Source organism: Pygocentrus nattereri, chromosome 1 (assembly GCF_015220715.1).
Source record: "Pygocentrus nattereri isolate fPygNat1 chromosome 1, fPygNat1.pri, whole genome shotgun sequence".
Lineage (NCBI taxonomy): Eukaryota > Metazoa > Chordata > Actinopteri > Characiformes > Serrasalmidae > Pygocentrus > Pygocentrus nattereri.
In genome coordinates this window covers 11,667,753-11,739,841 of record NC_051211.1, presented here as the reverse complement: position 1 = coordinate 11,739,841, position 72,089 = coordinate 11,667,753, and the positions used below count along the sequence as shown (strand labels likewise).

The 72,089-nt window shown below is 41.0% G+C and overlaps 1 protein-coding gene across 1 annotated transcript; it reads left to right on the top strand.

Moving 5' to 3' along the window:
• The first annotated feature begins 30,527 nt into the window (after positions 1–30,527).
• On the top strand, positions 30,528–33,873 carry scrt1a (scratch family zinc finger 1a). Its single transcript, XM_017701480.2, has 2 exons — positions 30,528–31,198; positions 32,263–33,873. The coding sequence occupies exons 1-2, from the start codon at positions 31,084–31,086 to the stop codon at positions 32,985–32,987; spliced, it is 840 nt and encodes a 279-aa protein (XP_017556969.1). The 5' UTR covers positions 30,528–31,083; the 3' UTR covers positions 32,988–33,873.
• The last annotated feature ends 38,216 nt before the right edge of the window (positions 33,874–72,089 follow it).

Here is a 72,089-nt window from a genome sequence, read left to right as displayed (position 1 = left end):
ATGTGGAAGCCAGTCCTGACATTCGATGAAGAGAAGTTAGATATAAAACAAGACAATAATCCAAAACATACATCGAAATCAACCTTGAACAATCTGGAGAAGCAAAAGTTTAAGGTTTTAAAATGTCCCTCAGCTGATGTCAGCCAAAGGAATTTTTACTAAGTACAGACTGAAAGGGTGTCCAAACTTAGGCTTACACCACATTATATACACTCACCAGCCACTTTATTAGGTACACCTTGCTAGTGAAAGGTTGGACCCCCTTTTGCCTTCAGAACTGCCTTAATTCTTCATGGCATACTTTCAACAAAGTGTTGAAAAAGTTCCTCAGAGATTTTGGTTGGTTATTTGAGTTCCTGCTGCCTTTCAATCATCTCGAACCAGTCTGCCCATTCTCCTCTGACCTCTCACATCAACAAGGCATTTTCGTTCACACAACTGACCACTCACTGGATATTTTCTCTTTTTCGGACCGTTCTCTGTAAACCCTGGAGATGGTTCTGTGTGAAAATCCCAGTAGATGGGCAGTTTCTGAAATACTGAGACCAGCCCGTCTGGCACCAACAACCACGCCACGTTCAAAGTCACTTAAATCACCTTTCTTCCCCATTCTGATGCTCCGTCTGCACTTCAGCAAGTTGTCTTAACCACCTCTACATGCCTTAATGCATTGAGTTGCAACCATTTTATTGGCTGATTAGCTATGTGTATTAGCAAGCAACTGAACAGGTAATACCTAATAAAGTGGCTGGTGAGTGTATATATATGTGTATATATATATATATATATATATATATATATATATATATATATATATATATATATATATACACACACATACTCGTATATATATATATATATATATATATATATATATATATATATATAAATATGTATATATATATATATACATATACATATAAATATGTATATATATATATACATGACCCGAACCCCGGAGAAGTGGAAGATGATGGATGGATGGATATATATACATACATACATACATACATACACATACATACATATTTATATATGTATATATATGTAACAATAAATTATAACAATAATTGTCCTTAAAAATTCTGCTATATAATCTTAAATTGTCTCATGTCGTCCTCTGTTTCTCCTTTGATTTTCCTACAAAGTCAGAACATTTTTTTCCAGAAAATGTATGAAAACAACCACACACACACACACACACACACACGACACACACCACACACACACGACACACACACACGACACACACACACGACACACACACACACACACGACACACACACACGACACACACATGCACGCATGCACACACACTCTGCTCTCTCGCAGTGTCTGAGAGTATGCCTCCCCCTCCAGTAGCACCTGCCTCTCCGCACAGCGGGGTGATGAGCTCAATAGCGGCAGAGTGAGGCGGTTAAGCGTCATTATATCTGTGTTTGAGCGCTAGCTAGCAGAGCCCACACACACACACACACACACACACACAAGCTAGCACCATCATTAACACACATATACACACTGAGGGCAGAAAAAAAAGAACAGTGGACCTACAGATGTTCCGAGTGCCTTCAGCGGTGCGCATTGTTCGGCCTCCCGCCTTTCCGGCCTCTTTGTGGTGAGGAATGTCCTGTTGCTTGTGAAATTGGCCTCAGTTTGAGATGTACTCATATTCCATAATGGGAGATATGTGTGTGTGTGTGTGTGCCCTGTGGCAAGAATTACTCAGTTTTCAAGCTGCGTTCAGTGGTGTTATAGACTCAACTGCCGTAAGTGTGCCATGTTAAACCTCCATTGTTTGTTTAAAGAGGTAGTACAATGAGAAATTTAAAGAGTCTTGGAGAAAAGTGCTTGAAATGGTTTTGTCTGTTTATATAAATAGGAGTATGTCTTCAATGTTAGAAGCCATGGTCTATTTGAGATTGTTTGAAGGCCCTGGGTTCTAATTTTTTTCTGTATTTATTGTGGTTTTAGGTACACAAACCAGACATAATTCATTTTTAGATAATCACTATTTACCTCCTCTAAGAATTAAACAGGCTGTTTTTGTTACTGTACCATTAATATATATATATATAAATACACAAGGCTGTATGTATTAGGCCTCATTTAAAAAGCAGGGCTGGAACACTCCTTATAACTTCAGTATGAGTGGGTGGGGCTAAACTACTGCAGGCCAAAAGAGGTGGATGTATTTAAGTGTGCTGCCTTTCATGACATCATCAAATTAATCAAACATCATTTTTTTCTCAAAATATTATCCATACAATCTTGTAGTAACTGGCCTAATTGTCGATAATTAAGGCCAGAGGTCACTAATAGGCGGACCACGGTCCGAGTCCTGACCCAGACACTGTCCTATGCAGACCTGAACCTATAACCAATACCAATGACTATAGAGAATTATTTAATTTCAACAGGGTGGTCCTATCTCAATCGGTGTAAATTTTCTAGCCTTTATGGTACAGTTTTAACACCCGTGAAATCCAAAGACCAATCGCAGGCATTGTAAATATCATGGTGACGCTAGTCAGAACAATCAGATCTGTGCATTATGATGCGCACTGAGACTCGAGTGAGTGACGCTCACACAGGGGAGGGACGAGGCGAGACAAGCAGTCAGAGAAGAAAGTGAGTCAGAGGAAAGTTATTTCACATGGCGTGATCTAAAAAGAGAAAACTGACGATTAATGCCGTTGAAATATTACTGAATTCAGTTGTTGACTGTATAAGATTCATATGCCTACTAGGCTACTTCAGTAAACAGTATATGGTGCAGAATCATGATGCTAATTAGACATTATGATGTTCCAGATCTTTGCATGAGGATATTTTCTCAAACTGGACCTTATTGAATTTTAAGTAAAGACCCCTGCTTTAGGCATTTAGTTTGCATGATGCTTTTTGATGGGCGCTATGTGTTCAAACTGTAGTGCAAAACTAAAGAAGCAAATTTACATTTCAAACATATATTGGTTAATTGATTATATCTTGGGTGGGATTTTGGACTATTTCTTTGAAACTCATGCATTTCATCATAAAACATTGATTTAAATGCTCTAAAGTAAGGGAGATTTTTTTCATCTCAATCGTCATTGTATTGCAATATTTTGGTACAATATTTACAGCAACATGCAGACTTCAGTGGCACAATGGAAGTGTTTTAATGTTGACATATGAAGCATGAGATATCAATACGATAGCCCCCCCCCCCCAACTTGACATCAATTTGAACCCTTGTATTATGCCGTCTTCCATAGCACTGGTCTAGCAGTGAAAGACGCCAGAGCTTCTTCTTTTTGATTAATCTGTACAGTTCTTTGAAGTGAAGTTTGTTAAAGAGTATGATCTGCAGGCTTATTGGATGGTTTCAGATATGCTATAAATTAAGTATTAGGCGATTTCTTGATTTTGAGCATCATTAAAAACCAGATATGACCTAATATGTAGTTATGGTCGGTATGTGTAGCCCTATGAGTGGAGCTTGTTCAAAGGCTGTTAGCATGCTCCGCAAATCAGTGCTGTCTGGGATGCATGCTTCAGTTTGTAAGGCCTTGTGTGGCTGACTTTCCCTGATTAGGTGCTTGATGATGAGCCTTGCTTATTTATCTTCATGCCTCGGAGTGCAGAATTAGCCTCCGAATAAGTGGTCTGGTTTAAATGAGGGTCGCGTTTGGGAGCTTGCAGGCTTTTTTGGCTTAACCATAAACCTTAGAGAGGATCATCTGTGACACCTCCCCAATTATAGAGCCTATCACTAATGGTGATGGTGTGTGTGGGGGGTGGAGTGGGGGGCCGGGTAGCTTATGCACATGTGTATTTAGACGTAATGCAGAGAGAGCCAGTCTGCCGCTATCAAGGTGCCTGTTAAAGAGATCACAGGGGGATACGGGCCAGGCCATTGGGGGGGGCGGCGTATGTTAATCAATGCCGTTAATGTAGCAATGAATTAGCAGTTTAGATGTCACGCGAGGGTTAACGCAGCTGATCCAGAGCAGAGACGGGCAGCCCCAGTGCGGATCACTCCAATCCTCCCAGCCTGGGCCGTATGGGGGCTAATTACGGCAAATTGGAAAAGTGTCGGTCGGCAACGCACATGTGGGGCCTGCCTGCTTCTTTCCCTGCCGTCAGGGTTCGATGGCGCCAGCCCAAGCCACACCTGCTCTACTCCGGGGCTGCACGTGTGTCTTGATAGATGATGGCAGGACGGAGCTCAATTACAACCCCCCAAAAACACACGTGCCTGTCCCCCAAACCGCCTCCTCTCTGTCCCGTATTGATGGGCAGCAGGGGCCACAGGCTTGGTGAGCGTGGATCATCTGCTTGAAATTGCCTCTCGGCCCCTGCAGCACCTGCGCTGAGGGATGGGTAGGTGTGCATAGGATGGTGGTTGTGGTTGGGGGCGGGGGGGGGTCCTTTGGGATCCATTTCTGGAATCGAACCCAACACCCATCCCTCACATTGTCACTGTTTTAAGAAAACCCTGTACGTCCAAAGCAGTAACATTACAGGTGAAAGAAAAAAACATTCTTAGAATCTGCTAATGTAACTTAACCTCTTAAACCATAAAGTCCCATAGCTCAATTCTTCCCTCTCATACCCACATAACTTGCACAATAGTTTTATAGTAGTTACTCAAGAATGGGTCAGTTGGGTGTAAAAGAATTATGCCTTTTATTCTATATAAATGCAACTATGTAATTAGATATTTATTACATAATTATTACATGTATTAACGCATCAATTTTACATTATGTATTGACAAGTCATTGTATGCAATTCTGCTTTTTTAACATCAATATGTTGCAAGTATGAATAGCACCTAGTATACATTACAGTCATAAAATATCACTTCTCGTTATGATCTGCTGTTGTTTCAATAAGCTACAACTGAAAAACAATTAATAGAAATCGTAACATGCTTTTGTTATAGCTGATAACTAAGGGTTCTCTTAACATCGGCTGGTGTAACTTAAAAAGGTAATGTGCAATTCAATCATTAAGATAGAAATAAATTCATTCAGAGTGGTTTGATATGAAATGCTTCCTTCTACAGAAATTTACTGAGTCAGAATTGTTCACAATGGTGATTGTAGGAACCAGACGTTTAAAGCCCCTAAAGGTTCCCACCCAAAAAAACTATTACATAAAGTAATCATTGATAGACTGCCTAATGCCTGAGACATTGATTTAGAACAGTTTAAAGATAGGGAGTAGGCCAAAAACAAATTTTTGAAACATAATCATTGAGGAAACATACAACAGGGTGTTGCAAGGCATAACAGCTTCCCCCAAATAATGTAAAAGTATTTTATCATCACCGGGACACATAAGCACATACAAAAATCTACACCATGGTTCAATAGTTGTTTTGAATAGCAAATAAAATGACTCTACAATAGACTATTTTACATCAAATCACTCCAAATGAGTCAACAACAACTTTAAAATGATTCATAACTAACTTCTATTGGTCCCTTTGTCATAAAAAGTCAATGTAAAAGGCAAGTGTTTTCAAACTTTGTCAAAAATAACTCCAAAAAATATTGGGTTATGTGATTTTCTTATGACAGCAACATAATACAGCACCCACTGACGCCCCCATCGCCCCCCTTCCAATTCTCCAGGCCCGAGAGATGGATTGGAGTGGGTGTGGAGCGAGGGGGCATGAGCCCAGCACATGTGTCCTGCCTCCTCTCTTTATTATTCAGTAATTAGCCCTTTGGCTGTCGGCTGAAGGATGGGCCAACCAAATCCCACCCCACCCCCCTTTTAACCCCCCTCGAGAGCCGTCTGTGTTGACAGACACACACAGGCTCAGGAAAACAAACATGCACACCGAACGGTCAATGACTTCTAAGCAGCAGATCCATGATACCCAGAGAAGACAAGCAAACACGTTTCTTCCCCTGCAGCCACTTGGCCAGTCTTCGTTGATGCGGCTTCATGCGTCGTGCATCTGCAGAAATGCCTGAAAGTTTCTCCAGCGTGGAGTGAGCAGCCCGACTGAACGCTGCTCAACCAGCTGGTGCTCAATCAGCGCGAGCCTTTAATGATGTTTCATCCTGCAACAATTTATGAAATCACCGCTCACGTCTGCTAATGGGATGCTGTCGTGGAGCGGATTCCAGTCTGTTTGTCAATAAACAAAGCAGTCGTGACATGCAGAGATCTTACCATGTTAGGCCAAAAGTTTGGAAGCAGCATTTTGTCAAATTAAACCTGAACATCTTTTTTTTCCCAGTTATAACAGAGGGTGCCATTAGTGTCGCACTGATGTTATATTTGCAAATACATTTACGGCATTTGGCAGATGCTTTTATCCAGAGCAACTTATAATTTGATCATTTTTACACAGGTAGGCGAAGGCAGTGTTAGGAGTCTTGCCCAAGGACTTTTATTGATATAGTGTAGGGTGTTCTTGCCCAGACAGGAATTGAACCCCAGGCAACAGTGTGGAAGACAGAGAGGTTACCCACTACACTATTTCCGATTCCAATCTATACCTACACATATTATAAAATACCTTTATAACATAAAGCTAAAAGACATTTTAAACTGTGACAAAGTGTCTTTTACAGCAGCCTATGTTTCAGATAATTACCTTAAAACATTAATAAATCTGTTTACAGAACTTGGATAATCTGGAGCACTTTGAAAGCAGTGTCTGTGCCCACTTTACCACAAAATATATTAATTAAAGTACTTCAAATGTTGGTAACACTTTGTTTTGAGTGGTCCTTCTAGAAGAAACAAACACTCAATGGACTCTCAGTAACATGTCAAAAACGTATGAGGGCTGGGTTTAGATTCTGGGTTGAGGTTAAGGTTAGGGTTAAGGTTAGGGCCACAATACATCTACTTAATGTATGTAAAAGTTTATTAAGCACCTACAAATCAAGTGTTAGCCAAAGGTTTTATTATTATTTTTGTATTACATTGTGAATATGAGTCTTATTTCATGCTTGAAACATGAATTACGACACCCATTATAAGTTATAAAAAAATGTAAATTTTTGTGTTGCTCAATATGTAATCAATTACCTAAATTTCCCACAAGTTACATATGGACCATTTTACTGAATTAGTCCAAACTGGTCCCACAGTAAAAAACAAAAAAACAAACAAAAAACAAACAAAAAACAAACAAACAAAAACTTAGATATTTACAAGGATTATATTATAATCTATTCAAACACAAGGCGTAAATAGAGATAGTAATAAACTAAAAAACAAACACCATCATTTATAGGGTGCTTTCTATTAGGCAGTGTATGTCCCCAAAATCCTAACCTCTAAATATACAGTTGTGAAAATAATTTTAAATAAGCTTAATCAGCTTTCAATAAACTTCCAAAAAATGCTATCCCATATTGTCATGTCACTACTGAAAGAGTTTTAGTCTGTGGGTGGAGCCTTGTTTTAGCCACACACCTGCATTTTAGCACTAGAAGTGAGACTGTGGCCCTGTCCCCAGTAAGATCCCATTGTTTTGAAGTAAATATGTCTCAGTGTCTGAAAATCAGTTTGAAACATAATGAATTGCAATTAGCAAATCATGTTTTCTGCTGTCGAATAAACTTTTGTTTGTGTTTTAATGAAAAAATGTTGATAGTGATGGCATTATGATTGTTTTACTGACTAAACAGAATAATCGTTTATTTATTTTAATGAAATAAACATGATTATGGTACAAGGTCCAGATCAATTAAAAGTCCGGAGAGTGTTTTTGGACTCATATACAATGGTAGTTTGCATCATCTGAGATCATGGAAGGAATAAATCTTCTTTTTTCTTTATTTTCAGAGATGTGAAATACCTCTCGTCAGGTCACTCTGATAGTTCACATATGTTACCCAAATTCAATATTGAAAGCAAACTATATTTTTGAAGTACAGATTAATTAAGGTCCTCAAGGCATTAGCATGAATTCTAGCTGATCACATTTTGTAAATTTGTCAATTCTATGACAAAATCTCAACCATTACTTTCAACTCTGTTACTCCATTCAGTGACTGTCAGCAAAGAAACCTTAAAAACATGAGCAGCTGTTTGTGAGATCTGTAACGTGGAGCGATGTGGAGGCGGACGCATATGCAGAAAAAAGCAAGATTTATTATGAGCAAATCCAAAATCAGGGTCTAGACAGTCCAGGGTCATAGAGCCAACATGTAAAGAACGGGGAACAGACATAACGTAAGAAACACAGGATCCAAACAACACACTTCGAACAGTACATAATACAAAGACCAACGAAAACAAGGGGCAAACACAGGGATTAAATACACGAGGGCTAATTAGGGATAACAGGACACAGGTTGAAATACAGGTGGCAACAATCAGGGACAGAGCCAGAAAACAAAGGGGCTGGACTGGGAATCAAAACAAAGAAAGCACATGGACAGGACTGGGAGGGGCCAATCATGACAAGATCACAATTTGGAAAGGGTTAAAATCATATTTCCTTAGAATCGATATTGAAAAATACATTGAAAAAAAAAGTATAACTTTTAGAAGTTACTTTTAAGGGATAAGTGGCAACCCAATTGTGTACTCTCGCTTTTGTTTTTGGCAAAATTATTTTCTGAATTTTTTTTTAATCAAGATTAACATTTTTTTAAGCTGTAATGTTGTTTGTTGCCAAACTTACTCAGTTGTGAAAAAAAAATTTGACTTCACTACTTGCTTTGCACTTTTGGAGTTTAGGCCTAATAAAATAACCATTTGCAGCCCTCAATGCTGTTTCTATGTCAGTAAAGAAAGAGTCAGTAGAAGTTCTCCAGAATGTTCTTGTTGAGTTATTCTTGACGCATTTTTCCTGCAATCGATATCTGTTGAGACAGATGTTTGACTCCCTCAGAAAACGTCTATCTCTGGATTGATGTCACTGCAGCTGAAGTTTGAGTGGATGAATAAGAGATGGACAAGAATACTGATGATTGACAGAGAAGATGCTTGGAGATTTTTTTGAGTGTGCACTGTACCAACCACACCATGTCTGAAGATGTTTATGGATATTTGAGCTTACACTGTACCAACCGCATACACGGCAGAAGCTTGACTGCATGAAAGGAAGCCTCTTAAGGCTGCCATAGCAGAATCCTCATGATCTTCTATGCTGTGAGCTGCAGGTTCATGTGATGGCAGAGTGCTGTCTGACGCAGTGGTCTCTCAGTGTATGCCTGCACTGTTTGGCCTCCCACCTTCTGACACTCACTGCGGAAGTGTGTGTGTGTGTGTGTCTGTGTGTGTGTGTTTAAGAGAAACATTCCCTCTTATGCCTCGAGCTAAACTTGGCTGCTCAGCTGAGAAGCCAGGTGCCACTTCAGTGCTGATGCAGTTCTGCAGCCGTTTTTAAAGACGGCCAAACACGTTCGCACACACAGCACAAACTCCAACCGCACTCCAGTGGAAAAGCTAGTTATCTTGTTTGAGTTAGTGGGACAAATCTGGCTCTCACAACTCCTAGACTGCCAGGGGCTATCACTGATCATGTCCAGAGAGCATAAGAATGAGCAATGCCAAGCATTGCTGCATTGAAGCCTTTACATATTGACCAGTCAGATGTGCATGGACTTAAGTCTTGAGTTTGGTCTCAAGATGTTTGTTCTATTGATTCTTACTCGGATTAAACTCGATAGCATTTGCACCCTGTCTTGTCTTGACCTCAGGTACTGAACTCACCCAGCTGTGTCTCTTGTCTTGACTGAACCTAAATACCAATTGAAACATATTAGGGTCTTCTGCTATTGGCTCATGTTGCCATGGGACCATGGGACGTTCCTTGTAAATAGGTTGTTATGGATCAGTTAAAGATGTGTATGTGTCGTTATGCTATTCTGTGCTGGGCTAAAGGCATGTGGTGGACGAAGTACACAAATCATGATCTTGAGTTAAAGTAGAGATACCCAAGGTAAAATATTACTCCAGTAAAAGTAGAAGTTTCTCCCTTTAGACCTCCACTTGAGTAAAAGTACAAAAGTATTTGCCTTTAAATGTACTTAAGTATCAAAAGTAAAAGTACTAAACATTTAATAATGACTCTGATGTCCTGTTATCATTTTTGTAACAAAGCTTTTGCTTTATTAACTCATTTCAGGTGAAAATCCTCCAGCGTCTCTCTTGGTAAGCCAGTCTTTTAATAGAACGTCATTAATTAGTGACGCTGACGTCAATTAAAATGATCATAAGCACAAAACACTGAAGGCAAACAGTTTCCATCAGGGAGAACCAAGTGGCTCTGAAATCACTTTTTACAGAGAAGCAAAGTTTCAGTTTAAGATTTATTTACAACTTAGTTCCACATTTAAATTGAATAAAAACTGACTTTAAACTCAGGATCACAAATGAGTTTCCTTTACTATGTTGATCTGTAGGCCTCTGTTCATAAACATAAACCAGCCCAAAGTAATTTAATATAAAATGAAATATTGTGTAATGAAATGATTGATTTCACATGATGTAGTTTAGTAAAAAGTAAGATAAAAATGGAAAAACTTCAGTAAAGTACAGATAAGTGAAAAAAAACTTAAGTACAGTAACGAATTACATTTATTTAGTTACTGTCCACCACTGGCTATAGGGTATTATGTGTGCATCTACTGTCTACCGTCAGGTAAAGTGCATAGCTGAAGTGGCCTGCCTGCTATCTCACCCCCTTACTGCCTGTTCAAGAGAAAAGCACTCTTCATCTTAAAAGCTCAAATGTTTCCCATTTCTTCTGCCTCACTAAGGCTACAATATATACATTTGTATTTTCTTTCTCGTAAAGGAGCATCTCCTACATAATACAATCACTGAGATGTTATTATTCAGAGTGGCTTGATCTGAAATGCTCCTCTCTAGAGAAATTTACAGTGGTGGTGATAGGAACCGAGAAGTCTACAACACAAATATAGCCATTCTATTTACTATCTAAAAGCACCAGTAAACTTGCATTTATATGTAATGTTTATATGGGTAAAATAGCAGTAAATCTGGGGAAAAAAATCAATATTGAAAAATGCTAAAAAAGAAAGTTAAACTTTTAGAAGTTATTTTTAAGGAATAATTGGCAACCCAATCATATAATCACCCTTTTGTTTTTGCACCATAATATTTTGAATATATTTCTTTTCAAGATTAATCTTTTTAAGCTGTACATGTTGTTTGTTGCCAAACTTACCCAGTTGTAAAATATTTTTGACCTCACTACTTGTTTTAGGGGTTTCAGCTTAATAAAATAACCACTTGCAGCACTCAAAGCTGTTTCTTGTCAGTAAAGAAAGAGTTAGTAGAAGTTCTGCGATGTTAACAATGTTATGCAGAGTGGCTTGAAATGCTCTTTTCTAGAGAAATTTACAGTGTTGGTGATAGGAACCAGGAAGTCTACAGCACAACACTATCCAAAACCACTAGTGAACCTGCATGTCTGAGTTCTTATACGTAATGTTGATATGGGTAAAATAGCAGTAAGTCTGGTAAAAACGTTGACTGTGGGGAATGTGCTGCATCGTAACACTACACATGCACCTCCTAAGCCTGAGTACAGTGTAAAATGTAAGTTTTAGGCCAAAACCTCATCTCAAAACTGTCGTGAAACAATGTCTCAGGCATCAGGCAGTGTGTTCATAACCATGTCACGTATAAACTGTCTATAACTTGTTGTCATGGCTCACAAGCATAAAACTTCTTCCATGAACATGCAGCGCAATTTGTTCAGTTTCATATGATAATTATTCAATCATTTTGATTGGTTCCTTTTCATCAATTTCTTTGGCTACGACCACTTGACACCACAATGATTAAGTCTGTGGCAGCCAGAGTTGTAACTAATATATACAGTATATACACCAACGGAGCACTTTATTAGGAACACTTATGGTCCATTTTACCAGCTGCACTTACTATATAGGTGCACTTTGTAGTTCTACAGTTACAGACTGTAGTCCATCTGTTTCTCTGATACTTTGTTAGTCACATTTTAACTTGTTTTTCAATGGTCAGGACCCCCATGGACCCTCAGAGAGCAGGTACTATTTGGGTGGTGGATCATTCTCTGCACTGCAGTGATGTGGTGGTGGTGTGTTACTGTGCGTTGTGCTGGTACCAGTGGATCAGACACAGCATTGCTGCTGGAGTTTTTAAACACTCACTGTCCACTCTATTAGACACTCCTACCTTGTCAGTCCACCTTGTAGATGTAAAGTCAGAGATGACAGCTCATCTGCTGCTACACAGTCTGTGTTGGTCATCCTCTTGTCCTTCATCAGTGGTCACAGGACGCTGCCCAGAGGACGCTGTTGACTGGATATTTTTGGTTGGTGGTCTATTCTCAGTCCAGCAGTGACACTGAGGTGTTTAAAAACTCCAGCAACACTGCTGTGTCTGATCGACTCATACCAGCACAACACACCACCAACACATCACTGTTACTGCAGTGCTGAGAATGATCCCCCACCCAAATAGGAGCTGGCGGTCCTATGGGGCTCCTGGCCATTGGAGAACAGGTCAAAAGAGGTCTAAGAAGACTATGCAGAGAAACAGATGGACTGCAGTCTGTAACTGTAGAACTACAAAGTGCAGCTATATGGCAAGTGGAGCTTATCCAATGGACAGTGAGCGTAGAATCAAGGAAGTGTACCTAATAAAGTGTATATATAGACTTGTTCCTGACACACTCTCTTTCATTTGGATTCGGTCCCCTTTAGAGTTGACTCAATCTCGACTAGGTATAATCTTGGACTTGTCTCAGACACAATAAATGTGGTCTTGAATAGAGTCATACTTAAGTCCCTGTCTTGCTCATTTGTTTTTCTTTGTAGTGTATTCATCTGTTTATTCGTCTGTAATGATAAAATGCGTTGCCTTTTAACCCCACTTGCTGGATAAAAATACGCTGCTGATTGTTCGCCCTCCACTTCCAGTGAGATAAACAAATGGCAGAAAACAACCCCAGCAATAAAAGACTGATAGCTGCGTTCTAATAGGATTGCAGTGTGTTTCATTATGAATATGTGAACCTCCGGGGCACATTCCACAACAAATGAAATGCAAATAGCGTTTTGAAAACAACCGCACGGTATAACAGCCAAGAAAGGATTCATTTACACTCAAAAAACTCCAAAACAAAAATAAACAAACAAACAAACCTTCTTTCGACCCAGTGCCTGCTTATGATCTTCATTGCTGCGTCAACCTGCATGCTCTACAAGCTACAGTAGACTCAGCCAGAGGTGATTGCTGAAGAATTTTATAAATAGAACACTGAAATATGCATGATATCCACCTTTGGCATAAAGTAAACTGCACTCACTGGCCACTTTATTAGAAACACCTTCCGTGTAGGTATACTATTCTCAAGTCCTCAGGCATAGCTACAGGGGGACCTGGAGGGAGCCTAGGCCTCCTCACTGTCACTTCCAAGCTGTTCAACATTTCTGACTGCTCAGAAAAAGGAAAAAAAAAAGTCTCCAGATTCCAATCAAAATGTTCCAGAACTTCTTTTGCTCTCTTATAATAGAGGATGAACACAAAGACACTGAGTTGTTGCAACTTGATGAGATAGAACAAGGCAGACTACCTACACCTTAAGTAGTCGGTTTTCTGTTGACACCACCACTGTGTCATGTTCGTCCTTAAAAAAGATGGTTCTTCCAGGGTTCTTTAGAATGGTTCTACTTGGTTTTACACAAAGAGAAATAACCAATTGAATGACAGATAAATGAGGACTTACTCGTTTGGTCGGTGTAGCTGAGGAATTGCAAGTTCATGGCAAACACAGACATAACAGACTAGCTCAATGATTTAGCTGATTAATATTAGTCATGAAATGCTCCTATGAATCGATACAACTTGGTATCGAACTTTGAAATAACGTGTCAACAACACAAAGAGATTTGTGTTTGTGTAGTTTTTTTTCCCACTTGTGTTAGAGCATAAACTTTGCTTTATATTCAACAAACCAGCTAAAATGACCATGTAAACACATCACTAAACAAAGTTTTTTTGGACTTACTTTCACATCATCACTGCTGTCTGAGCTGAAATCCTGTCAGACGACTCCATATCTGATCAATACAATACTTTGAATCCTTGTATACTTTGAAAGTCTTGTATTCATTGGGGAATTCATCATTAAAAGGGATGTATAAAGGTTTAAAACGTCCACAAATCAAAAACTGGAAGTAAATTAAACAATGAAATATACAACCAAAAATAACTGTTATCACCATGTCTTTGGTCAGAATTCGCCTCATTCAGTCACAGCCGTTTGTGACCATCAAAGGGAAATGTGCACTGTGGGGTCTAGAGGGCTGAATTTACTACACTTCAGTATTTCCTCCAGCCTGACTATGGTGAGCACTTACAAATTATAATGGACGAATCTGGACGACTCTTTTATTCAGCCTCTGAAATCGAATCGAACAGTGATAAGAAGTGTGTCTTTATCACATTTGCGTGTGCATGCTGGTGCGAATGGTAGGGGTGTGCTTTGTGCTTGGTGCAGCAGTGGCACCAGACTGGGTGTGTGGACTCTAGCGTGCGCCAGACTGGGGTGATTAATCTGGGCCTGTCATGTCCCTGCAGATGTTTACATAGTGATATTTGGGGTGCATATGTTTGATGGAGACCCCCCCTCCCCCCGTCTGCTAGTCTCTCACACCCATGCATAGACACTCAGCCAACGATACCTGAGCCATCTGGAGGATGGAAGAGAGGGGGTCCGGCACACATACGTACACCCACACACGCACATGCACAAAAGAATGTCAATGCCTGCCAGTAGCCATGTCTGTAATCTGTCTCATGCTTTTCTCTCAAACTGCCTTCATGCTATTCTCTTCCAGTTATGGTTTGGCCTTGTTGAGTTAAACAGTAACACGCAATATTTTATTTTTTTTAAACCTATGGTCATCTCCACAAACTGACCAGCTTTTATGCTACAATGGCAGAAGCACTGAATGTGTGAATTCATGTAGGGTCTGTTTAACATAGTTTTTCAGGGCTTTTACATCATATGTAGGTGATTTGTCATTGTAAACATATGTGCATCAGTGAAATCCTGATGGTGGGGGTTCATGCCATTTTCCTCCCTTTCAATGCAGTACACAGGCTACATGAGTGCCCTCCTGTGGTGAGCTTTTATCCTGCCAAATTTGAGCGAGTGAAAGAGTTACAAGCCAACTCCCCTTGTAAACAGTAGTGTCATATTTCTTCCACTCATCAAGTAATAGTTTATTAGTATTACTGTATCTCATTATATTATTGCAGCTGGTATTATATTCATTAAACTGTACATTATAGTGTTTTAGTGTAAGAGCTTTATCTTAAAAATAAAAACATTTGATCATAAAAAAGTAATAGTTTAGCCAAGACTTGGGTGCTGAAGTTTGCTTTTTTAGTTTTGCATTGCAGCTCCAAGGCTAATGTTGCTAACCAATCAAACAAGCCAGTGAGACTATTTGGGATTACATGGTTACCAACAATTAACATTACTAAACCACTCAATGAGTTTCAAAGCAAGTGTTTAAGCATGCAGTTTACACAATGGTAACTGGTAGTTTTAGAGCCTCATATCTCCAATGCAAAACTAAAAAGCAAACTTTGGGTACACATCTTGACTGATTGATTATATTTGGGGCAAATATATCAGGGGGAGCTTATGGCTGTGAACTAAAGTTACTGTCAGAGCCCCAAATCAGCCATAGATGATGCTGCAACAAGAATCCAGAGTGGTTCGGCTGCGGTATCTGCCGGAAAACCACAGTGGCCATGCTCAGCATGCAGCCCCACTGCTGCAGGCATAAACTCTGCATCCAAATCACTGATTAAAGCATGCAGACTGACTCCGCAGGGATGTGCCGGTGATATGGCAGAACACAACAGCATGCTGCACATATACACCTCCAAAAACACACATGCACAAGCACATGCACCCCAGTGAAGCCCTGAAGGTAAGACAGTGGAGGAGAAATGACTGACACTCATGATCCTGCTGGCATGCACACTTGAAAATATTGTCAAACACATGGACACAATAGATGCAAATAGTAATGCACATGCATGCTGGGTATAATCACTTTCATACAGCCGGCTCGAGTCTCCAATCTGCTGTAGAAAAAAAGCACAGTGCCTGGAAAAGTTTCTTTTTTCAATTCTAATGCTATGAACCCATTCTGTCTTAAAAATAAGCTCAATGGGAAGTTGTTGGCTTCCACTTACAGCTTGGGTACAGACTTTTTTGCATTATATGAAGATTCTTCAAACATTCAGTGTTCATTCAGGTTCATGACTCACATATTGAGTATGTAGGCTATAGAAACTGTTACATAATGGTTTGTGAGCTACTTCAAATAATCTTTTGATAGATCGCAGCCGGCATTGTGTAATATTGTGACCCTGGGCGCATGTAACAGGTCTCATTATCTCTAGATTTTAATAGGCTGATATGTGCTGAGTCAGTGCGCACCGGCCTCAGATTTCAGACTAGCACTAATAAGAGAAAGATTGCAAAGCAGTGCAATCAAAACTTCGTCCCTAGATGACAGGGGGGGGGGGGGGGGGACAAAAGAGAAGGAAGAAACAGAGGAAAGGAAAGGGGAGCAAAAGAGAGGAAAGGAAAGAAAATAGGGAAAAGTTGGAGAGTGAAAGGGGGGATAGAGAGAAGAAGAAGAAGAAAGAGAAGAGGGGAGGATAAGAGAAGGAAAAACAAGAGAAATAGATGGAGGGAAAGAGTTAGAGGGGGAATGAATAATGAGAAAGAAAGACAGAAAGGAAGAGGGGGATAAGGAAAGGAAGAATCAATGAGAAGAAAATGAAAAGGAAGAGAAGAAGAGGAGAACACATGGAGAGTGGAGAAAGAACGACTGAGAGGGATAGGTATAAGACAAGGAAAAAAGAGGGAAAGAAAGGAGAAAGTGAGGGTGAGAGAGTGAGAGAGGGAAGGAGAAGAGAAGAAAGAGGGTGAGAGAGAGTGAGAGAGGGAAGGAGAAGAGAAGAAAGTGAGGGTGAGAGAGTGAGAGAGGGAAGGAGAAGAGAAGAAAGTGAGGAGGGAGAGAAAGAGTAAGAGAAAGATAGGGAAGGTAGGTTAGGGAAGGTTAAAAGAAGGTAAAAAGAGAAAGATAAAGGATGCTGAAAGAAAAGAAAGAGGGTAAAAGAAGGAAGATAGAAAATGGGAAAAGAAGATAGAAGAAAGGAAATGGGAAAAGAGAAAGAGTGAGGGGAGAGAGAGAGAACATGACCACTGATATTGCAAGGGGGAGAAAGATAGTGGGAGAAATGTAAGAGGAAATAAGAAGAAAAGAAAGGATAGGGAGAGAGAGGAGGGTGAAAGAAGGAGAAATGAGAAAGAAAGGAGGGAATAAAGGAGAGTGGTAAAAGGAAGGCAAGAGAGCAAGTGAGTTTGAAGGAAAAAGGAGAGAGTGGAGGATAAGAAAAGGAAAGGAGTCAGAAAAGACAGGGAATAAGAGAAAAAGAGAGAATTGAGGAAAAGAAAGAAAGAGAGAGAGAAGGGAAGTATAACACAAGAAAGAACAAGATGAAAGGAAAGGGCAAAATGATGGTGAGAGAGAGAAGGACAAGACAAGGAAATGCAATAGCAACAGACAGAGAGACAGAAAGTTAGGAGGGAGAGAGAGAATAAGAGAAAGACACAGGGAGGGAAAGGATACAAGAAGGAAGAAAGAGAAAGATAAAAGAAAGAGTGGAGAAAGGATGGGATGGGTAAGAGAAGGAAGAGCAAGAGCAAAATAAGAGAAGGAAAGAGAAAGATAGAGAGTGAGGAGGGAGAAAGAGTGAGAGAGGGGAGGATAAGAGATGTATGAAGATGCAGAGAGAGAGAGGGTAATAGAAGAAAGAAAGAAGTGGAAGAAATGAAACAGGGAAAGAGAGAAAATTGGATAAGAGAAGGAAGAGCAAGAAAAAGGAAAGGATAAAGAAAGAAAATAGTGGAGAGATAGATGAGAGAGGAAGAAAAGAAAGGGGAGGGAGAGAGAGACGGATGAAAGAAGAGAAAAAGAAAGGAGGGCATAAAAGAGAGCGGTAAAAGTGAGGAGAGAGCAAGATTGTGAGTTGGAAGAAAGAAGGAGAGAGTCAGAAAAGAGAGGGAACAATGTGAAAGGATGAAAAGTGAGGAGGGAAAGAGTGACAGAGAAGGAGTGAGGAAGAGAGACAGTGAGCGAGGAAAGGAGAGAGAGAGAGAGAGAGAGAGAGAGAGGGAAAAGTGGGAGGTTATCTGAGTGGAGGACCACAAACGCCTCCATTGCTCTGTATCTGATGTCAGTCTCTTGACGCTGATAGACTCTGCGTCTCCCATTTAGAGGATAATGAGATTGCTCTCACTGCCCAAACCTGTGCAGACTACAGAGCAGCCGCCAATCGGCACTCTGCTCCTTACCTCTCTCTTACACGAAGCACTCACTCGTCAGGGTTCAGCTAAATGTCTCAGGACCCCCCCCCCCCCCTCCACCCCCCCAACCCCACCCCACTCAACATACCTCATATACACACACTCAATAAAAAGCAATTCTGCTCGCCGAGAAGCCGAGAGCCAAAATAATACAGAGAAAGCGAGGGAAGGGTGGAAGGAACGCAGCAGAACGGCGCGTTCTATTGCCCGAGCGTGCGGCGGGTCTTAATAGAATTCCACATGCCGTCTTCCTCAGGTGGTAAAGGCTGCAATAGGGCTGGAAGGGTAAGCGCTGACTAATTGAAAAGAGCCCAGCAGAGAAGGATCTGATACAGGGCCACTCCTTGGAGCCCTTGGCAGACGTCTCTGATCCCACACACATACACGTGCGGAGAGAAGAGTGTAGACCGTCGCTCCCACGCAAGTGTACCAAGCACAGTTCATAGCCTTCAAGCCGTACTGCATTCGCAATGTATGTGTTTGCATTGAGGAGGAGGAGGAGGAGGAGGAGGTTGGGGCATAGTTGCTGGCTGTCAAAAAAGCACATACAACAGACTGACTCACTGTTGAGGCTGCTAGGTATGCATGGATTTTATAGGTATGCAAACATACTCTCTGAAGCAGCCTATGCATTGTACTATATGGGCCATTTCACTGGCCATTTTTTGTGAATTCCCTTCTTAATGACTGTGTAACCTGCAGGGTTGTGGAATCCTTGGCCTGGCTCCATACTAGCTATCCACAGTCCTTTACATCACCTATGTCTTGTTTGTCACTGCTCCATGTGATCATTGTTTACTCCTGTGTCTTGTTATGCTCCATGTTTATACAGTATACAGTCTTCTTTTAATTTTAATTTAATCTTTTAATTGAATATGCAGTCAAAACAACATATGTCTGGGCAGATTAGATATAAGACAAAATTTTGCTGCTGTTGTAACAAAATCTTGTTTGTCCAAAATGTTAATTTTACAAGAGAAGGAAAAACATACTTTACTTTTAATGTAAGTCAATGGATCCAGACTTTTTTCCAAATCATTTTGGGCTGTTTCCTTTGGTCTGTTCATCATGGAATCTACACACAATATATAGAGAAATAGATATTTTCAAATTATGCCAAAAACTGAAAAAATGAAATATATAAGATTTTCTTCCAACAGCAGTGGTTTGCATAAGGAAGGGGAAAGTCAAAGGAAAATAAGTCAAAACATCAGTTTCCAAAACTGGAGTTCAAAAATGATTGAAAATAGAGAAAATGGGGCTCATAACAAGAACCAGAAAGGCCACCAGAGCTGTTGCCATCAGACAAGTAGCATTTTAAGCTTTCATCTTTGAAAGATATGAAGAAACTCCAATATTGCTGTACTTATGAAAAAATCCACAGGTGTTTCTGTCCATCCTTCCACTGAGAGAAGACAACTCAGTGCTATGAGTCTGAAAGGATGTGTATCTGTCAAGAAGCTCTTACTAAAAGTAGAAAAGACGAAAATTTACAAATCAAACAGCTGCTGTTATTCTCAGAACAATGGACTGACCACCACAGAGTCCAGACCTCAACATCATTGAATGGGTTTGGAATTACTTAAATCGTAAGAAATAGAAAATGCAACCAACTTCTGAGACTAATCTTTGGAGAAAATCTGTGTTTAGTCCACTCTCTTAGACACTCCTACCTTGTCAGTGCACCTTGTAGATGTAAAGTCAGAGACGACAGCTCATCTGCTGCTGCACAGTTTATGTTGGTCATCCTCTTGTCCTTCATCAGTGGTCACAGGATGCTGCCCACAGGATGCTGTTGGCTGGATATTTTTGTTTGGTGGACTGTTCTCAGTCCAGCAGTGACACTGAGGTGTTTAAAAACGTCAGCAGCACTGCTGTGTCTGATCCACTCAGACCAGCATAAGACACACTAACACACCACCACCATGTCAGTGTTACTGCAGGGCTGAGAATGATCCACCACCCAAATAGCACCTGCTCTATGAGGGTCCCTGGGGGTCCTGACCACTGAAGAACAGGGTAAAAGGGGGCTAACAAGGTATCAGAGAAACAGATGGACTACAGTCTGTAACTGTAGAACTACAAAGTGCAGCTATACAGTAAGTGGGGCTGATAAAATGGACAATGAGCACAAAAACAAGGAGGTGGTCATAATGTTATGCCTGATCGATGTATGTGGTGAGTTCAGTTGTACAGTTTGCCACAAGAGAGTTGCACTGAAAAGGTTGACAAATTCATAAGCTCAGGCAGGTTCCACAGCCAGTACATTTCTATGATACCAAATGAACACTGTAGTCCAAGCTGGTATACTTTCTGACAAATTGACAAGGACTTTTTGTACATTTTCTTGTTTCTTGTGGCCTTGAGTTTTCTAGTTCTAGTTCTGCCTCTTGTCTGTTTCTTGACTAAAGTTATGGATTTGTCTTGGATCACTCTGTTTGCCTGTTCTCTGACTCCTGCTGTGAGTTGTGCTAACGATTTATGCATATGCCCTACAGATGATAAAGACTCAGATGTACATACTGCACCAAGCTTTCCTTTGTTACAAATTCTCTGTTTTCTGAATGACCTGCAGCTTTTCTGCTCACTCTGGTAATCAACACACGCAGCGCTGTACAAGCTCACATTTGCGCTAGCAAAACAAGCGGGCACACAGGTGCGCACACAAACAGTCCTGCGCTTGGGGAGGAGCCAGGGGCGAGGTGCCATCCCCGTGTCTGGGAGACTGAGGGACAGGTGACAACGGCAGCCCTGGAGAGGGATAACGGAACACAGCCAGACAGAGCGGCCTGGAGGGGGTAGGGGAAGTGGGGGGAGGATCTGGGGTGTTGGGCCTTTTCTCTGCTGCGCAATAAAAATGCTAATCTGCCCCATTCCCTTGTTGATAGGCACTATGGAAAACAGGTTAGAGTTCCTCGCTCCACACGTGTACCCTCAATTTACCAGTTGGCCTTTTCTTTAGCCTAATCTCTTTAGGTGTCCTTCATTAAAAGCCAGTGGCCTGGATGCTTTCACACTTCTGTTGGTCTGCTAATGGCGGCAAGCGGCTCTGCTAGCTGGCCCTGATCTAACAATGCTGCGGCTGTGTTTGAGACGGCGCTAGCCCAATTAAAGGTCAAGCAACAGAGCAGATTTGAACCGGCCGTCAGATCCTGCCGAGGGCTTGTTCTAATGGCTGCCTCTCACTGTCAGTTAGCTGCGTGTGCTTGTGCATATGAGCTCTTTAGCAGGCTTTGATACTGCATAAAAAGCCTCTGGATCTCATTTTCTTTGCCTCCTTTGATTTTGGATCACACTGGACGTGCAGCAAAACAGCTTTTACAAAGCCCGACGTTCCACAGGCTTCAAGAGTCCCTTGCTTTTTTCATTGTCTGCCGTTCTGCAACATTTCTAACCGTAATCAAGCTTCAGCAACAAGCAATGCAGCGCAATTAGCCAGGTGATGACTCCATAAGAAGAGGGCTGGCAGACCTGTCTACGATCAGTGAGCCAAAGCAGCTTCATCTGCCTGGCTGCCTGGCTCTGCTTTCCTAATCACCTCAGCCCTCTCTCCAAAGGGCCGAGAAAAGGCAGAGAAGAAAGGAAAAGGAGTGCAGGGAGGGGAGTAAAAGGGAGCAAATGAAAATCAAACAGGAATCTGCATAATGTCGCCTTTGTCCCCATTTTGGCCTCTTTAACTTTCACATCAAATTAGCTTCAGGGAGTGTGTTGGGTGAGATATGGGACACCCGCCCCTCCCATCCCCCAAGTCCGGCGCAGGGTCGGCCCGATGGGGTCTGCTCCCCAGAGACTGGTTATGACAAATAAGATTAATGTCTCTCAAGTCGGGAGAGGCACGCAGATTAGAATGATAGGTGATTTTCTCAGGAGAAGCCCCACATGTGAGCACATGCATGTGTTGTATAGAAAGTGGGGAGGACAAAGCGTCCATCATTTGGAGGAGAGTGGCGAGGGTGGCCCCCTACCAGGCTTGCTTCTAATGACCACTGGAGGATTGGGAGGTCAGGAGGCTAGGGGTCAGGGATGCTCTGGAGGGGTTCCCTATCTTCAGGAGCAGTGGACCGGAGGATGAGAAGAGGAACCAAGCAGACCCCTCATAAACCTGCAGCATACAAGCTCTCCATTAGCATCAACACTCAAAATAAAGGACCTGATGGCAGCAGCATCAAGTTTTTTTTTCCAGCATGTTATTTTCTCAGTTTCATCATAGCTGATCACAGAGGACAATCCAGATTGATAATTAGCCATTGGATAATGTCAACATCACTTACCATCACAAATAGCTAGCAAAAATATCACAACACATGTTAATTCATTCTCCTTTAAGATTCACTCATTTTTAGCTCACTCTGCAGCTATAGAACACAATAATCCACCACGTTGCTGGGGTTGACTCCTCTACTTTCATCCCTGAGAAAGTCAGATCTAATAAGTAGCACTAACACACTGCAGAGATGCGATTTGCGCAGCGCTGTGGATCTCCTGGGGTCATCAGCGTCACATTTAATCCCTCTCTATTTCAGAAAATGCATCTGCATATACAGACAGAAAAACACAGGCTTCAGCAAAAAGTGACTATATACTATAGTGCCACTTCAGGAGGGGAGACAATTTTGGTGGCCTTTATCATATTTGATGTACTGTGTGGACCAGCTGACACAGCTCCTCCGCCTGCCTTCCTACACTCAGACTATGAGTCTGGGTGACGGGGTGCATCTTCAGATGGGCCGAGGATTAGAACCAAGGATCTCTACCATGGAATAAGTTCCCTAAAGCTAGTAAGAGTTTTTGAGCTTGCCTGTGGTGAATGCACCAGTACCACTACATCTACGTTTGTCGGTCCATCCAGGTTTGCTATATATATAAATGCCCCCCCCAATAACTGCCTCATATGGCTAATAGTGTTTGTTTTCAATGATTACTGTACCTTGAAATCTGTGCTTTCTTTGTAGTAGACATGATTTTGCTTTGTAAACACATCTCTGAAGTGCTACTTGCCTGCTTCCTACCCCTATTAACTGAATGTTTATATGACTGGGTAAGCACTCTCTATGCCTGATTATCTGCTACGGCTGCATTCTTTGGAATTTCTCATAACTTATTTTCAAAATAGGTCTTAATGATGTGAGAGGTGCAGCACTCAACAAAAATAAAGGTCCTCCTACACATTGCATGAATGAAGACAAACATTACACTTACTGTTTTAAAGTGGCACAGCAAACAGCTACAGGCATTTCTGTGCCCTAACTCTTCCATCATTGCTGGTTCAGTTATTGTGATATCAAAATACAAGCATGAATTAGATGTGGCACCCTCATCCTTCAGAACATGGAAATGCACTCAAATACATGCGTAATGTGTTCACCAAATATTAAAGAAAGGAGCGCGCTGGATAAGAGGACGTATGAGCAAAGCATCTGGGTGTCTCCCATGTGCTGTTTTGGCATATGCTCTTGTTTCCGAGCCACAGCAACCCACCCTGGGCCCATCTAGACAGAGGGAGAGGGGGGCAGCTGCTGCCTGCTTGTCACTGTCACTGGCAAACCATGGCAGATATAGAGGGCATCAGGCCTGCTGCTGCCCCTCACCAGGGAGTGCAGGACTACTACTTAATATTTATATTACATGTGCAATGGTGGGGGTTGGGGGGGGCAGACATATGTGTTTGTGTGCATATGCAAGTGTGTGAGTGCACATATATGTGCATATCGCCATTGTGGGAACAAAACCTCACATCTCCAAAATGGTAACTTTACAGGAGAAGGAAAATACCTACTTTACTTTTAATGTAAGTCAATGGAACCAGACTTTTTTCAGAGTCATTTTGGGCCGTTTCTTTTAGTCAATTCATCATGAAATTTGCACACAATGTAAAGGGTAAGAGGCATTTTCAAATTATATATATACAAAATGAAAAACAACAAAAATGGAGATACAAGGTTTTGTTCCAACAGCAGCAGTATGTGTGTTTAGCTTTTAGGGCGTTCTTTCATTGCATGTTTAAACAAGAACCTGTAGAACCTTTGGTTCTAATTCATTTTCCACTTATAGCTTGAACAATCCTAACAACTGTCATTAATGATGTCATTCTCTTTTGGTCATTTATGCCACTCTACAGCTTCCTTAGATTATTACTAACACAAAACAATATACTGCAGTGGAGTGACACCTCCAATTATATCATGCAGAATCAAGCAAGGCCTACATTTTTCTCTGTTGAGTGTGAAAACATACTCAAAAACAACGGTGAAGGCTAGCTGATTTTATCCTCTCCTGGAAGAGCACGGATTTCACTTGGCTAACAGGCACATAACCAGGCAATGTCCTTAGACACATATTGGCAGAACAATGGGTCACACTGAAGAGCTCAGTACTCTTTAACCCCTTACATGACCAGGGCCTAAGGAGAGCTCAACCATTTTTGCATTGAAGTCCCTGTAGTTACTGAATAATAAGCCTTATTATATAATAGGCCTGGGTTTTTATGGAAGTAAACATCTCACTGTCATAGTGACATCTTCCACAAGTCAGTTAATGACATTTCTGCCCTGCTAGATCTGCAACTGTAAATGCTATTATTGTGAAATGGAAACATTTAGGAGCACCAACAGCTCACCCATGAAGTGACAGACTACACAAACACACCAAGTGCTGGACCATGTAATCACCCATGTCCTGATGTATCCTCACTACAAAGTTTCAATCTGCCTATGGAAATGATATCAGCACAAGAACTATACATTGAGAGCTTCATGGCAAAATAGTTGCACACAAGCCTGAGATCACTATGTACAATGCCAAGCATCGGCTGGAGTGATGTAAAGCACACCACCACTGGACTGGATAAGTTTAATTTACTTAAAAAATTTGAGGAAACCAGTTGGTTTAAAAAAAAATAAGTAATGTATAATGAAAACTTAGTTAGGATAGCTATCATTTTTGTGTTAGGCTAACATAAACACATGTTATAAACACAATTATTTTGATCTAATGTCTTGAAATTGCAATTTAACTATATATTTAATTAGGCATTTGAGAAGTTTTTTTAGTTAAGTAATATTGACCAATTTGCCAAACACTGAAGGGTTAACCTTTACGTGAACATTGTCATTGACCAACACAAATGCCCACTTATCAGCACTCTTAGCCAACAACACAATGTTCAGCAGCTGAGCAAAACATATAAAAAACATATGCCTGAGGAAAGACAGCCTGGGTGGAATGAAAGCACACTGAAGGCGAGTAAAACAAATGGAAAGAAACACTCAATGTGCAAATAGATGGAGCCAGCAGCCAATGGGAAGGAAATATATGTTTTGTCTAAGAAGATTTTGTTAACAAAACAAAAATGTAGCTATATTTTACAGTTTAGTTTCACTCGCTTTCACACATTTGTTCAACAACTTTAATTAGAAAGATTTTTGAATGAGGCTGGGGTTCAAAGTTGCCATAGCAGCAGATTAAACTAATTCAAATGAAAAATGTTCAATATAAAGCAATATCTACAACAAACTTTATTTATTTGAGTTAAAACAAAATGCATGATGAATCATGCTTCACTATCTGGCAGTGTTATGTACGAATGGGTTTGGTGGATGTCAGGAGAACATTACCTACTGGAATGCACAGAGCCAACAGTAAAGTTTGGTGGAGAAGGGATAATCAACTGGGGCTATTTTTCAGGCTTTGGGTTCAGCACCTTAGATCCAGTGAAGGTCAGTGTTAATAGTTTAGACATTTACATGCTTCCAACTTTGTGGCAACAGTTTGGTGTTCCTTCCTGTTCCAGCATGACTGTGCACCTGTGCACAAACACACTCCTCTGGACACAGACACACTCCAAAATCATGTGGAAGGCCTCGTCTAAACAGCGGAGGCTGTTACAGCTGCAAAAACTCAATATTATTGGCCATGGTTTTTGAATGGAATTGCCAACAAGCTCATGTAGATGTGAAGGTCAGGTGTCCACATACTTTTGGTCATATAGTGAATACATATAAACAAATGTAGATACATTTTCCTCCCCAAGAATGTAGAACTAAATGTAATGAGTTTTAGATCAGAACCAAGAACTGCTCCATTTCTGCACCACTAATACTCGCAAAGAATTATCAGTGTGGATATGGGCCACGTGGAGAACATGGTCATGCTTGTATGCAGTTACTGCGTGTCTCACATATGGCAATGGCAGGACTGCATTGTTGCTGCTTTCAAAGCTTCAGGTCTATTTTTCACTTTTTGCCTTGATCTGCATTCAACTTTAGAACTTTAGAAGCATATATAAAATACGCAGCACACTGCTGCTGAGCTCTGCCAGTTCTGCTACATAACAAGTTGTTAATTAGTCTATGGTGATGAGAGTCCAGAGCTAGCTAAGCTATCAGCCAACATAAATAAATAAATAAATAAAAAGGCCATGTCCAACTAAATATTAAAGAAATGTATTACTGTGGTCTTAATGAAGGTAAGAGCTGAATAAAAGACATCTAAGCAAGCATATTGCTGCTGTTGGAACAAAACCTTGTATCTCCATTTTTGTTGTTTTTCAGTTTTTTAGATTATTTGATAAGACCTGTTGACCTTTACATGGTATGTAAATTTCATTATGAATGGACTGAAAAAATGGCCCAAAATGACTTGGAAAAAAATCTGGTTCCACTGACTTACATTAAAAGTAAAGTAATTTTTTTCCTTCTCCTGTAAAGTTACCAATTTGGATATACGAAGTTTTGCTCCGACAGAAGCGATATGAGAATGCAGTCCTGTATATGTTTCATTATATTATGCTCTTATGTTTAATGGGAAAAAATGGTATAACTGAGTAAAAGTGGACTGAAAACATAAGAACCTCTTCAATCAGTTACTTCACTTCATTCTCCGGTTTCCTCCCACAGTCCTAAGACATGCAGTCAGGCCAATCGGATATGTTAAACTGTCCCTAAGTGTGAGTGTGGGTGTGAATGTATATGTTTGTCTGCCCTGCGATGGACTGAACAGGGTATATCCTGCCTTCCACCCAATGACTGCTGGGATGGGACCCCACAAGTTTGGGACCCCTGATCTAAAGTATACAGCCAACTCTTTTGTTCTTGTACATTTGCTTTAGCTCCTTTTGAAAAAAAAGGAGTGTTCATGACTGGCAGGTGGAGTCCCAAAGTTTGTTGTTCATTTGGGACCCCAGTTGTTTTTGGAAACCACCCAGTACATAAACTGTATTTCCAAAAGCCTTCACTCACACATCCATATCATTGAATTCAAGTATTCCAATCACTTCCGTGGCCACAGGTGTGTAAAACCAAGCACCTAGGCCTGCAGACTGCTTCTACAGACATTAGTGAAATAATTGGTCGCTCTCAGGAACTCAGTGAATTCTAGCATGGTACCGTGAGCGGATGCCAGCTGTGCAAAAAGTCCAGTCATGAAATTTCCTCGGTACTAAATACTCCACAGTCAACTGATGGTGGTATTATAACAAAGTGGAAGTGATTGGGAATGACAGCAACTCAGTCACGAAGTGGGAAGTGGTCAGTCACATAAAATAACAGAGTGGGGTCAGCTGATGCTGAGGCGCTTAGTGCGCAGAGGTCACCAACTTTCTGAGGAGTCAATCATTACAGACCTCCAAGCTTCATGTGGCCTTCAGATTAGCTCAAGAACAGCATAGAGAGCTTCATGGAATGGGTTTCCAAGGTCGTGCAGCTGCATCCAAGCCTTACATCACCAAGCACAATGCAAAGCACTGAATGCAGTACGGTAAAGCACCACCACTGGATTCTAGAGCAGTGGAGACGTGTTCTCTGGAGTGATGAATCACGCTTCTCCGTCTGGCAATCCCAATGGACAAGATTGGGTTTGGCAGTTGACAGAACTTGCCTGATTGCATTGTGTCGTGTAAAGTTTGGTGGAGGGGGGATTATGGTGTGGGGTTGTTTTTAGTTGGGCTCAGCCCCTTAGTTCCAGTGAAAGGAACTCTTAATGCTTCAGCAGACCAATAGATTTTGGACAATTTCATGCTCCCAACTTTGTGGGAACAGTTTGGGGATGGCCCCTTCCTGTTCCAACATGACTGCGCACCAGTGCACAAAGCAAGGTCCATAAAGACATGGATGAGTGCGTTTGGTGTGGAAGAACTTGCATCTCAACCCTTTGAGATGAATTAGAGCAGAGACCGTGAGCCAGATCTTCTCGTCTAACATCAGTGTCTGACCTCACAAATGCGCTTCTGGAATAATAGTCAAAAATTCCCATAGACACACTCCTAAACCTTGTGGAAAGCCTTCCCAGAAGATCTTAAGCTGTTTTAGCTGCAAAGGGTGGGCCGGCATCATATCAAAACCTATGGATTAAAAATGGGATGTCACTTATTTTCATATGCATGTGAAGGCAGACTTTTGGAAATATAGTGTATTTTGTGGAATCATTTTGTAAATATGTTCATAACCATAAACAGGGAAGAGTACATTCATTTTCACTGCTCTTCCTTTAACTTCAGCTGAGTAATTTAAGACTGGTCTCCTTGAAGAACTGGCACTAGCAGTCCAGCTGTTATCTATGGGGTGTTATCTATGTGCTCATACATACACACAAACACAACTTCTCCAGTCTGACCTTTCCGTCGTCCTTTGTAAACGCTCCCCGGAAAGAGGCTTGTTTACACACTGGAATAGTAAAAAACGCTGATTTGAATATCTGCTATTGAAAACGCCATCCGAGAGAATTAAATGCCTGTGACTTCTTCTGATTTGGACCTCGACAAGACGTTTCGGCGTTGCAGCGCACCGTAGACTATTATTATGCAAATGAGACGAGCCTCGGTGTGTTTTTCTGGGCTTTTTTCCCCCACTGCTGAACTCAGCAGTTCGCGAGAACACTGCGCGCTCTCACGTCCTTTTCTCCCCTCAAATAAACACATCAGGTCCCTCTGCTCGCTGCCCAACGTCAAGCAGCTGAGCAACAGTGTCCTGCTGTTTTGTATCATAAACACAGGAGGCCAGTCCTATCTATACGCCTCCTGCCTCAACAAAGGCAGGCTCCTGCTGCCTCACCGGAGAGCGCAGCGTCAGTCTCCAGTGAAGTTTAGTGGAGAAAGCCTGTTGAGGAAGTACAGGCGCAATGTTTAGCGCCAACTTTGCGCCAAACGCTAGGAAAGCCGTTCTTGGCGAGCGCCACGCGGTTGCGTCCCGTGGCAGGACCGAACAATAAGCCACGCGACGTCAGGCCGACAGAGGACACCGCGGCTCGCGGATCTCGGCTCTAATTGCGCACATATGGCTCCTGCAGGAATCATTGAGGAAACGGACCTTCTGGTAGCCGCTTCGTGCGAAATTTGCATTAGAAGAAAGCCATTGGTTTGTAGAGCGTGATGTAAAAGAATGACCTGCAAGCCTGAGGCCACAGCCTGGCGCGCGATCTGCTGGTTGACGTGCGCAGCGCGGCGCGGTAGGCAGGGAGGGATTCAGCGCGTGGGGCGGGGGGCGGGGCGGGGGGTGCGGGTGACTCAGTAAAAAAGAAAAAGAAAAAGAGCAGCGCGGCAAAGACCCAGACAGTTGCGCGCGATAAAGTAACAGGCCTTTAACCGAGTGATCTAATGCGTGAACGGAGAGCGGAAACACAAACTGGCGCAAAAAATAAACGAACGAATAAATAAATAAACAAACAAACAAACACCTCATACATTTTGGTCAGTCACCAAGAGCGTGATCATTCACACGGGAGGCTAAACAAACAAACAAACAAACAAACAATAAAAACCACACACAAACAAATAAATAAATCGCACGTTCAACTTTGGTCCGTCACTGAAAACACGCTTGCGTTCAAATGCGAGAATAAATAAATAAATAAATAAATAAATAAATAAAAACTAGCTTCACCACAGGCTATCCAAAGCCATGTTGCCATGTCTTTTCTTTCCACCCCATAACTTGCTGATTTCACTTCAGTGGGAAGGGAAAAAAAGGGGGAAAAATGGCGAACGCGTTGACGCGTCACAGCGTCATTAAATCATCTAGTTCAATGTTGCTCCCCGGAGATTTTTTTTTCACGGATTAAATTAAGCACTTCCATCTTCATTCCCACCTGATCACAGCTATATAAACCCCAACAGCTGATCAGCAGACTTCAGAAAGCCCAACACCTTCAGACGGTGCAGCTCAGAGAGAGAGAGAGAGAGAGAGAGAGAGAGAGAGAGAGAAAGAGAGAGAGAGAGAGTGAGAGAGAGAGTGAGAGAGAGAGAGAGAGTGAGAGAAGGGAGCGAACTCGCTGACACAGACAGAGCTGGTTCAAGCGCGGGGGGGGAGGAGGCAGAAAACATAACCGAGTTAAACCGAGTTAAAACTTGAGCGAAGGCGACGAGGAGAGCCCCTCCAGACGCGCTGCTCCGCCGGAGAGAGGAAGGGAGCTGTCCGGTGCTGAATACATGCGCCTGCCGTCTGCGGGGAGCTGTCCAGTGCTGAACTTGCATTTCTGCTCAGAGAAACGCGGCGTCGCGCAGCAGCGGCAGAAGCAGCTGAATAAGGACTGCGAGGCTTTGCCTGTGCTGGCATCTGAACCGTGGCAAAAAAAGGAAAAGGAAGGTGCTGTTTTGCCTCAGCAGTGCATGAAGAGCGAGAGAGCTGACCGCGGCGGACGGGTGCTGTTGGGGTTTGGGGGTCTTTTTCTTTATTTTTTCTTTTCTTTTTTTTTCTTCCTGAAACATGCCAAGGTCTTTCCTGGTCAAAAAGGTTAAGCTCGATGATTTTTCATCCGCCGATCTCGAGAGCTCCTACGGCAGATCTAGAGCTGACCTCAGCCTTCGCTTTCACGAGAAAGGTAAATACAATCTCTACTTTACGACGGTGGTGCTGTGAGTGGCACAAAGGCGTCTGCCTTTTAGTTCCTGCCTGCGTTGCGTTCAAATGCTACGTCTTCGTTACTCTGCGCGAGCGGCGGTGTTCTGATGCCCTCTGTAGCTCCACACCTGATCGTGCTCGCGCGCTCCCCATCACATTGTTTCCCCGCGCCGTCACACCGGCGCAGATTCTGTCGAGTCTGCACATTTTTCATTTATTTATTTATTTGCGTTACGAGTTCTGGTGTTGCGCGCGGAGAGACTCGACTCTGCACAGCTCCACGGGAAAGAAGCACGTGCTCACGGTCTTTTCGGCTCCTATGTTTGGTTGTTATACCTAGCCCCGCGTGCACAAGAGAGTCGTGTCGTGGAATCGTTCGCACACATACACGCGCGCGCGCACACACATGCCCCATGTCTGTTAAAGGCGCGCTTGATCATGTTCCCAGCCATTATTTACGCTCTACATCATATACAGTACGCACTTGCGTAACCTCCCCTTTTCTGTGTGCGCGCTTATGCATTATTCACGCGCCTTTTTCTCGTCTCGTGGCGGCACAACAGGCTGCTGTGGACGTGTAAGCGCGTGCACATCGACCTATTTCGGCTCGATCCTTGTCAGAACTGCACAGGCAATTATAACTGAGGCGATATCATTCGGCCCCCCAACACACCCCTCCTTTCTTTGTCCTTAAATGGGTTAGCGCGCTAATTGAAATGGAGAGCTATTGATTTTTTAGTGGGAGTGATGTAGAGGGAGGGGGGGGGGCCTTCACGTGAAGTCAATGTCTTTCAGCCCACCTCAGTTTGTACTTTATAACAAAAGCAAGGAAGAGGCAGGGGTTGAGGAGGAGAGGGAATTGGGGGTTGGGGGTGGTGGTGTGTGTGTGTGTGTGTGGGGGGGGGGGGGGGGCGTCTGCAGAAATAGACTGCTGAGATCTATAAATGTAGCCTTTGACTCACAGCTTTTTCCCTCGAGCGTTTTTCATGTTATTTTAGCCGAAGTGCAAACTGCGAGCTCAACTGTTGCTCTTTTCCACTGCAGGCTACATCAGCGACTACATCACCCCGTCTGTGTACGATGGGGAGAGTGACCATGGCCTCAAAGTGCCCTCTCCTAGCCCCATCTACGAGCGGATACACGGAGACTACGGCGCGCCGGATTCGGACCAGCCGGACAGCCCGCGCTCCGAGGTGTCGTCCGGCTACATTAACGGCGACAACGCCGTGAGCGAGGGCTATGCGGTGGACTCCTTCTTCATCACGGACGGGCGCTCGCGCCGGAAGGTGGTGGGCGGCGCGCGCACCCTGCAGCGGCACACGTGCAACGAGTGCGGCAAGACGTACGCCACGTCGTCCAACTTGAGCCGCCACAAGCAGACGCACCGCAGCTTGGACAGCAAGATGGCCAAGAAGTGCCCCACGTGCGGCAAGGTGTACGTGTCCATGCCGGCCATGGCCATGCACCTGCTGACGCACGACCTGAAGCACAAGTGCGACGTGTGCGGCAAGGCGTTCAGCCGGCCGTGGCTGCTGCAGGGACACATGCGCTCGCACACGGGCGAGAAGCCGTTCGGGTGCGCGCACTGCGGCAAGGCCTTCGCCGACCGCTCCAACCTGCGCGCGCACATGCAGACGCACTCGGCCTTCAAGCACTACAAGTGCAAGCGCTGTAACAAGACGTTCGCGCTCAAGTCCTACCTGAACAAGCACTACGAGTCCGCATGCTTCAAGGGCGCGTTCGCGCCGCTCGGTGAGCTCGAGGCGTGATGGCGGGAGCGCGCGGCAGCGACCAAGTCCCAGATTATCATAAACACGCCTTCCAGTCAAACCCACAGTGGTTTGGATTGACAGCACAGCTCTACTCGACCATTACTTGTTTTTTTTTTTTTGTTGTTTTTTTATTATTTACATTTTTTTTCCCTCCTGCAAAAAAAGAACCCCAACAAAACTGAAGACGTCTCGGATTTTACGCGCATGTACCTTAACTTTTTCTGTTTCCAAGCATATCTTCCTCCTCCTCCCGCTGTTCACCTCCCCAGAGCCGAAGTAGTAACACGTGTTCTGCCAAAACTCAGAGGACATTGAAAATGTCTGTCTCTCTCAAAGGTCAAACCTTTTCTAAGTGTTGGATAATGTTGTACTGCTGCCAGTGGGCCACAAAAAGTGTTCAGCATTGAGGTAAAACGATTTATTAACTTATTACGACTTATTAACTTATTTATGTACCTTATTTATTACTTTCCTCAACTTGTGTAAACTCTTCATTTGCACTTTAGTTTGTTATTCTTTCGCCAAACCTTCGTCGTTAATATGCCAAAGCATTTGCCACTTTTTTGAATATCTTCCTTTTGTTTGCCACTTTAAAAAATTGTTGCATGCAAAAAAAGAGAGAGAGAAACAACAAACAACAAATAATTCTAATGAAATCTATGCCAATTTTATCAAGCTTTGGATTTTTTTGCAGAAATCTAGTTAGCAGTCGGCAATATTTCTCGGGAGTCATTAAAACTATAGAGCAATAATGCATGGTATTTTTAAAAAATAAACGAGTAATAACTATAGCGTTTTTAATCACGATTTTATCCAATACCATTAGTAGTCGTGAAACAAATTCAATATCAGGGAAATGCCAGTGTAGTACTAGTGGATGGACTGGGTGGGGGGGGGGGGGGGCGGGGGTGGGTGGGTGGGTGGGTGTTGGGGTGGGGTGTTCAGGGTCCTTTTGTAAGTGGTTATGCACTGCCTGCCTCTTATTTAAACGTAGTTTTAGAACGTAGGCTGCGCGTGGTGCTGATCGAACGGCTCTACGCGATCAAAACATCCTCTGAACGTGCGGAACGCCCGGGGTCCAAGGGACGGTGTTGCTTCACGTGGGAACTGTGCAGTTCTAGAACTGTAGTGCTGAAGCTCTAGAACTGTCCAGTGCTGAAGCTCTGGAGCTGTCCAGTGCTGAAAGTCCTGGAACTGTACAGTGCTGAAGGTCTAGAAACACCCAGTGGTCACGTTTTGGAGCAGAAGTTCTGGAGCAGAAGTTCTGGAGCTGTCCTGTGTCGAAGTTCTAGAACCGTCCTAGTTCTAGAACCTCCACTGCAACGGGCCTGACATGCTGATGTGGCCGTCCTCCAGTTCATGGCAAACACCGGCAGACTTTTCCTTAAGAAAAAGCACTTCTTTGAGAACATTTACGACTTTTTTTTTTTTGAAAAATAGTAGCACAAACCTTAGAGATTCAGGTAGACGGGCCTTGTATTAGTTGAACCTCTGTTTTTGTATTACGAACAAAAGGGAACTGTTTGTTGCAAGACGCCTTGTAAATAGTCCTTTGGGATCAATTATTTCTACAGACTGTATAGAATCAAATGACCTTATTTCTGGAGTTCCTTTCCCCCCCTCTGGGGTTTTTGCCCAGCATTTGGACAATGTAAAGCACAATGACACCGGGCATTTTGTCTCACTTCATAATAAAGAACAAACAAGTAACTCATTCTGTGGTCCCTGTTTGTGTTGATTAGACAGAATTTGCCTGCTTGGCCTCAAACATGCAGTGGGCGACACTTTTGCTGAGTAATCACTTTATGCTGCCTTCTTACAGCAAGTGCATTATAGCGGTCTGGACAAATATAGGGTGCTGTTGCATAAGAGCTGTTGACTAAAATAGGTCTACCTCGTGTTGAGTGAGGATTGATGATGCTGGGGTTTTTCCTGGGGTGGAATGACGTAAAAAAGTTTCATCTGTTGATCCATACCTCTGCAGTGTTGACTGCAGTGCCTGCAGCTGCTTGAGAGTCGGAGTGAATGCGTTGGCTTGCTGTATGGCAAGTTACCGAGCCATAGCATTTCAAATTACAAGCACTGAGAGAGTAATTAAAGCAAATCTAATTCATTTTTATGATGCCAAACATGACTTCATGATGACTTGTTTAACTGAGCAACCTTGAAATGCAAAGCAGCTCAATGTATGCAAGGTCGCGTTTGGGTGTTTTGGGATATCAGGTCGTGTGAGACGTTGCGTAAGACAATAGGGGACAAAGTCATTGTTCTGTTTGAGGACTCGCTGAAAATGACTGCTGGGAGTCAACCACTGGAGCTATTACTGTCTTTTTTCTGTAGTATTTGCTGTGCTACCTGTTATTACACAATTACATAGTAGTTTACATATTGTTACATAGTAGTTACAAAATGAAATTACTTTTACAGCTAGATTCAGACTTGTTTTGAGGGAAACCACCAAGCAAATATGTAAAGATTGTCAAGACTGTACAGTTTCCATCAACTGTAAATCATAATAAAATGTCTCCTCTTCTCTTCACAATTACAAGCAGATGTGCAAATTCAACAGAACTCCCTGTTTGTTTCTATGAGCTATAAAGGCACACTTTCAACCATGCCATGCTTTTGTTGCTGTGTTAATTAGAATATTTATATATTTCTCTTTGCCCATTTAGAAAGAGCACACCACTGAGCATCATCTGAAATGGTAATAAACACGTTCCTTATTACCTGATGACCTGTGCTACCCAAATCCACTCTACATATCACACTTTTTCAGTAAAAGAACAAGCCCTTTTGTTAAAGGTGGAGTGCTGACTGGGTTGGCTACTTTGAGTGCAGTTTGCAGTTCAGCATTAACCTTGAGACATGCAAGCAGGCGAGAAGAATTCACCCCGCTGGCCCTGCCCGCTCCGGTCCCAGCAGAACCCTTATCAACAGCTTTAAAGAGCTTCAAAGCGTCTCCTGCCGATTGGGGGGGTGAACAACAGGTTCATTACTGGATGGCTAATGTGGATGTTTCGGTCTTACACAACAGCCCAGTCCCCCTCCCTACCTCCCACCAATTAGAGTGGGTTTATTTCTACTCCAGCAGACACACAAAAAGAGAGAGAAAGAATGAGAGAGAGGGAGCGAGAGAGAGATGATCACATGTTTTCCAACTCAAAAACCATAGCAAATTGCAGTTCGATGTTATTCTCTGACTCAAGGTCATCTGAGACGGTGCTGCATTAAGTTCTTCCCTCAACAGTTGGTTTAATTGGAATGAAGATGTAACTGAAAGTGGTTTGCTGAAAGCTCTGAAGATCCCGCTCCATGCTGTGCAGCTGGAGAAGAGAAGTGCTGAGTTGAAGGAGAAGGAGTGTGCTGCAGAGTCCTGCAGTGTGAGTCATGGTCATTAGCAAGTAAGAGAGGTCAAGAGGGCACCAGCCTGGTTCTTCTGATCGCCACGTCTGCTTTGAAATGTCTGCCTGGAATGACACAGCAGGGACATGTCTTCGCGCAAAGCTCCCTGTGCGAACCTTAGGTGGGATGAGTAATAGCCATGTGTGCGTGTGTGCGTGTTAGTTTAAAAGGCTACATACTGCCAACATTTGAATCATTCTATGAGGTTTAAAAGGGTTCCTATTATGCATTTTCTGTTTTTTCCCTTTCCTTTAGTGTGTTATACAGCTTTTTGTGGATTTTAAACAGTCTGCAAAGTTAAAAAAGATCAAATGCACACATCACAGAAACCACTTTTTTCACTGCCTGAAATTTGCCTTGTTGGAATTCAATCCCTTTTGCCTTTGTTACAAGGTGACATCATCATGTAACATAATCCTTATCGCCCACCTACCAGCAAGTTTAGCTTATGAAGGGGAATCAAGTCTACCAACTTCTTCTACCCAACTTTCAAGATCGTGTAGTGCAGGGGGAGAACTTCTGGAAAGTTGCCACTCTGGCGGTTGACCAATTAGAACAGAATGGATGAGCTGACCAATCAGAGCAAACTTGGCTCATTGTGAGGTGGGCTTAAATACACAGGAGCTCTAACAAAGCCAACAGAGGGTGAATAGAGATGTATAGTCTGAGTATTAATGTGTTTTTGAATAAGATTTCCCCCTCCTTTAGCTGTAAATTTGCATTAGATGTGTTGTTGAGAGACTTCTTTTACCAATGACAGCAGACACAGTGTATAGACTGATGCATGAGCCTTGAGCACCTGCTGAAAGAATACCATCAAATTAAAACTGTATACTCTTGGGACAAGATGTATATGAGAGGCTGTCATGTGATACTGCTTCACTATATTCCTCCCTAACTTTCAGTTTCAGTTTTGCCTCAAGTTTAGTTCAGGCCTCTGTTATTTCACTGTGCCTTTAAATCACTGCACTACAGGTGGGTCTAAGCACAGGTTACATGATTACAGTCTTAGTAAATCGAATCATGGTCGCACCAACAGAGTTGCACCTGCACTCATAAATACATGTGGGCCAGTATTCTAAGTCTACATTAACATGTTACAGAACAGGCATTAGTTTAGATATGTGTGTGTGTGTGTGTGTGTGTGTCCACCCTGAGCTGAAGGCTAAGACTGGCACTTTGATTAAATTGGCTAATGCTGAGATTATGGGCGCTGCACCATAGGCTTGCTCTGCCATGTAAAGTTATTGCTAATCATGAAACTCATGCACACACGGTGGCACATGCCATTTTTCCTCCGCTGCAAAAGGCCTGTGATTAATGAAATGATTCATTGCACTTGCGATATGATGGAAATTAATCCATTAATACTTGTAAATCAGTTGTCCGCACTCTGGACGGCTGAGTACATCTGAATGCTCTGCACGTGTGTATGTGTGCGTGCGTGTGTGTGTGTGTGTGTGTGTGTGTGTGTGTGTGTGTGTGTGTGCACATGTGTGTGTGAGAGAGAGTGGGGGTGTGTATCAACTTCACTCCCTATATGCACCAAAAGGAGATTCAGCTTCAGTCTAGAGCAGATTTGTAAAACAGTGACAGGGAAACCACAGAGTTTTGAAGGTATTCTGTACCCAGCATTATGCCCATATTAGAAAGTCCAGGCCTAAGCAGTTTTTCTATATGGGTAAAATGAATGGCATATTTGAAAATCATCACAATCTTGTCCTGTGATCAAGAAATTTGTTTTAAATGTGATGCATTTTGTGTCTTGTGTACATTTTCACTGTCATCTGATTCATGTACTAAATGAAGAATCTGAAGTGACAATTAAGTAGAACATGGTGTGCTCATTCTCTGACACAGACAACAACGTGGCTTGGACCAAGCGCAGTTGGGGGCAATTTTAAAACAATTGAGGAGTTCCGTTTAGCAGCCAGGCAACACAACACAGTACAAATTCAAAACACAATGACATTTTTTGCCAAAGAAAGCCACTTTATTCCATGTGACATATGCATCTGGCTCAGTGCTGCATACACGTTACAAATAAGCTTGATGACAAATGACGTTGCATGAAACTTTTACAATTCAGTAATATTAACACCAAGACCAGCTCAAAATGTACAGTATTACTGCCAAAGCAACGTTCCAAGCACATTTGACAAAGCTTGTTGGTTTGTGTGGGGTATTTTGGTGAGGCTGCCAGTAAAGGTCTGCCCAATTTAACCACTGCCTAATTCAACCAATAATCACATCAGTCTGCACCAGCAAAATCTAGTGTGCCTGTTAAACCTAGCAACATTTCTGCTTGCGCCTGCTTGCTTCAACCACACACCATGACCACTCGTACATGCCTTCTATGGGCTATGTTTGTAGTATTCATCAGTTCTCGCATGTATTTGTTGTAAACTTGTGGCAGAGCCTCCAGACTCATCATACCTCCGGACACAAAGCAATAAACAAGTTGCAAAATAAAAGTAAATATTTTGTGTATATTTAGGCTAATTGAAGCTATGTGAACTAACATTATATATATATATATATTTTTTTTTTTTGTGTCATTTTTCTGTTTTTGTCAAAATCTGAAAATGCATATTGCTCTTTACATTGAGTGTAAATTTCATGATGAAATGACAAAAAGAAATGGCTCAGAATGACTTGGGATTGACTTACATTAAAAGTAAAGGAAGTTTTTTTCTTCTTCTGTAAAGTTCTCATTTTGGAGATACAAGGTTTTCTTCTGACAACAGCAATATATATGTATATATACTAATACTAACACTATAGCTTCATGTGTTTATGTTTGCAGCACTCTTGCAGCTCATTTGTTGCTTGTCTGTTCACTTCTACAAGCAGCCAATAGTCTCCGCTCAGTCAGCCATAATACCGCCCACACGAGTCCGCAACCTGTTGGGTGTTCACCCGCAATGACTGCAGTGCTTCAAAATGAGTCCCACCCACAAACTATTTAGCAGATCACATGGGACCCATGGGTGAACCCGCCTTGTGCAGATCTCTAGCTGCCAGTCTGAATACAGTCAGTTCAATGTGCAGTACTGTTAGCTCGCATGTAGCAATATTCATATTTCAGCTCTTTAACGACTTCATAATTCAGTGGATACTGTAACATTACACAGGAAAATGTACTGGCTTTGGAGCATTTGTTAATTACTGGCACTTTAGCAGTGATATTCAAACCACCATTTATTCTTCTTATAGAGAAAACCAGCTTAGACCTGGAGTTCCTGATATGGGCATGGCGCCAACTACTAAATTACAACACAACTTTTGTGGACAATAACACTTCTTCCATCTATTTACCAGGGGTAGCACATGGTGTTTGTCCCAGAGGGTGGATCTATGACCTCTGATGACTCTAAGCAGTTAAGATTGAAATTGAAGTGGCACAAATCCGATTTGGTTAACTGTCAAAATGGAACACATTTTTTTTTTCTAAGCTGTGTGAACACAAAATCTAATCTATTCTGATATTTTTTGTTCAGCAGCATGTCAGCAGTGGCTAACTTGAGGATAAAACAGTCCTATCCTGGCAAAAGTGGAGTTACTCAAAGGCGAATCCACTTGTGTTTTACATCGCCATTTCCAAAAAAGTTGGGACACTATGCAAAATGTAAATAAAAATAGAATGCAATGATACGCAAATGATGCAAAAAAATGTACAGGGGCCTGTTTACCACTGTGTTTTATCACCTATTCTTTTAAGAACACTCTGTAAGTGATTGGGAACTGAGGAGATAAATTGCTATAGTTTTGAAAGTGAAATGTTTTCAGTAGGTGGCAGGTCTGGACTGCAGGCATGTCACTTTAGCATCCAGACTCTCTTAATACAGAGACAGAGGAATGCTGCTATAATACATGCAGAATGTGGTTTAACACTGCCTTGCTGAAATAAGGAAGGCCTTCCCTGAAAAAGACGTTGTTTGGATGGCAGTAGCCAAAGCATGTATTTATCGTTCAGCATTAATGGTGCCTTTACAGATGTGCACAACACCCATGCTATGAACTGTGCACTGATAACAAGTTGAGTGGCCTTTAGCCCACAGGACTCATGATTTTCAAAAAGAATTTCAGATGTTGATTTGTTAGACCACAGGGCAATTTTCCACTTCCCCCTCAGTTCATTTTAAATGAGCTCAGGCCCAAAGAAGTTGGCAGCATTTCCGGATCCTGTTTATATGCAGTGATTTCCTCTACAGAATCATATCTGTTTTTAAAGCAGTGCTGTCGGAGGGCGCAAAGATCTTGACCAGCGAATACTGTTTTTAATACCTTCTTTCTTGTATACAGAGATTTCTTTTAATGTTATTATGTACCACAGATGATGAAAAGCAGCAGCTTTTAGCTATTTTACATTGAGAACTATTATTCTTGAATTGTTGCATTATTTGATTATGTAGTATTTCACAGAGTCGTGATCCCCTCCTTATTTACTTTTGAATGGCTCAGCCTCACTAGGATACTTTTTATACCCAGTCACGTTACTGACCTGTTACCACCTTTACACAACTTTACCAGCCTTTTGTTGCCCTGTCCCAACCTTTTTCAAAACACAATAAAATTTCTCAGTTTCAGCATTTGATATGTTGCCTCTGCACTATTTCCATTGAAATATAGGGTTCAAATGATTTGCACATCATTGCATTTTGTTTTTATTTTCATTTATTCACACAGAGTCCCAAATTTCTTTGGAAATGGGGTTATAATATGTTTTGCTCTATTAACTGTTTAAGATGTAAGCAGAATGCTCCATTCTACAGAAACCTATAGAGTCAGAAGTGTTCATGGTGCTGGAAGATAGGCTCTGAAGAGTTGAATTCTACCTCTAAAGCTACATCACAGAAAGCTATTACATGAAATAGTGATGAAGACACTGCCTGACACATTCTTTAATGGCACTTTTGAGATGAAGTCAGATTGTGTGGTCAGAATTGGCTGAATAAACTACTAACAGATGTGTATCACTAACAAATTTAAACGATTCAAGGCAGAAAGATAAGATTGCAATGTAAACTGAACCTCCAAGCTCAGGGATCATGATCATTATCTTCACCAATGCTGGAAGAGCACGAGTCGGTCTCCTGAGGGAGCGCATAATTGCAGAGGGGAAGACTGTGGCATCAGCAGAATCCATTACTTAACCAGGGGACAGGTGCATGCTGGCTTCGTGTGCACTTCTGGGTGTGACGTCACTGCGCAGTTGTGCAGGATTAGACTCCTGCTGCACTGATGCACCTGACCTGTTTCTCTCACCCTGTCACTGCCTGCCAAGAGCTTCACCTGAGAGAGAGCACCACAGTCACCTTGGGAGGAATGTCAGGTTGAAGAAAAGCGCTTTTCTCCTTCATCAGTCAACCAGGAAACACTCTGAGTGAGTTATACCCTACACTTCTTAAAGTCATACGTCATGGTTTGGTGGAAAAGACACAGTAACACTTTATTGGAGAGTCTTCTGTGTGTCTATTATAGATTTTCACCTTGCACTCTATGAAATATCCATTAACACCGCTCTAATTCAAAGCAACGCATCTTTAACATTATAAAAAAGAAGAATTTGAAGCACTTCATGACTAGTAAATGTCCTTGCATGTTAATCCTTGCACTTTGTTTCATGGGGTGTGTTTTTGTTGTAGCACTGTCTCCCGAAGCTGCAGGCCCCTTCACACACATTCGTTTTAAAGTAGAACAGGAAACAGACTCTTCCTGTTAAAGTAGCAGGTTTCTTGCCATGCTGAGGGACAAAACCTCCCAGACTGTCAAACAATGGGCAAAAGTCTGGCTTGCAAGACTAACATAAAAAAACGGTTCTAACCATAAACTTAAACCTAAACCAGATGAAAATCTACTGACCCTTTTTAAAAAGGGAATCCTAAACAATATATTATCTAACCTTAGAACACTTTCATGTTACAAAATACTCTATATAGAACCATTGTCTTTGCTAAGAACCCTTAAACCATATATATATATACACACACACACACACACACACACACACACACACACACACACACACACACACACACACCGATCAGGCATAACATTATGACCACTTCCTTGTTTCTACGCTCATTGTCCATTTTATCAGTTCCACTTACTCTATAGCTGCACTTTGTAGTTCTACAGTTACAGACTGTAGTCCATCTGTTTCTCTGATAATTTGTTAGCCCCCTTTTACCCTGTTCTTCAGTAGTCAGGAGACCCATGGACCATCACAGAGCAGGTACTATTTGGGTGGTGGATCCTTCTCAGCACTGCAGTAACACTGACGTCATGGTGGTGTGTTGGTGTGTGTTGTGCTGGTCTGAGTGGGTCAGACGCAGTAGTGCTGCTGGAGTTTTTAAACACTGTCCACTCACTGTGCACACAATTATACAATCCCACCTTGTCAGTCCACCTTGTAGATGTAAAGTCAGAGACAATAGCTCATCTGCTGCCACACAGTTTGTGTTGCTCATCCTCTAGTCCTTCATCAGTGGTCACAGGACGCTGCCCACAAGACGGTGTTGGCTCTCAGTCCAGTAGCGACACTGATGTGTTTAAAAACTCCAGCAGCAGTGCTGTGTCTGATCCACTCAGACCAGCACAACACACAGTAACACAACACCACCACAACTGTGTTACTGTAGTGCTGAGAATAAGCCATTATAGGATATATATATATATATATATATATATATATATATATATATATATATATATATATATATGTGTGTGTGTGTGTGTGTGTGTGTATGTATGTCTGAGTTCTATAGCACCAAGAAGGCTTCTATTATTTTTACAAGCTTGACATCATAACAATAGAAGAACCCTTTTTGCTGAATCCTTTTCAAATAGTTCTCTATATAGAACCATAAACACTTGAAGAACCCTTTGCATGATGTCATGACTAAAGGATTCTTTGCATCATGAAAGGGTTCTTCAGGTTGATTGAGAATGTGTTGTTTATGATTCTTTTTAAAAAGTGCTTATGGTTCCTTTTAAAAAAAGTGTTCTATGTGGCACCATGAAGGGCTCTTTTATTGTCACAAACTTGACATCGTAACAACAGAAGAACCTTTTTTGTTGCTAAATAGAACACGTTCCACATAGATTTTATATAGAACCTACATCAGCACATTACCCACTCATCTGAAGATGCCTTTCATGATACAAAGAACCCTTTCATGATTCATGGTTCCATACAGAGCGATTTTTTTCACTTAAGAACCCTTGCCAAATGATATTTTTAATTTAGATGATTTTTGAAGAAGTAAACACAACCTCTCCTCCACTTGTCCAACTCTCCTCTCCCCTTGACCACAGCACCGTCCACACTTCTCACATGCAATCCATTACACTCATTCACTTCTGTTCTCCCATTTCTTTCACTTTTCTCTTAGCTCTCTCGTTGATGGGGCCCCGCCTCAGAAGAAGACGTACTTAACATTTCTCTAAAGTGATTCAATCAGCCTTTCAGTGGCCATTATTCACAACCATTTCAGACTACAGCTTTCCAAAGGGCGAGTGCTTCTGCTGAGCAAATATTTCTACATGTAAGAGCAAAGGGTGGAGCCTCTACATTGTATGTGCATGCATATGTGAATGTATACACCACAGCTCAGAAGTTTGGGATCAATATTTGTAATAAAGATAAAGCCTGTTGCAAGTAAATGAATAATTTTCTAGTCCTCTGAAATTTCCCTGGATTCAAATCATTTATAAGATGGTGTAAAATATTTGTTTAGAGTGAGTAGAGCTGTAGATAATTCTAAAATGACTGTAAAACATCAATATTTATGACCAGAGTGCCTCATAGTGAGCAAAACATAAGGTTGACCTTCGTAAATGGGGAATTAGGTGACACTTTATTTTGAGTGGTCCTTTTTAGATGAAGCAAACACTCAACAGACTCTCAATAACATGTCAAAGCCATATGAAGGTTAGGATTAAGTTTCAGGTTGAATTTAAGGTTAGGGTGAGGATTAGAGCCATGGTTAGAATTAGAATTTGGGTTGAATTTAAGGTTAGGGTTAGAATTAGCTCCAGGGTTAGGATTGGGTTTTGGGTTTGGGTTGAGGTTATGCTTAGAATCAGAGCCAGGATTAGGATTAGGTTTCAGATTAAATTTAAGGTTAGGGGTAGGATTAGAGCCAGGGTTAGGTTTAGGTTTCAGGTTCAATTTAAGGTTATTGTTAGGATTAAAGCCAGGGTTGGGATTAGGTTTCAGGTTGAATTTAAGGTTAGGGTTAGGATTAGGGCCATGGTTAGGATTAGGTTTTGGGTTGAGGTTAAGGTTAGTGTTAGGATTAGAGGCAGGGTTAGAATTAGGTTTCAGGTTGAATTTTTAAGGTTAGGATTAGGATTAGGGCCAGGGTTAGGATTAGGTTTTGGGTTGAGGTTAAATTTGTGTTAGGATTAGAGCCAGGGTTAGAATTAGGTTTCAGGTTGAATTTAAGGTTAGGATTAGGATTAGGGCCAGGGCTGGGATAAGAGCCAGGGTTAGGATTAGGTTTTGGGTTGAATTTAAGGCTAGGATTAGGATTAGGGCCAGGGCTAGGATAAGAGCCAGGGTTAGAATTAGGTTTCAGGTTGAATTTAAGGTTAGTTTTAGGATTAGGACAAGGGTTAGGCGTAGGTTTTGGGTTGAGGTTAAGGTCCACCTTTTTGATAATGTTAATTTCTGCTAGCATCCCTGCAGGACTCTTGTAGTTTGTTAGTGCTAAGCTGTATTTTGTAGCAGTTCTAGGTGAAACACTAACATCTAAAGCTTTTAAAAGACCACATTTTACCTGAAGCTTGTGACAGAGACTTTAACACTTTGTTACCAGCTGTCAGTATTAGCTGTTTTCTGTTACCAACAATGCAGTGGTTAGGCTGCTGCTCACATTCAGATTCAGTGACTTACCTAGAACTTCCAGAAAGCCTAAGGTGACATTTTGTTTCTCATGAAATTGGTCCCACCCACTGGAAATCAAAATATAATTGGTTGATTCTACTGTCATTTCATAAATATACTGATAATTGATTTAACAACACAATAGTTTATTTAATGCATTAAGTCTTAAGCATTGGGAGAGCTTGGTGAGTTACATCTACCTAGATAACAAGGAGAAACACAGTTCCTGATTGGACAGTTTCCTGCAGAGTACGTCAAACTTTTCCATCAAAAACACAACAACGAAACATAAGTAGTACTGGTATACTTACACTTTAAACATGAGCATGATCGTATTAAAATAGAAGTTAACTAAAAATAACACACAAAGTTTTTAGATTCTAGAATGTTTAGGCTTTTTCTGAAGGCCTAGAAGGCCCTGAGGGTTTCTCTCTGCTGTATTCACTTATCAAAGTGTGGAAAAATAGCATCTTTACTGGACCTCTTATATCGCTTTATACACAGTTTTGCACACTATACTGACTCATGGGTAGCTCTGATGATCTCAGGAAAGTGTATATACTCCAGGCATTGCACATAAAATATAAAACCCACCATTACTTCTGCATTGGCCATGTTTTATATTTTATTTTTATTTTTTCATCATGTAAAGTTCAGCAGATGAACTTGTGCATGATTGTGCAAAATGTATGATCTCTGTAGAGAATGTGCCCTTTATTCACTTCGAAAATCAACACAAAGAAATTTGATCAAGTGTGCCCAAACTTTTGCACACAAATGTGTATTAGAGCACCAAACTGCTTGAGACAAAGCAAATAAACAAGCCAATAACACTGCCAGTTTTTATTCATTGCATTGGGGCCCATAACACCCTATGGAACTGAATGCACACGATTCCAAACATTTCAATGTTATTGTATATATAGTGCATATGTGTGCATGTGCAGAGTGGGAGTTGCTGACCCACTTTGGCTGACGTGCTGAAGGAGCAGCTTGCCAGCAGACTGGGGTCTGCATTTCTGAGCGTTTCTGAGCAGCAGCCTCCTGTGTGTTTGCTCTGCAGACGAGGGGGCGACGGCACTTGGCCCGCCGCTCTCGGCTCAGGCCCTCACCCTGAGAGCTGAACTGCAAACAAGCTCTGCCAGCCAGGCCTCTGATTGGCTCCTCACTGCTCTGAGTAAGGCTTCTCAATTAGCCTGGGGCTTGCATGCTAAAATCAGACCCAAGCAGAAGCCTCACCTCTTGCTGGCGGCCGTACTGTGTGTGTGCGCGTGTTTGCTCATGACCCTGTTGCTCCTCTGAGTGTAAAAGTATGCTTACGTTAGTGTGCTTATATATTCAGGTATCTGTGCATGTGTGTTCCTATTCAAAAGTGCATGTGTTGATATGTTTGCATGTGTGTGATGCTGACATCGCACGTCAGTTTCTTGTAAGGCCGTGACACAATGATATGGCCTAAGGCTTGGATGACTGGGAAGCACTTAGTTAGGGGGCTATTCAGCACTGAATTGTGCTGTGCTTTGTACTTCGCTTTGTGCTGTTCTGTGCTTTATCATTGTATGTGTTAGAATTACAGTGTTTTATGTGTTATGTATCATAATGTGTTGCGTTAATGATGTGCTCTGTCATTCTATGTGCTGTAATATGCCATATTATGCTTTTGTGTGTGCTATAATGTGTTATCACACTGTAGTATGCAATTCTATGGGATATAATGTGTTATATGTTATTGTAATATATCATTCTGAGTACTGCAACGTGTGTTTCACTGTACTATGCCACTCTGTGTGCTTCATGGTCTAGCAGTAGTCTACTGTATGGCCTAGTAGACCATTCTGTGTGCTGTAATGTGTCGTATTCTTCTGTACTAGACCATTCTGTGGGAGGCACGGTGGCGTGGTGGGTACCGCTGTTGCCTCACAGCAAGGAGGGCCTGGGTTCGATTCCGATGACCGGGGTCCTCTCTGTGTGGAGTTTGCATGTTCTCCGCATGTCTGTGTGGGTTTCCTCCGGGTTCTCTGGTTTCCTCCCACAGTCCAAAGACATGCAGTCAGGCCAATTGGACATGCTACATCGCCCCTAGGTGTGTGAGTCTGTGTGTGTCTGTCTGCCCTGCGATGGACTGGCGACTTGTCCAGGGTGTATCCTGCCTTCCGCCCGAAGACTGCTGGGATAGGCTCCAGCACCCCCCCTGCGACCCTGACAGAGAAGCGGCTTAGAAAATGGATGGATGGATGGACCGTTCTCTGTGCTATACTAGACCATTCTGTGCATTGTAATGCATTGTATTATTCTATACTAAGCAATTCTGTGCATTGTAATGTGTTGTATTGTTCTGTACTAGACCATTCTGTGTGCTCAAAAGTGTTGTATTATTCTATACTAGATCATTTTGTGTGCTGTAATGTGTTGTATTATTCTGTACTAAGCAATTCTATGCATTGTAATGTGTTGTATTATTCTGTACTAGACCATTCTGTGTGGTCAAAAGTGTTGTATTATTTTATACTAGATCATTCTGTGTGCTGTAAAGTGTTGTATTATTCTATACTAGATCATTTTTGCTGTAATGTGTTGATGTATGATATAGTAGACCATTACGTTGTATTTTGCAGTACTAGGATTTATTGTGTTGCATTTGCCATAAAAGGTCCATCTGTGTTCTTTATGATATATTATTCTGTGCACTGTAATGTGATTTTATGCTTTACTAGGCCATACTGTGTGATGTAATATGCTGTACTGTGCTGAACTAGACCATTCTGTGTGAAATAATATGCTGTACTGTGCTATACTACATCATTTTCTCTGATGCATTATACTGTACTGTGCTACACTATTTCTGTGATGTAATATGCTGTACTGTGCTGTACTAGACCATTCTGTGTGATGTAATATGCTGTACTGTGCTGTACTAGACCATTATGTGTGATGTAATATGCTGTACTGTGTTGTACTAGGCCATTCTGTTTGAGGTCAGGTGTTGTATTGTGCTGTACTAGGCCATTCTGTGTGATGTAATATGCTGTACTGTGCTGTACTAGACCATTCTGTGTGATGTAATATGCTGTACTGTGCTGTACTAGACCATTATGTGTGATGTAATATGCTGTACTGTGTTGTACTAGGCCATTCTGTTTGAGGTCAGGTGTTGTATTGTGCTGTACTATACCATTCTGTGTGATGTAATATGCTGAACTGTGCTATACTATACCATTCTGTGCAATGTAATACACTGTACTGTGCTGTACTACACAATTCTGTGTGATGTAGTATGCTGTACTGTGCTGTACTACACCGTTCTGTGTGATGTAGTATGCTGTACTGTGCTGTACTACACCATTCTGTGTGATTTAATATGCTGTACTGTGCTGTACTACACCATTCTGTGTGATTTAATATGCTGTACTGTGCTGTACTACACCATTCTGTGTGCTGTAATATGCTGTTGTAGACCATTCTGTGTTGTGTCACATGTCTTATGCAGTACTAGATTGTTTTATTTGTTAATTTGTTGTTTTATGATATACTAGACAATTGTGTGTTGTAGTCTGTTATACTTTAAGGTGTACTATTCCATGCGTTGTAATGTGATATGATGCTGTACTATGCTAGTCTGTATGAAGTAATGTGTTGCATTATACTGTACTAGAACATTCTGTGTGGCAAATGTTTAACGTATTGGTGTACGTTGTAATGTATTGCATTGTCCTGGACCATTCTGTTTGCTGTAATGTTTTGTATTATGCTATACTAGACCAATCTGTGTGCTGTAATGTGCTGTATTATGCTGTACTAGACCATTCTGTGTGCTTTATTGTGTTGCATTATGCTGTAGTAGTCCATTCTGTGCACTGTAATGCGTTGTATTATGCTGTTGTAGGCCATTCTGTGCACTGTAATGTCGTATATTGAGCCATATTATGTCATTTTGTGCATCTCAATGTGTTGTTGTGCTGTGCTATGTTAACTCTAACCCTAACCCTAAACCTAATGCTGTACTAGACCAGTCTAATGTATTGCAATATGTTAGTGTACTTAGTGATATGTTGTATTGCACTGTCCTATGCTATTCTAAAAGCTCTAATACAATGTACCATGCTATTCTGTGCACTGGTGTTTCTTAGTTTGTGTTGTTTTATGCTGTACTAGGCCATTCTGTATGCTGGAATATGTTTTTTATGCCATATGTAATTTAATGTATTATTTAACATGGTATGATGTTCTATGAGCTGGAAAGGTGTTTTATTATGCCATTACATACCTTTTTTTTTTTTTTGCATTACATTAGGCTATGGCATTCTGTGTGCTGTAATGTGTTGTATTATGTTACACCACCCTCCTCCCCACCATCACCACAGTGCATATGGGACTGCCAATTTAAGTTGGCGCATATCGCTGCTCCTCTAGTTCATGTTGTTGGCTAGTAGACTTCTTTTGCTGGCCTGCATGCCGTGTAGTTTTACTGTAATAAAAAGCATAGTTTTAGGTTCAGCTGCTGCTTCACATCCGTAATTTGCCATTTTTGGAGCCTATCCCAGCAGTCATCGGGCAGAAGGCAGGATACACCCTGAACAGGTCGCCAGTCCATCACAGGGCACACAGACAGTCATTCACACCCAGGGGCAATTTTAGCATACCCAATTCAGCTGACTGCATGTCAGCGTGGGAGGAAACCGGAGAACCGGGAGGAAACCTACGTAGACACGGGGACAACATGCAAACTCCACACAGAGAGGACCCCAGTCACCCAGCCAGGGAATTGAACCCAGGCTCTGAACGACAGAGCTATCCACTGCGCCACCATGCCGGTGGATTAAATATTAATTTAAACTAAAACACGAATGCAAAATGCCATAGCTGACCATCATAGCCAAACTGTTTCTGTGGAAAATCATATTTTATTCATAGCCAGTGATGCTTGACATTTCTACTGTTTTTAAACTATTCACTGCAATTTAACCACATGACTGTTTAACAGGGGAATTCCATAAAAATATTAGGATTAGATATAAACAAAGAAATTTAAAATGGTTTGAGATGATGGGGATAGGAACTATGCATCTGAAAAGTTTAAGGCCTCTAAAAGCTCCTTCGCAGAAAGTTAAACGATATTGTTACATACATAAATATGGCTGGGATATTGATTTATGAGAGCTTTGTCCTAAAACCTTCAGAAAATCCATTCATGGTGAAAAGATAAACATGAACAGATATAGCATTTAAAAACTCAAAAGACACATGTAGGTTCACTAGTGGCTGTAAAGAAGTTGGTAAGTTTGTCAACAGTGAATCGTTTCACATCAAACGACTCTGAATTCAAACGACTCTGAATTCAAACGACTCTGGATTCGGAGTCTTGCTGTTAGTGTTCTGTGCGCTGTTTGGTGTATAATGTGCAGTGCACTGTGCACACATGGCTGTAGGGGTTAGGGCATTGTCGCAGGTGCTGCAATACAGAGCAGACTACTCTAGCTGAATAAACAGATAATGTGCTCAGTGCTCTGTCTCTTGGCCTTCTCTCTCTCTTCTCTCTCTTCTCTCTCTGACTCCCTCTCACAGTGTACAATGAACAGCGTGAGAGGCTCAATATGGAAGCAGCAGGCCACACGGTGACTCATCATGAGGTTAAAATAAGGTGGGTGCGCCAAGCTCCTCTCTCCTCTCCGCACATGTGACGGCGAATGGAAGTGGCATGAATATTCAGTGAGCTCAAAGAGCAGGGACCTGCAACAACAGGCTTTGATCTGACTCACCGAGAGCCGAGGATTCTTCTCTGAGCCCAGCGGCGCGAGGCGGGGAGAGAGAGAGAGAGAGAGAGAGAGAGAGAGGGAGAGAGAGAGAGAGAGGGAGAGAGGGAGAGAGGGAGAGAGGGAGAGAGAGGGAGAGAGGGAGAGAGAGAGGACCATGCACAATTTCATGACTCCTCTTTTTAAAACCATGTGAGCACTGACTGTGTGCGGATTAGGTGTGGTAATAGGCAAACAAGCTCACAGCTTTGTAACCTTCTGTGTGGGCCGCTGTGTGTGCATGTGTGTTTGTTTTCATATTTTCTCAGGACAAAAACATCCAGATTGTGCTTGAGAACCAGACCAAATCAGGGGGAACCTACACTATCTGTCCAAAAGTTTGTAGACACCTGCATCTAGGTGTTAAACATTATCCAATGTTTCTTCTGAAATCAAAGGTGTTAATAAGGAGTTTGTCCCCCTTTGCTGCAGTAAGGGCCTCGACTCTTCTGGGAAGGCTTTGCACTAAATGTTGGAACATTGCTGCATGGGTCTGATTGCATTCAGCCACATGAGCATTAGTGAGGTCAGGTACTGATATTGGATGATCACTCCAACTCATCCCAAAGGTATTGGATGGGGCTCCATCACTCCAGAGGACACAGGTCCACTGCTCCACAGCCCAACATGGGGTGGCTTAATATCCCTCTAGGTGACACTTGGCATTGGGCATGGTGACCTTAGGCTCACGCATGTACATACAGACATATATACATACAGTACATACATGCATACATACATAGTGTGTGTGTGTGGAAGAGAATATGGTAATAAAGTAAGGCCATATATCATGTCCTCATCGTTTTATAATGTGAAGTGCTACTGCAAAATAATACAATGTGATGGAGATTCATTTTAATCTCTGTTGTATGGCACAGAGTTGAGTTTGTGTCTTTCTTTCTTCATAGTCTATTTATTTTTAATGTTTAATAAATGCAAGATTGCACAGGAAAGGAGATGTTTTCTCTACTTTAATCAAGAATTAATATGGTATACTGGGAATAGTGCACTTTAAAATCTGCATCTTATATTATGAATCATATTTTTTTCCCTAAGCACATTATTACATTTCTGTCATGGACACATTGCAAACATAATAAAAAATTAATCATCCATTAATTATCAGAGTTGCATTTGTAGCACTGCCATAGCAGGGCTCCTGGCCAGTGAAACTGGTCAGTTTGTTATGAGTTCAGTGTAGTGCTGTTCTGACTTGGCCTGGGTAGAAAAAATGAGTATCCAATGATTTTTCATTGCACATTGGGAAAGGTGTAGTGACTCAGAATTCTTCAAATTGATCCAGAATGCTGGCTTCATCCAGTGGCAACATTTTGCATTCAGGAGAATGTGTGTGTGTGGCACACTGCTGAACCTGTGGGCCTTTTTAGCCATCATAGGGCTAATGGTCAGTGACATGCATAAGGCAGCTCAGGTGAGTGGTGGCCTGATGCAAACTGATGGGAGCAGACACACTGTTTAAACCCCCATTCTGCATTTCAACACATTACATCATTCACAGCTCTCACCACTCTACAGCTCTATTTAAGGCACCTGGCCCTGGGCTCCTCTCCGCCAGCCGGGCCTTACGAAACAGAGCGTCCATCACCTGCGGCATGTTCTACTGCTTAGCTGTCCCTCTGTATGTGGGCTTGTACCCACCGACGCTACAGCTAAAGAGGAATTGATCTATTTAAGCTTCGCTCACAAATGTGCTCCTTTTGAAGAAACTGTTGCTCAAGCTTGGACAAACTTTACAGAATGTTGGCGGCTATTTAATGTAATGGAAAATTGTAGTAAACTTTGTTCAGTGTCACTACTTAACACTGAGTTTCCCATATAAAATGTTACACTACCTAACTGAACTACTTGGTTGTTGCTCATCAAAACTAGGTAGCTTAGAAATGACATTGATCTCTCAATTCCCAGTGATGCCACAGCCATTCATGGCTGTGAGTACAACAGAGCAAATGTCTTTGAGTGGGTGGGACGGTCCACCTTCTCTCCTTCTTCACTCAGTGCGATGCTACTCAATATGGCCGTCTGCTGGCTATCATAACAGAATTGGCATTTAGTGTTCTCCTCCAAGCATGCTGAGTCATCCAATGACAAGCTGGCCTTCACTCTCCCAGCCTGGTACACTCTCAGAAAAAAATGTACAACACTGTCACTGGGGCAGTACCCCTCTTGTCACCGTGGTGGTACCTACAGGGGTACATCCGAGTACCTTTAGCCAGGGAACATACAGTAATTTTACCATAATCCACTGAAATGATATTTCTCATCTACAGGCTTTTTATTTTAATTAAAATGTTTGGTTATGAAAAAGATACAAATATCTACATTTCCACTAGGAAAAATTCATGTAAGGTACACTATTGGACCTTAAAAATCACTGCTGTACTGCAGGTACCCTTACATTGTTTGTACCTTGATGAATGAATCAGGTACCTGCATAGTACGTTTATTTCCTACAGTGTAGCACTGTGTATTAGGGAAGGCTTAGTTAGCAGGTGGGACAGAAAAAAGAAGCAACAATGACAGGATTCTGAGTGACAACTGTCTAAGCACTGACCAAGAGTTCAAAAAGCCTCACTCTTTCTGAATGGACAGGATGGCCCTCCATCTCCCATCAATCACTCAATATATAGCTAGCCAAAAGGTGAATGTTGGCTGCTGAAACAGAAGTAGCAGCAAGCATTCTCCTCCAAATGAATTAAAGGGCAACAGCTACATTTGGATACGTGTGATGCCAGAAGTTTGATAGAAAACAGTCTTTGCAGCCAAAGTCATTAAACAGACGAATCTTAGTAAAAATAAGTTCAGAGACATGTTGGGTTTGTTTCGGGAATCACTACTGTGTCACAACCCAACCCACTTGCTTAGTGCCGTCAGGCTCATATACATACTCACACACTCAACAGAAGTGTTCTCCCATCTGCTTGCTCAACCTACTGAAAGTTACAGCCTACCTGAGCTCGGGTTCTCCGTTTTTGTGGAGTGTCTATAAGAAGACATCAGATGTCTAGTTTGTATTTGATGCTAGTTTGAAAGTACAACCTTTAAAACCTACTTGACGTGTTTTGAACACAAGCAGATGCTTTTCAGTACAGGTGATGTGTTTTGTTGGCATTCTGCTTGGTTTTAACAGCAGCAACCTTTTCACAGCCTTTCAGTGAGGCGCGATAAAGACTGGCTTTGCTTCCTGCACAAGCTGGCAAACTGACCAATTCAGAGCAAAAACATTTATGAATTCCAGAGAAAACAGATCCTTCCTGAGGTTGCATTGCTAAGTGATTTGTAGTCGATTCCATGCAGCTGATTTAGCCATGTCCATAGTAAGTGAAGTAGTGCAGTGGAATTCTAGGATACAGGAATAAGCATTATAGGTTCTGGAATAAAGTGGTCTAATATCTCCAGGATTATATCGCCAAAAGTCACTCTGAATGTTTAATTAGAGGGCTGGAAAACTGATCAAGACTATCTGATAGCATTTGATAGCATCATCCTCCCAGCGTGGTACATCAAGAAACGACAAAGACAGATTTACCCCCATGCTGACATTAGTGTGATCACCAAAACATCTACATTTGATCTATCTCAACAGTGTGACCTTTTAGGTGCATAAAAAGTAAATAAGATCATTAATAATGCTCTGCAATTTGTGCTAAAATGGCTCTTTAACATGAATTGGATTTTTATAAAGCTTGTATCACTTCACAACAGTTGTGATCAAACTAGGCCTTAATGGAAGGAGCATGGATAGGCCAATTGTCCACTTTTGAAACAAAATTTATGAAGTCTTTCATGACTCAGTGGACCAAAGCTTAAAGAAATGGGCAATAAAATGAGCTTAGGGGTGAGCTATCGCAAAACATGATCATCATTCATGATAACAAACAGTCTCAGGATTTTGGCCAACTATTTTAAAAAGCAAACAAATAAAGCAATAAGGTTCTGAACGTTGCTTCAAATGCATGTTTTAATATTGGCCAATTCTTCCACTAAAATAGTAGTTCCAGCAGCTTCAAGTGAGCATTATTGCTTGCAACCAGTGATTAGCAGAACAATACAAATACAGCAAAGAAAAAAACAACAAAATTGAACAACGGGGGTGAAACACTTTTCAATCAATCAGACTGTGTGGTTAGAAAAAAAACGTGTCGCTAATGAGGAACAAAACTAACAGCAAAAACTCGGGTGGAACAAATGAGATCATGCTAAAGCTTTAGCTTCAGTAGCTTTAAAAATACTTACAGTATGTAATAAGTCATTGGGCATTGTGTTGACTCACTCCGACTACTTACTGTCTCCTCCATTTCCTGTTTATTTTCAGGCCTCGAGCAAGCCACAGTGGAGGCAAGTTGCTTCCCATAAGCTAAAATGCTTCCCTTCTTGACACTGAGCCTGTTATTTCAGTAGACCTTGCCAAATCTTTTTCACTTTAAGTGCAGCCCATTTTCATTCATTTCTTTATTGGCACTGTTGGCATACTTGGGCAAACTATCCCTTTAAACTGCTCCTGACCACTCGCAATATTGTCCTCAGTAGGGCACTGACTGCAGCGCCTTATGCGTCAATTTCTAAAAAACCAGCTGACGTGCGATATGTTTGAGCAGCGCCAAGTGTGCCATCTGTTGCTATGAGCTGCGTCACCAGAGAAATTAATTAAAGGCAGAATGTGAGTGATTTGAAAAGGCTCTTCCTGCCTGCTGAATGATTCTGTGTAAAGCATGGCCCTTGGCACAGCCAGCGCCTCTGACTTATCTTTGCTTTTAGACCGAGTGCAGTCGTTTAAAGATATGATGAACGCTCCCTCTCTCTCTTTCAACCTCTCACTCTTTCTGGATTAATAGAGGAGGGAAAGGAGCATCAGAGGAAAATAGAAAGCCTCATGCCTTGCTATTAGGAATACTGATGAAATTATGATGTCACGGCCTGCTTCGAATCCAGCTCTCCAACTCTGGGTTCTTTGACTCTGATTTTGAATTATAGGAAGCTTTTTTTTTGCCAGGATGTTTGGTTGGGTAGGTTGGAAAATGTGGTTGTTACTGCCGACATGCACCATAAGGATGATCAAATCTGGAGTTCACTCTGAAACCGATTTAAAGTGTGAGGTCAATGATAATACTATACTATATTTACATTATATTGGAAGACAGTCTATGGCAAACTGGACATTCTATTGATTTCCAAGAGGTTGCAATGGAAAATTCTGACAACGGCAGCGTATCACAGTGGTCAGCAAAATATCCTGTGAAAAGTAAGATTTTCTCAACTTTTGCCATTAACTGCAGCAGTGGAATACATCGGATATTGATGTTTTTTGAGAGTGATGGATGCTGAATGTTTCAAAGTCCAGTTATAGCACAAAAGAAAGTTAAAAGAGTACAGAACATCCTCCTGCCTTAAATAAATCACACTGCTGTGTCAATATGGTTTCCATGGCTGCATGTCGGCATCAGTCACATCACTTTGAGACACGAAAAGATTTTTTTTTTCAATACCACAGAGTTGATTCCATACAATAATTTAATTATCTATTTCAAAGATTGCTGGTAAGATTGCTGCAGTAGACATCAAGACATTTTGATTACGGCAAGTAAAGCTGAATGTGTATTTTGGACATGATTCCAAAGAAGTGCATGAGACAAGTGGCCAGGCATAGTTGGTATAATGTAGTGGGTAACACCTCTGCCTTCAACACTATAGACTGGGGTTCAATCCCCTGCTTGGACAAGCATCCTACACTATACCAATAAGAGTCCTTGGGCAAGACTCCTAACACCACCTTTGCCTACCTGCGTAAAATAATCAAATTGTAAGTTGCTCTGGAAAAGAGCATCTGCCAAATGCCATAAATGTAAATGCACAGCACATAAGTCTGGGGCCCCTGTGACAAGGCTGAGGGTTCAGGGCCTGTTTATGATTGTTTCTCCAGTAGTAACATGAGCAAACCTCAAATAGCACAACTGCAAAGAAGCATCTGCGCTCTGAATTTATGGCTTCTAGTTCCTGTTCTAATGATGTTCTATGCAGTATAAACACTTGACATTGAAATGCTAGGTGCTACATTGATTTAACTCCTCTTTGCTTCATGCTATAGTCATGAGAATATTAGTGTAAATATGAGGCCTTAAGAGGTTTGTTACTTTTATATTACCTTTACATTAAGACAAAGAACAAAACAATTAACAAAACATTTCTTCTTACACTTTCTGCATGAACTGTCTCATAATGTCTGCCAAATCCATTACGTTAGCTCACTTGTTACTGTGTCGGCTGCCTCTTCCTTGTTTACACCTGTGGCTGTGATCTCACACTGAAAAAATATGTAGAAATATTGGGTTTTGCACGAAATGAGCGACATGTGAAATGAAACCTGTCGAGTTCATACTCCATAAAGTCCCTCCTCAACCTGTTTACTTACATATCTAGAAGAAATGTTGCAAGTTCAGCATCAAACTTCATCTCTTTACTCACCAAGAGCTCCAGCAGTTGAAGTGGTTATTTGCCAGGAGAAGGGGTGCTTCTTCTTCAACCTCTAACACTCGACTGAGGGCAGACTCAATGATACAGTGACTCACTATTGCCTCTTTAGGTGCAAAGTGGTATTATGAGACCTGGACTAGCTGGCTAGGATGCTAACTTCAATAGATATCCCTGCAACATGGTACACAGACATAACGTCAAAACTGTTATTTCTTTTTATTCTATTGAAATAGAATTCTATTTTTTGTTAATTTACCAATTAAATATTTCTTTCTAGGTGATGTTTGTTTGGCCTTTTTTCACCACTAGCATATTTTTATTTGCTTATTGTAAAATGGATAAGCTACATGCTCCACTAATTTCACACAGCCTAAAGTTGAATTGGATAGCACATTTTATTTCTATTTTGGCACGGCAAAATCTGTCCCTGTGAGCATTTATTATAAGTCGTGATTTGTTATTAATTAAAAATTTTACATCCATCCATCCATCCATCCATCCATCCATCCATCCATCCACTTTCTAAGCCGCTTCTCCATCAGGGTCGCGGGGGGGGTGCTGGAGCCTATCCCAGCAGTCTTCGGGCGAAAGGCAGGATACACCTTGGACAGGTCGCCAGTCCATCACAGGGCAGACAGACAGACACAGACAGTCACTCACACCCAGGGGCAATTTAGCATGTCCAATTGGCCTGACTGCATGTCTTTGGACTGTGGGAGGAAACCAGAGAACCCGGAGGAAACCCACGCAGACACGGGGAGAACATGCAAACTCCACACAGAGAGGACCCTGGTCACCCAGCCGGGGAATGGAACCCAGGCCCTCCTTGCGGTGAGGCAACAGCACTACCCACTATGCCACCGTGCCTAAAAAATTTTGCAGTGTTTTTTTATTATGCTAAAATAAAAAAGCCAGTCTATCAGTCTGTGTTATGGGAGGACACATTTTCAAACAGGATGTCTAGACAGTGACAGCAAAATTCACACATGCCATGTATGTGTGGATTCAGGCAAACTTGAACATCACTGCATCACAGTGTGGAATTGAGTCGACCCTACTGGGTAACTGGACCAAAGGTTTGTCTAACAAAAGTGTAGTAATCAGATATGATAGATAAAGAAATGGAATGACTGACTGACTGACTAATTAATTAATTAATTGTTTACATCCCAGAATGTTTGGCTTCTTCATTTTTAGGTATATAGTATATAGGCATATCGGTAAATGCTGGGATCTGTCTTGGCTGTGTTTCACCATTGCCCATTGAACTGTAGGATATAGGCTGAAGAATGGAAACGTGTACACACACAATGTGTGTAAAAGCTGAATTTCACCTAATTCCACCTGAACAAAGTCACAGTGGCTAGTTGTGAAATGATGCATTTTAGAGACACTTACCAGCTCTTTACAGTGGTAGTGATGGGAACCAGAGGTCTATATAACCATTTTATTTGCTTTCTCAAAGGTCAGTGAATCTTCACTTGTTTACAAAGTTTTGAAACATATTTTTTTTATAGTGGTACAATATTGAGAAATCTGAAAAATGTCTGAAATCTCATCTCAAAAAAGTGTATTTCAATTTATATATAGTAACTTTCAGCAAGGTAGCTTAAGGACATGAGACACTGAGAACATCTGGTTCCTGTCATCACTGCTATAAACATTCTGACTCAGGTTTCATTAGAATGGTGCATTTCATGGCAAAACCCTCTGAATAACTGAATAACATTTACATATTCACTGTTCAATTATGCAGAAATTTGGAAAAAATCTGTGGAATTTCCCTTTAACAAACATATACATCTAAGTGCATGCAGACCATAACTGACATATATATATATATATATATATATATATATATATATATATATATATATATATATATATATATATATATATATATATATGTATATATATATATACATACATATATATGTGTGTGTGTGTATATAAAACAGACAGAATCCATAATCAGAATCCATAATCACCACTTTGGCATGATTCTTATATAAATGCTTCAGTAAATTATCCAAAACCCATAAAAATTAAACCTTCTCCCTTTAACCAATGACTCTCAGGTGAACTTCCAGAACCGTCACTATAAAATCTTTATCATAATGCACATTCACCTAATGCACAGTCTGGCTCAGGATTTGCATTTCTCGGGAAATATATATCTGCTATCATTTATTTCTGCATATTAGATCTCCTGCCCAGTCCACTCTCATTACAGTAAAAGTCTCTGGGAGACACACGTCGACTCTGCTGTCAAAGCCATTTGAGCCCAGAGCTGTCACATCAGTATGTATAGGCAGACAGACTCCAAGTGCCTGCTGGAGGACTGTGGGCTCAGCAGATAAACAGGCAGCGCTGCATGTGTTATCAGCGAGCTAAGATTAGTCATTATCTGCAGAGGAGACAGTATCCTCGCCATCTAGAGTTCTCTTAATGACCTGATCCTTATCGTACCAGCAATCAGATTTAAGTGCTATTCATAGCACCAGATATTTTCCGAATCCACCCAACCCCACCCCTCCAATTCAAACAGCAGGTGGAAGTGGTTTTGGGTTAAGTCTGCAAATAATATGATAACATTCTCAATTGGGCCTAAAATTTAGAAAGGTGGAGTAAACAAGTTGGTTCCAGGTCCTCTTGTCTATCTGCTCATATTAACTCTTTGGACCCTAAGGTGTATATCACTGTTGTTGGCTCAAAACCTCCTATCTCTAAAATGGTAACTTTCCAGGAGAAGAAAAAAACATACTTTACTTTTAATGTAAGTCAGTGGAACCAGACTTTTTTCCAAGTCATTTTAGGTAATTTTTTTAGTCCATTCATCATGAAATTTACCTGCAATGTAAAAGGCCACATGTATTTTCAAATTATGTCAAAAAGTGAAAAACATCAAAAGTGGAACATCAAAACATGGTTTTGTTCCAACAACAGCGATATATATATATATATATATATATATATATATATATATATATATATATATATATATATATATATGCAGTCTGCACTGCATTTGGCATTTCAGCTCTGGCTAGCAATATAGTAGTCCTGTCCCTTCTGACTCATTTGCAGTCATGCAGTCTTTATTTGTGCATGGCCATAAGGCCACAGGTTGTCCCATTTCCACGGGCAAACTGTGACTATTAGAGCTAGGACTTCAATTTGGGCAGTGCATGTCAAAATGTATTTAAAAATTAGGAGAAACCCCACCTCTATGTCAATGCTAATTTCTGCTAGCACCTCTGTTTAAAATCTTTTCAAAAAGGTTCTATATAGAAGCACATACAACATATATAGAACCATCAATCTGAAGAACTGTTTCACCATGCAAAGAATGATTTAATCATGAGTTCTTTGAGTGCTCATGGTTTTATATAGACCTATTTTCTTTACTAAAGAACCCTTGAACAACCATCTTTTTAAGATTGCTTGCCTAACAAAAGTGGAGGAGCAATCAGATTTGATGGATAAATAGATTACTTAATTAATTAATTAATTAATGATGAAAGCATAGAAAATTGTTTTCACTTCTGTTCTTATGTCCCAGAATGTTACACACTTCATGGAACGGTTCAGGGGAAAAATACATTAGTTTACAAATGTTACACTTACCTCAGATCTAGTTGATCAGCCAAGAAATGCATGATGTCCAAATGCTAACATTGCTAACAACCACTTTATGGCAATAGTGATTTTTCTGTAAAAGCACCTGCGACCCACAAGGCCACATGTTGCCCCATTTTCAGGTGCAAACTGTGACCATTAGAGCTAGGCCTTCAGTTTGGTCGATATGTGTCAAAACATGATGAAAAACGAGGAAGAAAACCCATCTCTAAGACAATACTAATTTCTGCTAGCACCCCTCTGGGATTTTAGTGGTATGTTATCACTAAGCTAATGATAATGCACATAGCCATTCTAGATTGACTTGTAACAGAGATTAACGTATGTTTTAACTTGTGTGTAACAGTTTTAGTGACTCCTTAGGCAAAGAATCCTGGCATAGAGCTACAACTGCTGTTTTTCATTTCTAACAGATGGACTACCTCTGGCATTCAGCAATATATCTAGAACTTTCAGAAGGCCTAAAGAGACAATTTTCTCACAACTGATCGCTCAGTAATTCCTAATTATCTTGGTAATTAATCTAACATGTAAGCTGTCAGTTCATCTCCTGAAGTCCTAACCAACAGAAAAGCTTGCTTGGCTGCATCACAGAGAAGCAAATCTTGATTGGACAATTTTCTGTTTGCTAATGCTAGAATTTTATAATAATAATAATACATTTTATTTATATGCACTTTACATTTGAAACAAATCTCAAAATCCTACAAAGTAAAATCACCAGTATAAAACAGCATAAAACCAATCAAGTTAATTAAGAATCATAAGTTCTGCTAAAAAGAAATGTTTTTAACCCTTTTCTGAAACTCTCAATTGTCTGTGGTGCCCTCAAATGGTCAGGGACGGTGTTCCATAAACGAGGGGCGGCAGAGCAAAAAGCCCGATCGCCCATGGTGCTGAGCTCAGTCCTGGGAACGAGAAGGCGATTTGAGTTTGTAGAGCGGAGAGATCGCGATGAGGTTTGTGGAGTGAGAAGTTCTTTCAGGTAGGGAGGAGCATTTCCATGGATGCACTGGTAAGTGAGTAGGAAGACCTTGTATTCAACCCTAACAGAGACGGGAAGCCAGTGGAGAGAGTGAAGGATAGGTGTGATGTGTTCATGTTTCTTTACTCTCATCAGAATCCGAGCAGCACTGAATTTTGAATTTAACCTCCTTCTTTCCAATGAAATAAGAATATTACTACAATACTTGCAGCTTATATACAGTCTTGAGTCTATTAAATAAATATTGTCCAAAAATGACATCATTAGGCCTTCTCTGAATGCTTAGAAGGCCCTGAAGATTCCTGATGGCCACTTCCATTGAAATGAATGTAATATAATGAATGAAATTTAACAGTCACAACTCTAGCATGATGATGTCTAGTGTGATGTGTGAGCACACACTTAAATTCCTCACTTTTATGACTACATAACTTTCATAGTCATTATCAAAGAGTTAATAGCACCCATAAAAGGTGTTATAGGTTCCGTGAAGTGCTGTAACTATGAGAACTTAAGTCTTATTTTCTTTTAACTTAGGCTGGATCAGCTGCTATGAAATTACAGCGCTTTAATAGAATCTCTCCCAGCTGTAATGTCACTCTATTATTATCCCACTCCAGGCTCATTAAGGAGTCTCTGATTGATATGGTCAAAGTTGGCCTGTCCTTGAATGCATGTGTGTATCCCTGATCCCTGTACACCTCCGGTAGCATGGATAAGCCAAGTCTCAGTGTATGTGTCTCATTTAATGTATATTGTAAACAATCTTGCCAGTTAGTGCCTGTCCCAAATGCCATCCTAAACCCTGAGGTCTTTCTCTAACATAAAGTCAGCACTTTTGTACTATAAGCAACATGTGTACATTTAGGGTAGGAGTTCTTGAGTATGGTGGGTTAAGAATGTGACTTTGGGGCAAATTTGTATGATGTGTAGGCTGCTATGTGTGCACTGTACCTCAGAACAAAACCACTATCTCCAAAATGATAACTTTACAGCAGTAGGAGAAAACATGCTTTACTTTTAATGTAAGTCAATGGAAGTCAATTTCTTTTGGTCCATGCACCATGAAATTTACACACAATATAAAGAGCAACAGGCATTTTCAAATTGTGCCAAAAACTGAAAAATGATAAAAATGGAGCTATGCGGGTTTTGTTCTGTCAGCAGCGATATGTCATTTTAAATATGGTCTGGTCTTCTAAATGACAATAAAAAACAACAAACACAATCTGTTTAAACTAAGAACACAAAAAACAATATTGATATTGAACATATTATTCAAACATTCACAGTATTGGCTGGAAAAAGCATGTAAACCACTAAGCTAATGACTTAAGCAAAAATTGAGGTCATGAGTTTGCAAACCTGGAGTCCATCATCAAAATGTGACTGGAGGTTAGAGCTACTCTAACTTACAAAAACCACTCAGACATTCTGAGTTTGCTATTTATATTTCTCTGTTGCTGCTATGAATGATGCCTTGCGAAAAAAAGGATCTCTGAAGAACTATGATCAATAATAATTGATTTGCACAAAGCTGGAAAGAGTCACAAAGTAATCTCAAAGAGTTTAGTTCAGGTGTACACTGAAATTTGTATAAACTGTCATATTTAAGTGTGTTCAATGTAGAGGACGTGCAACTTATTTCCTCTTAGAAAATGAATGAAATGTCATCTGATTGGGGTGTACAAACTTTTGCACACAACTATATGTCACTGGGTCATATTTTAGTGCTGGAAGAAAATACCAATGAAGCAGAGAAGGTGGGGTCCAAGACATATACTTGCGGGGTATATGCACCACTGAGCAAATCCCATTGAAATGAATAGGTGCTAATGCTAATGACTTTTTCCAGATTCTATAAAACCTGCATGGTTGAAACGGTGATAGCCAGAAGTCTGGCTAAGATGAGTCAGGCCAGAGCGTTTCTCCCAGGTGCACAACAGCAGCAACAGAGCGTCAGTATCAGCAGCCGCTGGAGCCTGGCCGATCAGAGATCAGCTCATGAAGCATTCGCCTTACTCTCCCAGCCACAGCTGCTGCATGTGTTTTTCAGCTCCAGTGACTCCTTCGAGTGGAGATAGCCAGGGAGAGACAGAGAGAGGAAGGTGGGGAGGTTCTCTGCTGCTATTTCAGCACTTTCTATTCCGATCGATCCAACAGTCCCTAATGGCAGAGATCATGTGTGTCATGCTCATAGTAGAGATCCATGATTGTGCACACACACATGCAGACAGACACACGTTAGAGCTGCACATCTCTGGCTTCAAAGCGATTGGATTCAATTATGATTTAATGCATCACGAAATCTCAAATTTCAACAAGTTTTGGTTTCATTCTTTTGGTGTGATGCAGAATTATACTTTAAATACACAAATGTGATTGGATGGAACAAAGAAAGCATCCGAAAAGCCTGACCATTTTAATTTATAGGCCAATTTAATGAAATTTATTAATAAGCCAAAAAATGAGCACATATACAGTACTGTGTGAAAGTCTTAGGCACCCAAGACACATTTTCAAAATCTATTTATTTGTTTAGTTTGTGTTTATTTGATGAGAAAAGTGTTGATATTTGAATAAACAAAATGTATAGAATATTAATGTATAGTGATTTTTATATATAAAAAATATATATATACATATATACACATATATTAGGGCTGTCAAACGATTAAGAAATTTAATCATGATTAATCTCAGAATTTCATATAGTTAATTTTTTTTTTTGATCCTTGTAAATGTTATAGAAAATAAGGATTTTTAAGTGAAATGTTACAATTAAAATGGTAAACACATTTTATGCTAAATATACTTATGTTAAAAACTGCTGAGACAAAAAAACTGTAAGGGAGTTTTATTCACTCACATACTAGGCAGTAATACTGACCCTACAAAACACAAACCTGGATTTGTAATCAGAGGTGGACAAAGTACACAAATCATGTACTTGAGAAAAATTCTACTCCAGTAAAAGTAGAAGTTCCTCTCTTTAGACCTCCACTTGAGTAAAAGTACAAAAGTATTTTCTCCTCTCTCTCAAAGAAGAAAGCTTTAAGTGCTGTTTATCTGTTTTATCCATTTTGGTGGTCTTGTTAGGAGTCCTATTTTCTCTATATCATATATTTTTTAACCCTAATTTCGGACACGTTTTTTTTTCCATTTTTTTTTCTTCCTAACTAACATTGTTCCATGTTGTCTGATACACTGCAAATATCTTCCTGTTCCTGTTGTGTAAATGCCAGTAGGCTACTTATTTCTCCTAACTGTCTTCATTTGGTGAGTATAGGGCCATCCTGTCAGCATTTGTCTAACCAAGTGAACAGTTGGAAACTGTGCAAGTTCAACGTGCTTTCAATAACCAGCTGTGGGGCCTGATCACATTGGCCCCATGCTGAGAGCAGCCAATAAAACATAATAAATTTACATACATCCAGATGTTTAGTAAGCATTGTTTATGGTATGGATGTTGCTACGCAGCTAGCCATTGTTCCTCATCAGTTGTGGTAGCCACTCCTCATAGCAAGGCAATATAATGAGTCAAGTCAAAAAATGTAATAAAAGTTCAATCATGTACCAGCCATTAGAGCAGAAATTAGAGATTAAATGTTTGGGACCACACCAGCCAGAGGATTTCAAAATCATTCAGTCTGGGAGGGACAAAAACTGCTCCTTCAATACAGAGAGGTTCAAGAGAAAAACATGGCTAACTGTGAGTGCAGCTAAAAAACACACTTCTGCTTTCCTTGCCTGCCTTTGCTATGCCATCGGTTGAATACATTCTTTGATTAGTAGACATTGAGAGAAAAGTTTTTGACAAGTTTGTCCAGATCATCATGCATCTTGTCTTTTTGAGCAGTGACCATCTCTGGTGAGTCATTCTGCATTATTACAAGCTGTGTTATTCCTAATGCCCAGAAAGTGTGTTTCTCTGCTCTGAAATGCTGCTTTTGATATGTAGCTGCAAACCACAATGATCCTATGTACTGCCAGCTAACTTTGGATTTGTAATGCAGTGCTATTTAACCAGGTTTTGTGAGATCTAATGTTATCGTATCACTCCTATTCCTGACTCAACTTCCACCAACTCCTGCACCACATTTCTTTAATTTGTGAATTTGTGATTTCATTGAGTGTGTTTGTGTTTGGATCAGGTTTGTCTGTAGATTCATTGACTAGTCTGCTGCTCCCCCGACAGTTCATTGTGCCCCACCAGGCTTTCTGTGTCAGAGACGCCACTGCAAAATTTACACAATGGCCATTTTGACTGTATGTTATTTGACTTTATTGAATATTATTATAATCAATTAAAATTTATGTAACTGGATCAGTGTCCTGAGATCACTGCATCATGACATACATGAAATTATTTTACATACACAAGCAAGCTACATCATTTCAAGTCGGGCTAAACTGCAGTCTACAAACATCTAGAGGGTATACAAACAGCACTGCACATCTTATCCGACCCCAGAATGCACACCTGTGATTTCTCAGAGGTGCTGACCTTCAGAGCTGAAACCCAAGGGCTTCTGGAGCCTCAGAAACTATGCAAACTCATCCTACACTCTGCTCTTCGGAGAAAGACAGATGGTGCTGTTTTGGGGCTAGGCAGGGAAGCTGGGCAGAAACATTGGACCTCATCCATAGGTCAACTCTAAAACTCTTTGCCAAAGGGCAATATGATATACCTGCACTACAATATACATCAACTCCACCTTATGACCTCGGTTAGGGCTTCTGTGAGCTACATGATAACATTTTTTTATGTAACCAGTAAGAGGGCTGATCTTTAATATGTTAAGTGGAGTCAATGAATTATGCATTAATTTGACAAATTATTAATGCACACATTTTATTAATGCTATCAACAAACATTACTAGTCTGAACCTTTTAACCATCAGTCTATTCAGCCAGAAGCCCAGCTGCATGTCTGCAGTTGCTGTGATGGACTCGTTGAAATACAGCTCGTTCTTGTTCTCGTACTGTAGCCCTCTCATTCAAATACAGCTGTTAAATGGCAAGCTGTGTCAATAGCACACTTGATTAAGTTATTTCCAGCTACTGTCATACAGTGAAGTTATCAGTTTTAAGTACAACTTTGTTTCCAAAAAGATGCTCTGCACAATGTAAATAAAAACAGAATGCAATTATGTGCAAATCATTTAAACACTATATTTACAGACAACACACCAAATGTTAAAACTGAGAAATGTTATTGTTGTTTTTTTTTATTTTGCTTTTTAAAATATTTGCTTATATTGAATTTGATACCAGCAACACATTTGAAAAAAGTTGGGACAGGGGCATGTTTACCATTGTGTTGTGTTGAATCATCTTCTTTTAACAACACTCTGTAAGCTTTTGGGAACTGAAGAGACCAATTAATTAATGTCATTTTGAAAGTGTAATATTTCCCATTCTTGCTTGAAATAGGGTCTCAGCTGCTCAATAGTTCAGGGTCTACTTTGTCGTATTTTTTATTTCATAATGCACTAAATGTTTTCAGTGGTGACAGGTCTGGCCTGCAGACAAGCCAGTTCAGGACCCATACTCTTCTACAATGGAGCAATGCTGTTCTAATACATGCAGAGTGTAGTTTGGTATGCTGTAGTGAGATAGCGCCTCTGCTTGCCATGTTGTAGACTGGGGTTTGTTCCCACACCTGAGCAAGCACCCTACATTGTACCAATAAGAGTCCTTGGGCAAGACTCCTAACACTACATCTGCCTTCCTATATAAAAATCATCACAATTGTATGTCGCTCTGGATAAGAGTGTCCGCCAAATGGCATCAATGTAAATGTCTTGCTGAAATATGCAAGGCCTTCCTTGAAAAAGAGGTTGCCTGGATGGCAGCATATGATGCTCCAAAACCTTTATACATTGTTCAGCATTAATGGTCCTTCACAGATGTGCAAGTCACCCATGTCATGTGCACTAATGTACCTCCATACTATTGCATGTGCTGACTTTTGAACTGTGCAATGATAACAAGCCAAATGGACCCTCTCTGCTTGAGCCTGGAGGATGCAGCATCCATGATTTCCAAAGTTTGATTCATCCAACCACAGGGTGCTTTTCACTTTGCCACAGTCCTTAACTAAACTCATGCCCAGAGAATGTGGTGGTGTTTCTGGATCCTATGTATATATGATTTCTTCTTTGCATGGTAGACACAAATACAGTTGGCACACAACTTTACAAGTCATTTGTTGCCCTGTTCCAACTTTTTGAAACATATTCCTGACACTACATTAAAAATGAGCACATATTTTTCAAAAACAAAAAAGTTTCTTTGTTTCAACATTTGATATATTTTCTTTGTACTATTTGCAACCAAATATAGGGTTTAAATGATCAGCACATAATTGCATTCTATTTTATTTACTTTTGCACATTGTCCTAACATTTTTTGGAAACAAGGGTGTATCATTTACAAACAAAAACATCACTGACATCAGTAATATCAATACAGTTGTTAGGAAGGGAGGATGCCTTTGAACTATGCTGGACAGTGCTGGCTGAAAAACCATGGTAAAGTCAATGAGCAGCAAACTAACAACAGGATCCAACATTAATGGCTGGCTGATCACAAGTAAGATAATAAGTCAGAAAAGCAGCATTGAAAATCACATGCTTGGTCAGGCAAGCTGAGGATCAGTCGTAAGGTATTTTTGTCAGTCAACAATGTGCTTGATATGACCTTCATTTGCTTTTTCTATTCAAAGACTCTCTCACAGTGGGAGGTGTACTTTGGTGTAGTGTAAGAGCACTTTGTAGTTCTACAAATACAGATTGTAGTCCATCTGTTTCTCTGCATAATTTGTTAGCCCTACTTTTCCCTATTCATCAGTGGTCAGATCCCCACAGGACCACCACAAAACATGAATTTTTTGAGTGGTGGATTTTTCTCAGCATTGCAATGTGACTAACACAAACTGTGCAGCAACAGATCATCATCTCTTATTTTACATCTACAAGGTTGATCAACAAGGCATATGTGGCTGATAGAGTGGACAGTGAGTGGACACCATGTTAAAAAAAACAGCAACTCACCTGTGTCAGTGCAACAACAACAAGCCACCACCACATCAGTGTCACTGCAGTACTGAGAATAACCCACCAGCCAAACAATGTCACACACACACACACACACACACACACACACACACACACACACACACACACACACACACACACACACACACACACACTCACACACACACACAGTGTCTCACAAAAGTGAGTACACCCCTCACATTTCTGCAAATATTTTATTATATCTTTTCATGGGACAACACTATACAAATAAAACTTGGATATAACTTAAAGTAGTCAGTGTACAGCTTGTGTAGTAGTACAGATTTACTGTTCTCTGAAAATAACTCAACACACAGCCATAAGTGTCTAAACAGATGGCAACCTCACAGTGAACAGGTCCAATTGTGCTCAGTGTATCAACATTTTGTGTGACCACCATTATTATCTAGCGCTGCCTTCACCCTCTTGGGCATGGAATTCACCAGAGCTGCACAAGTTGCTACTGGAATCCTCTTCCACTCCTCCATGATGACAACACGGAGCTGGTGGATGATAGGCACCTTGTGCTCCTCCTCCTTCCACTTGAGGATGCCCCACAGGTGCTCAATTGGGTTTAGGTCTGGAGACATACTTGGCTAGTCCATCATGTTCACCTTCAGCAAGGCAGTTGGCATCATGTTGGAGGTGTGTTTGGGGTCGTTACCATGTTAGGAAACTGTCATGTGGCGAAGTTTCTGAAGGGAGGCGCTGCCACACATGCTGGACACCATCTGAGCCAAACAAGTTTATCTTGGTCTCATCAGACCACATCAGGACATCATTCCAGTAATCCATGCTCTTGGACTGCTTATCTCCAGCAAACTGCGGGCTTTCTTGTGCATCAGCTTCAGAAGAGGCTTCCTTCTGGGACGACAGCCATGCAGACAGGGTTGATGCATTGTGTGGCATGTGGTCTGAGCGCTGACAGACTGACCTCCCTCTTCTTCAACCTCTGCAGCAGTGCTGGCAGCAGTCATGCATCTATTTTTTGAAGCCAACCTCTGGATATGACGCTGAACTCATGGACTCAACTTCTTTGGTCGACTCTGGTGTGGCCTGTTCAGTTTCAGGGTATGAGCAGTCTTAATATAGCCTAGGCGTCTTTGTGGAGAGCAAAAATTCTATTTCTCACATCCTCAGAGAGTTCTTTGCCATGAGGTGCCATGTTGAATATCCAGTGGCCAGTATGACCAAAATGTATCCAAAACACCAAATTTAATAGCCTTGCTCACATGACACCAGGGAGGGACAACAACACAGTTGGGCACAATTTGGACATGTTCACTGTGAGGTGGACTCACTTGTATTGCTATTTCGACATTAATGGCTGTGTGTTGAATTATTTTCAGAGGACAGTAAATCTGCACTGCTATACAAGCCACACACAGGCTACTTTAAGTTATATCCAAGCTTCATTTCTACAGTCTCATGAAAGGATGTAATAAAATATTTGCAGAAATGTGAGGGGTGCACATACCATATGTGATTATTTGCTACTCAGATATGCCATTATTTGACATGTAAATGCAAACAGAAATTTGCTATCTGAAATTTGATCAAAAATTTTCCTAGAGCCTGCTAAATTTAGTATTTTTTTAATTATAAAGATATTGAAAACAAGTGGCACCTCAGATACTTTTTCAGAAACGGTTAATATGGAGTGTCAGTAAGCTGAATGTACAATAATTTTGATGGTGATTCAGTCTATTGGTTATCATGGATAAAAATAAACAATTAGCATAAGGTGGCCATGATTTTTTAATTGATTTTCTGTCCTCTTGGATTCATGCTGAGTGCTAACACTCACAGCAAGACAGGCTTTGTTTTTAATTACAAATTGAGCTGCATGTTTAATCAGATTTTTTAAAAACTCAAAATTGATGTAAATGGAAATTCAGAGCTAGATATCATACATTTATAATAATATTTGTTATACTTATTGTTATCTGTTAAAATATGTTTTTGGGCCTGTTTGTGCAATTTTGAGGGAAAAAGGGAAAGTGCACTCAGTGTGATGGATCTGGGACACTGAATTTGTTGCCTCTGTCGCATTTTCCACCCCTCACCAACTCTCTCAGCTCAGAATCATGCACACGCCACATGGCTCGTAGTTAGCCTGAATTTTATAAGTGATGTTTTTAGTCATTCTTCTATGTGAATTTAGCTGTAAAGTTCTGATTATCAGCACTAAACTCAGTCTGAGTCAATTTGAGAACTGTTTGAGACATAAGGGAAAGTTCTACGCTGAACACGTTGCTGTGGGGATTTAAATGAAACTTTAAAAGGATGTAAATGCAGGATCTGAACAGTGCTTTTCTGAACTGGATTATTGACTGAATCATCAGATTCCCTCTGGACACACAGGGTAAGGTCAAGGTTAAAAACATTATTTTCTCTTCTAAACTTACCAGATACCAAGTTTTGTTAAGACAGCAATAATGCAATTTCCCCCTGGGATCAATAAAGGAATCTGAATCTGAATCTGAATGTGCATATGAATTTGACTATAAATTTGTATGCAAAAGTTGTGTTGACACATTGATTTGCACAATTTAATAAACAATTACGTTTTATTTTCAGAATTTTACACATGGGGGAAAAATATAAAACATGAAATGTGGCCTGTGTAAAAGTTATATTTAATGCATATTTTTTCCAATATGTTAAACTCAGTGAATGAACAGAAATTGTACAGTAAAATTGGCAGAAACATGTCATATTTAAGTTTGTTCCCCGTACATTCACTTATTTTCACATTAAAATCAACAAAACATGCAATTTCACCAGGAGTGTCCAAACTTTTGCATATGACTGTA

What these genes read in the sequence shown, in the direction of transcription:
- scrt1a (XM_017701480.2), top strand. Translation starts at nt 31,084, where the DNA reads ATGCCAAGGTCTTTCCTGGTCAAAAAGGTTAAGCTCGATGATTTTTCA. An exon ending in CCTTCGCTTTCACGAGAAAG is followed by an intron (nt 31,199 to 32,262) that starts GTAAATACAATC and finishes TTTCCACTGCAG; the next exon opens with GCTACATCAGCGACTACATC.